This window comes from Mustela lutreola, chromosome 9, assembly GCF_030435805.1.
Source record: "Mustela lutreola isolate mMusLut2 chromosome 9, mMusLut2.pri, whole genome shotgun sequence".
NCBI lineage: Eukaryota > Metazoa > Chordata > Mammalia > Carnivora > Mustelidae > Mustela > Mustela lutreola.
This window is the reverse complement of record NC_081298.1, coordinates 117,223,545-117,295,633: the sequence shown is the minus strand read 5'-3', so window position 1 is coordinate 117,295,633 and position 72,089 is coordinate 117,223,545. Positions and strand designations below refer to the sequence as shown.

At 37.5% G+C, this 72,089-nt stretch overlaps 1 pseudogene; it reads right to left on the bottom strand.

The window, feature by feature from the left end:
• Nucleotides 1-61,722: 61,722 nt before the first annotated feature.
• On the bottom strand, nt 61,723-61,790 carry LOC131808638 (U4 spliceosomal RNA; annotated as a pseudogene).
• Nucleotides 61,791-72,089: the final 10,299 nt, after the last annotated feature.

Here is a 72,089-nt window from a genome sequence, read left to right as displayed (position 1 = left end):
AAAATATTTAGATAAATTAATAAATGAATAAATTAATTAAAAAATGAATCTGATAATCACCTAACAGAATCGTATTTTTTCCATTACTGGAAAATGTTAGTCCAACATGTAGTCTTGAAGGGTGAGAAAAGCCTGCATGATGAACAATTATAGCATTTAAACAACAAAAATCAATGTATCAAGAAACACAGAGCAAGGAACAGATAGTATAGAAATCCTGAAGTCTAGGTTTCCCTGTCCTTGATGAATTCCTCCAAAAACCATTAAAGATATTATACTGTGATTTCTCCAAATTTACTGACATACTTTATTGCATTAGACTAACATGATATGCATTCTTATTCTAGATTATTTATGGTGGATTCCAATGTTTTGCCTATTACAGCATAAGTGAAATGTGCTACTCAATTATTTGGTGGCTGTTAGTGATAAATCTAGAAGCAAGTCCTGTGAACACAGAGGGCAAAGTGAAAGAACCCAAAATTCACAGCCTTTAAAGGATGAAATATGACACCTGCTCAAATGCTTATTTTAAGGAAGAATAAAAGTGAGGAGAAAACATGAATATAAATATTTTATGTTATTTGAGAGTTTACCTGAAATTTATTAAATCCATTCACAAAAGGGGTTAAGGAAATATACTGAAACCTCTGAAGAAGTCTAGAAAACTTCTAAGTACAGAAGCATCTTATGGCCAGGGCCAGAATCTTTGGGGATCCAAAACAGAAACTCCTTTTATGTGCAGAAAAGGATGTAAGAGAACCCAGAGAGTGGAGGAAGAGCAATGGTGATGGTCACCATGATGGCACAAGTAATGTAATCCAGCTCAGAACAGAAGCAATCCTTGGAAAACTGAAGATTTCACATCTGTAAGAGAATTTCATTTGGAATCTCCATACAACCCTCAAGGTGATGGGACAGGGGTTCAAATCATCTGTGGATCTGGGAGGAGTGGCATATACAAAGCAGACTGAGGAAGCAAAGACTTAGGGAAACTTCTGGAGCCTCTATTTATGGCTCTGAGATTGGCACAAACACACACACAATAAGCATTAGAATTCAAATTCTGGTGTTCTCTCTTCTGAGAAATTAAAAAATCTGAAACTATTCACATATGTAATTCCAGGAGCCTGTGCATGCCCTTGTGTTGTGCAGAATGCAAGACTAAATCTTCTAGATGGACTCTCCGTGGACTTTGACATCATAAGACTAATAAGAGAGTTTAATGCTGTTACAAATTCTGTTACCTACACAGTTTCATTGTTGTAGCAATCTTCATATGTAGAAACCTTTGACAGCTTTTTTTTGTTTACTTTTTTTTTATTTTTGGTTCTTTTGTATTAGGGTTTATCTTTATAAGCCCTGATTCTATGCTTAGGTTTCCATACACTACTTCATTGTGTAAAAATAGTGCATTATCACCCCTGGCCAGACTTATCAAAAAGAAAAGAGAAAAGACCCAAATAAATAAAGTCACAAATGAAAAAGGAGAGATCACAACCAACACCAAAGAAATACAATTAAAAGAACATATTATGAGCAACTATACATCAGCAAATTTGACAATCTGGAGAAACGGATGCATTCCTAGAGAAAAATAAACTACCAAAACTGAACCACAAAGAAATAGAAAACCTGAACAGACCCATAACCAGAAAGGAGATTGAAGTAGTCATCAAAAATCTCCCAACAAACAAGAGTCCAGGGCCAGACGGCTTCCCAGGGGAATTCTACCAAACATTTAAAGAAGAATTAATACCTATTCTCCTGAAACTGTTCCAAAAAAAACAGAAGTGGAAGGAAAACTTCCAAACTCATTTTATGAGGCCAGCATTACCTTGATCCCAAAAACAGACAGAGACCCCATCAAAAGGAGAGCTACAGACCAATACCTTTGATGAACACAGATGCAAAAATTCTCACCAAAATACTAGCCAATAGGATCCAACAGTACATTCAAAGGATTATTCACCATGACCAAATAGGATTTATGCCTGGGCTGCAAGGTTGGTTCAACATCCACAAATCAATCAATGTTATACAATACATTAATAAAAGAAAGAACAAAAACCATAGGATACTCTCAATAGATGCTGAAAAAGCATTTGACAAAGTACAACATCCTTTCTTGATCAAAACTCTTCAGGGTGTAGGGATAGAGGGTACATACCTCAATCATCAAAACCATCTATGAAAAACCCACAGCGAGTATCATTCTCAATGGGGAAAAACTGAGAGCTTTTCCCCTAAGGTCAGGAACCCCGCAGGGATGTCCAACTATCACCACTGCTATTTAACACCATACTAGAAGTCCTAGCCTCGGCAATCAGACAACAAAAATAAATGAAATGCATCTGAACCATCAAAGAAGAAGTCAAATTCTCACTCTTTGCAGATGATATGATACTATATGTGGAAAACCCAAAAGACTCCACTCCTAAACTGCTAGAACTCATACAGGAATTCAGTAAAGTGTCAGGATATAAAACCAATGCACAGAAATCAGTTGCATTTCTATATATCAACAACAAGACAGAATAAAGAGAAATTAAGGAGCTGATCCCATTTACAATTGTACCCAAAACCATAAGATATTTAGGAATATCTTCCTAGGAAGATACCATGGAATATCTTCCATGCTCATGGATTGGAAGAACAAATACTGTGAAAATGTCTATGCTACCTAAAGCAATCTACACATTTAATGTAATCCCTATTAAAATACCATCAATTTTTTTTTCAAAGAAATGGAACAAATAATCTTAAAATTTATATGGAACTAGAAAATACCTCGAATAGCCAGAGGAATGCTGAAAAAGAAAACCAAAGCTGGTGGAATCACAATTCCAGACTTCAAGCTCTATGACAATACTGTCATCATCAAGACAGTATGGTTCTGGCACAAAAACAGATGCATAGATCAATGGAACAGAATGGGGAACCCAGAAATAGACCCTCAACTCTATGGTCTAACTAATCTTTGACAAAGCAGGAATGAATGTCCAATAGAAACAAGTCTCTTCAACAAAAGATGTTGGGAAAATTGGACAGCCACATGCAGAAAAATGAAACTGGACCATTTCCTTATACCACACACAAAAATAGACTCCAAATGGATGAAGGACCTCAATGTGAGACAGGAATCCATCAAAATCCTTGAGGAGAACACAGGCAGCCACCTCTTCGACCTCAGCTGCAACTAGTTCTTCCTACAAGCATCGCCCAAGGCAAGGGAAGCAAGGGCAAAAATGAACTACTGGGACTTCATCAAGATCAAAACTTTTGCACAGCAAAGGCAACAGTCAACAAAACCAAGAGACAACTGACAGAATGGGAAAAGATATTGGCAAACAACATATCAGATAAAGGGCTAATATCCAAAATCTATAAAGAACTTATCAAACTCAATACCCAAAGAACAAATAATCCAATCAAGAAATGGGCAGAGGACATGAACAGACATTTCTGCAAAGAAGACATCCAGATGGCCAGCAGACACATGAAAAAGTGCTCCAAATCACTCGGCATCAGGGAAATACAAATCAAAACCACAATGAGATACCATCTCACACCAGTCAGAATGGCTAAAATTAACAAGTCAGGAGATGACAGATGTTGGCGAGGATGCGGAGAAAGGGGAACCCTCCTACACCGTTGGTGGGAATGCAAGCTGGAGCAACCACTCTGGAAAAAAGCATGGATGTTCCTCAAAAAGCTGAAAATAGAGCTACCCTATGACCCAGTAATTGCACTACTGGGTATTTACCCTAAAGATACAAATGTAGTGATCCAAAGGGGCATGTGCACCCGAATGTTTACAGCAGCAATGTCCACAATAGAGAGGCAATGTGGAGTGTTTGATGGGTAAGGAAGGAATAAGTGAAACAAGATGGGATCAGGAGGGAGAAAAACCATAAGAGACTCTTAATCTCACAAAACAAACTGAGGGTTGCCGGGGGTAAGGGAGTATGGAGAGGGTGGTCGGGTTATGGACATTGGGGAGGATATGTGCTATGGTGAGTGTGTGAAGTGTGTAAGCCTGACGGTTCACAGACCTGTACCCCTGGGGCTAATAATACATTATATGTTAATAAAATATAAAAAAATGTAATAAAAAAAGAATGGTACATTATCACTTTATTTTAAGCCTAATTCTGATTATTTTCTAGTATATTGTGACACATGTCTTAACAACTCAGCTTTTGAAATATTACCTCAGTCCCTTTTTTTTGTTAATATAATAAAATATATTCTGAAAACTGCATGGCTGCTACACTTGGATCTGAAAACTCTGTAAACACATGCATATACACACACGTAAACACATCCATAATGTTCACCAAATAATTGGATTTAATGAATCTTAAGAACAGGTAGTATAATATGTTTTTGGAGCAACTCGTATAAATGGATTGATTATTCAAAATATTATTTACTTTTACTATAAATAGGTAGATACAAAGAAAACAGAAAGCAATAGAGAAAACAACATATTTTTATACAAACAAGGAAAATGTTAAGATGAGATCAGACACAGTCTTTATGTAAGCTTGGCAGTTTTAGCTTAGCTAAATATAATATATGAAAGTCATACTTCTGTTTGAGAAAAAACTTGCATAGACAGACTAGTGAGCAAAAACCTTAAGAAGCAGAGCTTTGGAGCCAGACAACACAAAACCAGATTCCAAATCAGGATTTGCCATATACGGACCTAGTGGCTTCATGGTTTTACCTATAAATCTGGGACTACAAATCCTATCCAGAGTGTTACTGCAAAGAATGGCATAAAGACTTTTCTGTTATAGTTGGTTCTCAAATACTGGCCAGCACCCACCTAAAGCCACACTCTATTCATTCACACATATACACAAACTACAGCCATTTCATATTACATTTATGCTAGATCATTCATATTAGATCACTATTTACTTGCTTTTGAAAAGTAAGAAAGTAAGAAAGGGAAGTTTTTTTTTTTTTAATTTTTAGTTTTTTGGTTTTTTTTTTTTTAAGATTTTATTTATTTATTTGACAGACAGAGATACAAGTAGGTAGAGAGGCAGGCAGAGAGAGAGAGAGGAGGAAGCAGGCTCCCTGCTGAGCAGAGAGCCCGATGTGGGACTCGATCCCAGGACCCTGAGATCATGACCTGAGCTGAAGGCAGAGGCTTAACCCACTGAGCCACCCAGGCGCCCGGGAAGTTTTTAAATTAATATACTACCAAGATGATAATCCTTTGACATTATACAAGATATAAACATGTTACAGCCTTTAATATTTTGGAAAATACAAAGTTTTAGGAAAATATATAGCCTTTCATTTTCTTTACTACAAATTTCAGAAAACAGCTGAGAAGATAATAGTAAATTCCTCCTTGGTGCTTTCAAGACCAACTACTGTTGGCCATTGCCTAGCTTCAGTATTGGTAGTAATCTGTCAGCTCCTTCCAAGCTGGAACACAACAAAGATGGAACCAAGAGTTACTTGTTAGTCACATTCCAAATTTCAGACCTCATGAATAAGAGAAAGTTAGAAAAAACACAGCACACAACTTCTTCACACCTGTAATAACTAACAGATGAGTTCAGACTTTGAAGAAATCTATGGCAATAAAGCTTGATCATTCCTTTTCTGTATTTTTCTTTAAGATGTTCCTAGGTATGGAGGCACTAGAATTTCAGGGGTTCGTCTTGAAAACCCACACATTGAATTGAAATAATGGCTTCTTTCTGTAACCCCAGATAAAAGTGGCTATACCTACAAGAATATATAGAGTGTTTAATTAAGTTATAGAATTAAATATTAATTATTGCTATTATTACTTTGAATCAACATAACATTCTTTTAATTAAAAGTTAACCTTTTAATGCTTAATTTTCATATTTTAATGGAGGAGCTGGGATAGTATCACATTGCCTTTGACTTACACATTACTAGTTTGCTTTAAATTTCCTAGGGACAGACAGCAGGAAGAATCCTCGATTGTTACAAGTCAGTATAAACACCAAGTAGCTTGTCTAAATTCTTCTCATTTCTCTGTGGCCAATTTTTAATCAGCAATTTTAACTTTTCAGGGGTTTGTTTGTTTTTAAGATTTTATTTATTTATTTATCTGACAGACAGAGATCACAAGTAGGCAGAGAGGCAGGCAGAGAGGGGCGGGGGATAGGAAGCTGACTCCCTGCTGAGCAGAGAGCCCAATATGGGGCTCGATCCCAGGACCCTGGGACCATGAACTGAGCGGAAGACAGAGGCTTTAACCCACTGAGCCACCCAGGCGCCCAACTTTTTTGTTTTTAAAGTTCTTATGGAACAATGGCTGGACCCCACTCACTGAAACTGGACAGAGGCACAGCATAAAGGGATTCTCAGTCTTCTGTCTTCTGTCAGTTGAACTAGATCTATAGATGAAACCTCTGTCATAGACCCCCTTTTTCTCCAGGTACTAAAATTACTCCTTTTACTGGAGGTTGTTAAATACCTGGGGAGAAGTGTTGGAACTTTAATGGGTATTATTTAGTATTCAATGGTACTAATTACCTCAGTCAACTTAATAAAGGAACACCTTAAGACCAAGATGGTACAGCTCATGTAAGTGTGTTAGCTCAGCTGTCAATTAGCTATCCCATTTATGCAGGCAGTCAGTCTTGGGTTGTGTAGAAGGGGGGTATGTATGCTGCAAGACTGCATGCAGCCCAAAGCTATTTTTAGGAAAACAATTCAGTTTCTCTAGTAATGATTTTGTCATAGATATAGTCTGAGAGTCTTTCTTCCAGAAACTCTCAGACCAGAAAACACTGTAGAGCTCGTTCCTTCAGTAGATGAGCACTTAAGGCCCAGAGAGGTGATGTGGTTTATCCAGCTCGGAAAGCACTTATGTATGAAAGTTGTGTGTAAAACAAAGATCAAGAAGATTTAAAAATGAGGTAAAAGTGGAACTGATGAGTTAGACACAAAAAGCAAAAAAGACCTCAGTATGTGTTCATACTAGAATAGTTAAGTTTTATTCCATCTGAATAGAAATATGTACCCCAGGAAAAGTACGGATTTCAGTATGACAGGGACTTAACTTCTTGTAGCTACAAATACCTCCTGTCAGCAACCCTTTCTTTTTTTTAAAGATTTTATTTATTTATTTGACAGAGAGAGATCACAAGTAGGCAGAGAGGCAAGCAGAGAGAGAGAGAGGAGGAAGCAGGCTCCCTGCCGAGCAGAGAGCCCGATGCGGGACTCGATCCCAGGACCCTGAGATCATGACCCAAGCTGAAGGCAGAGGCTTAACCCACTGATCCACCTAGGCACCCATGTCAGCAACCCTTTCTTAAATTGAGAATTGAGGGTAAGGGGATTCAAAGACCAGAGGAACTATCTTCCAAGGACCATGACATATGTTCAAAAAAATGACTGACCCTTCCAAATTCTTTAGATATTATACCCAATGTCCTTGTAAAAAATAACTTCTCTGACCTTCACATGTAAGAAGTTTGGCATCTGTAACAGCATTATTGCCACAGAGCTGCACTTTCTTTCATTTCTACATTTAACAATCTGTTTCACTCCCTCACTTAGCCCATGTACAGAAAAGAACATATGGGTTTTATGATTGATACAATGAAAATTTACTAAATGTAAGGAGGATTCACATGTTTCTTGCTATACTCTACTTGATTAATGTCACTAGAAAGCCAATTTTAAAACTTTTAATAAGCCTTTATGGAAGGTTAATGTTTTATGAAACAATCCTGAGGTAAGAATATGTCTCTCTATAAGAAAGGAATTATAAAACTCAAAGAAAATAAGATATTCAGTCAAAATCTCAATGGCTATGAAGTGGGCATTAACTACAATTTTAGTAAGGGAAGAAAAAAATAGAGAACTATTCAGCCTTTCCCATACATTAACCATTTTATAAAACATTAAATTCCATTTCCTTTAAAAAATACATCTCTAAGTAAGTGACTAAAAACCAATCTCTGCATTTTCCATAACTGCACAACAAAAAGTAGACCTGGGTGAGCCCTTTACAGTTTTTACCCAAAGTCTCAACAACTAAGGCACAATCTTAATAGTAGTGATGGCTGAGAAATTAATCTTGCTTCCCAAACCCCAGGATTCCTAATGTTTCTGAGGTGAGACTTTGGGTAGTCACCAGGTCACACTCACCAAGTCACCAAACCATAGGCAATAGTTCAGTCACCTATAACCAAGCCATAGGTTGGTTCACATTCATGAGTCACCAAGTCATAGTCATCAATTCATAGTCCCCTAAAATCAGGCCATGGTCACCAGTAACTATGTCACAATCACCAGTTACTAAGCCATAGCCACCAGTTCACAGTCACAAATCACCGAACTATGTCACTTAAAACCAAGCCACAGTCACCAGTGATATCATGATCACTAGTCACCAAGTCTTAGTCCCCTACAGCTAAATTATAGTCACCAATGACCAACCCCAATCACTAGTTACCAGATCAGTTTCCTGTCATTGACTCATAGTCTCTAGTCTCCAGTCTCACAGCCACCAGTAACAAAGCCATCCACTTGCTACTAAGCCAGTCAATAGCCAACAAGTCAGCCACCAGTCCAACCAAGTTTTCTCAGTTTGATTGACTTGGCAAGATGCTGGCAAACTTTTTCTATAAAGAGCTAGAAAATAAAACTTACAGTTATTATACTATCCACAGCCTACCTGCTAGACCACACTATTAAGGTCCCAAAATGATTTCACAAATAATTCCCTTAAGATCAAAGCAATGACTTATGTAGTATGAAAGGAATCTACCATTCTGCTTTACTGCAGTGGTCTCGTCATTAAGGTACCAGGTTCCAAGGATAATGATCCTTGCAAAGGGCACAGCAAGTTCTTGAGGCTAAAATAACATCTTAGCTTTGGAGTGCCTGGGACCAAAACTGAGATGTCCAATGGATGAAAAGCAGTATTATCCTCAAAGCTGAAGAACACTCAACTCCATATCCTCCCTGTTCCCCCTGGAGCATACATCGTAGCATGGTAAGCAGATCTGTCCTTCCTGTAAGCTTTATTTGACCTCACAAAAAAATTGTTTAAAATTGTTGGAAAGTTTTTTTGAGTATACTTAACAATGTTACATTAGTTTCAGGTGTATAACAGTGATTCACATCTCTATACATTATGATATGCTTATCACAAGTGTAGCTACCTTCTGTCACTATACAATACTATTACAATAACATGAACTATTTTCCCCAGGCTGTACCTTTAGTCCCATGACTTACTCATTCCATAACTGGAAGCCTCTATCTCCCACGCCCCTTCATTCATTTTGACCATTCTCCCACTACCCTCCCTTCACAATCATCATTTGTTCTCTGTATTTATCAGATTTATTCTACTTTATTGCTGTTTTTTCCCTTTGTTTTGTTTTTATAGATTCCACATACGAGTGAAATCACATGGTACTTGTCTTTCTCAGTCTGACTTATTTCAGTTAGAATAATACCCTCTAGGTCCATCCATGTCATTGCAAATGGCAAGATTTCATCCTTTTTCATGACTACATAATTGTGTGTGTGTGTGTGTGTGTGTGTGTGTACCATATCTTCCTTATCCACTCAACTATTGATGAACACTCAAGTTGCTTCCATGCCATGGCTATTAAAAATAATGCTGCAATAAACATAGGGGTGCATGTATCCCTTCAAATTAGAGTTTTCATTTTCCTTTTTTTCTTTTTTAGAGAGAGAGTGGGAGAGAGGCAGTAGGAGAACAAGAAAGAGAATCTTAAGCAGGTTCCATGCAGGATCCCATGACCCCGAGATCACAACCTGAGCCGAAATAGAGTCAGACACTTAATCATCTGAGCTACCCAGGTGCCCCAGTATTTTCATATTCTTTGGGTAAATACCCAGAGGTACAATTATTAGGTCATAGGGTAGTTCTATTTTTAAATTTTTGAAGACTGCTTTCCATAGTAACTGCACTTATTTGCATTCATACTTTAGTGCACAAGGGTTCCTTTGTCTCCACATCCTTGCCAAACTTTAGGGTTTTCTATCTACAGTATTATGACATTCGCAAATATTGACAGTTTAACTTCTTCCCTACCAATGTGGATGTCTTTTCTTTCTTTCTTTCTTTCTTTTTCTTTTTCTTTATTTTTTTGGTCTGACTGCTGTGGCTAGGACTTCCAGTTCTGTGTTGAATAAAAGTTGTAAGAGCAGACATCCTTGTCTTGTTCCTGATCTTAGAGAAAACACTCTCAGTTTTCAGCATTGAGTATGATGTTAACTGGGTCATCTATGTCCTTTATTATGCCGTGGTATGCTCCCTCGAAACTCACTTTCTTGAGTGTTTTTATCATGAATGGATGTTGAATTCTGTCAAAAGCCTTTTCTCTATCTACTGAGATAATCATATGATTTTTATCCTTGTTCTGTTGATTTGGTGTACTGTGTAGATTGATCTGTGAATATTGAACCATTCTTGCATCCCCAGAAAAAAAAATCTCACTTGATTGTGGTAAAAATGATCCTTTTAATATGCTGTTGATATTGAATGTGGTCTGCTAATATTATGTTGAGGATTTTTGCATCTGTATTCATCAGGAATTTCAGTCTGTAGGCTGTGTGTGTGTGTGTGTGTGTGTGTGTGTGTGTGTGTGTGTGGTGTGTCTATGTGGTGTGTGTGGTGTCTTTTTCTGGTTTTGGTATAATAGTAATACTGGCCTCAAAGAATGTTTTTGGAAGCACTCCTTCCTCTTCTGTATTTGGAATAGTTTGAGGAGAATAGGTATTAGCTGATCTTTAAATGTTTAGTAGAATTCACTTGTGAAAGCATCAGGTTGGACTTTCATTTGTTTGTTTATTTGTTTGGTTTTTTTTTGATCACCAATTCAATTTTGTTACCAGTAATTGTCTGCTTAGATTTTCTATATCTTCTTGATTCACTTTTAGAAGAGTGTACATTTCTAGGAATTTATCCATTTCTTCTAAGTTGTCCAATCTGCTGGCATACAATATTTCATAGTATTCTTATATAATCTTTTGTAGTGTCAGTTGTTACTTCTCTTTCATTTCTGATTTTATTTATTTGGGTCCTCTGTCTTTTTCCTTAATAGTCTGACTCAAGGTCCATCAATTTTTTTGTATCTCTCCAAAAAAAAACAGCCCTTGGTTCCACTGAGCTTTTCTATTGTTTTTTTAGCCTCTTGGTCATTATTTCTGCTCTGATCTTTAATATTTCCTTCCTTCAACCCTCTGTTATTTTTCTAGTTCCTTTAAGTATAAGGTTAGATTTTTTTATTTGAGCTTTGTCTTGTTTCTTCAGATAGGCTTGTACCACCATATATTTCCCTCTTATAACAGTTTTCACTGTGTCCCAAAGCTTTTGGACCATTGTGCTTTCATTTTCATTTGTCTCCATGTGTTTTTTTATTTCTTCTCTGATTTCTTCATCGACCCATTGGTTGTTCAGCAGCATGTGGTTCAGCCTCCATATGTTTGTACATTTTCCAGGGGTTTTTTTTCTTGTGATCAATTTCTTGTTTCATACGACTGTGGTTAGGAAAAAATGCACAATATGATATCAATCTCTTTAAGCTTATTGAAATTTGTTTTATGGCCTAACATGATCAGTTCAGGAGATTGTTCCATGTGCACTTGAGAAGAATGTGTATTCTGTGGTTTTGGATGGAATGCTCTGTATATAACTCCGTTATGTCCATTTGGTCTAATGTGTCATTAGATTGTTTCCTTATTGATATTCTGGCTGGATGATCTACCCATTGATGTAAGGGTATTATAGTTCCCTATTATTACTGTATTACCACCAGTTTCTCCCTTTATACCCATTAATAGTTGCCTTATTTATTTAGGTGCTCCAATGTCGGGCACATAGATTCTATAATTATTATATCCTCTTGTTGGATTGATCCATGACAATTTTTTAATATGATGTAGTTCAGAATATTTAAAAATTGGAGAATTTCTCATAAAAGTTCAGATGCATAGTTTTTCTTGAGACATAAGCCTAAATAGCAAGGAATAAAGCAATAACAAAACATACAAAAAAAAATGTCAGTGTCTAAGTGGTGGGCATCCATTTCAGTGGCACATGTCATATCATATTTGTGGATGATCACCATGGACCTTTCTGGCTCACTTACTATATTTCTTATCTGACCTTGGAAAGCATTTTACCTGTAGGACTCAGCCAAAGAGAATATAAACCCTAGAAAAGAGTGAAATTGGGCTTAGAACATGTCACTTCTCCTTGGTTATAGGGGTAGGTCACTGATTTAAGAGTGTCCCTTCCCCATCAGGAGAAATGGATCTAATTTTGCCAATTCTCTTTCAGGATGGAATATACTAGGAAGTTCTGAACTCCCAAGAAACACAGCTTCAGTCTTCAGAGTTTCTTGTTGACTCTCAAGGTAGGCATATTCTTTGCAGGAGCTCTCCCTACCTGCCTATCTTTTGACAACCTTTAATGTGAATCTCATAGCTAACCCCCCATAGATAAGGCCACTGTGTCAGGCTTGTCCTCATGCTTGGGATGATTACAACTTGCCTCAGAAGAAGACAAGCCAAGATGTCCTAGTGCCCCAGTGCCCTTGAGTCAAAGGTGTGAAGTATTAGGAGCTTATTAAATTTGAACTGAGGCAGAGAGAAAACCCAAACCCCTTAAGATTAACAACATGGAAAAAGATACAGAGAGAATTAAGTGTAAAATTCAGAATAGAAGAGACAACGTTGGATAACTGGGTGTCTAAGTCATCAGTTTGGACTGTTATCATAACAAATTGGTACAGACTGAGCGGCTTAAACATTTATTTCTCACATCTCTGGAGAGTGGGAAGACCAACATACAGCAGATCTAGTGCCTGGTGAAAGCCTGCTTCTTGATTTATTGACAGCTGTCTCCTGGTTCTATTTTCACATGGCAGAGGGCAGTAAGAGAGCTCTTTTATAAGGCCACTAATCCCATTCATGAGGGCTCTATCATCATGATCCAAATACCTCCCAAAGGCCTCACTACCTAATATCATCACATCCAGGGTTAGGATTTCAACTTATGACTGGGGTGGGGTTGTGGGGGAAGGAGACACAAATATTCAGTCCATTATAATGGATGATGGAGCTTGTCATTGTACCTGGTAATGACAAATGCCCTGATCACAGACAGACATAGGACAGAGGGCTATAGTAAATGAAATCATTGCATCCAGCTGACCCAGAATAGAGACCTTATTGTCCTAGGATAGGGCCTAAGCACTGAGGAAACACAGCAGGTAATAACTAAGGTGACACCAAGTCAAGCTTCATGGACAGCATGTTCTTCTGAGCCACAGGCTAAACATTTCTATCTGGCTCCCTACAAAACTTTAACCATTCATAGCGAATAGAAAAAAAAAAAAAGATATTTTGATTTATTTCAATTCATCCATGGTATGGAGACCCAAAACATTATTTAAGGCAATGTAAAAAAGAATCCTCTGCTTTTGAATAATTCAGTCCTATTTTTATACTCTTCTGTTCACTGATAGCCTCATTTCTGATTTTAAATTTGTTATTTTATAAGTAAATTTTATTGAATTGTGTGATGGCTTTAATACATTTTAGTAATTTTTTTTAAGATTTTTTATTTATTTATTTGACAGACAGAAATCACAAGTAGGCAGAGAGGCAGGCAGAGAGAGAGGGGGAAGCAGGCTCCCTGCTGAGCAGAGAACCCGATGCGGGATTAGATCCCAGGACCCCGGGATCATGACCTGAGCCGAAGGCAGAGGCTTTAACCCACTGAGCCGCCCAGGCACCCACATTTTAGTAATTTTCTAAAAAAGCTAATCTACAAGAGAAAAATTACAAAACTCATTTGGTCACATTCCCAGAAATGAACCAGTCTTACCAAATAGAACCCAAGAATACCACAAAAAAACCCACATCCCCAGCTTTCCCCAATTCATGTGACATTTCTATCCATATTTGTTAATTGTAGGTATAAGGTACACACTGCCATGTAATTTTGAGTATAATTAATTCTACCTTTTTATGAGTGAAATATGCAAAACATTTTATGTTAAAACAGAGATTTGCCATACTTAGGATGAGTAAAATGTTAATTTATGTTAATCCATATGCCTGAATCCCTATTCCTCTCTCTCATCTTAGAAATAAAGATAATACAAAATTGCTTTTAAGTAGTTATGGATTCTTTGCCTAATCTTCTCCTCCACCACTTCCCAGTCAGATTACTCTCTCCTTCCCTTTTCACACACACACTCTTCTCTCGTAATTCTAATTTTATTTAGCAATAAATTTAGCACATGCTAGGTATCAGCATGAAAATAAAAACTAGGTATACAAAGAAAAATAAAACACCATATATTCCTTAAGAAATTCATAATTTGGGGGCACCTGGGTGGCTCAGTCATTGGGTATCTGCCTTTGGCTCAGGTCATGATCCCATCATCATCCTGGGATGGAGACCTGCACTGGGCTACCTGCTTGGCAGGGAGCCTGCTTCTTCCTCTCACACTCCCCCTGCTTGTGTTTCCTCTCTTGCTATCTCTCTCTGTCAAATAAATAAATAAAATCTTTTTAAAAGAAAGAAATTCATAATGTGGTATAAGAGATGTTTAAAGTAAAACATTTTGTGCATGCATTTATTTTTCTTCTCAACAACTAACAAATGAATGCTTTAAACATTTCTCATTGTGTTAGAGTCGGGGCAAAAGCACCATGGGGTAACACCATAGCACTTATAATCCAGAGTGGGGGTTGATAGACAACAAATATATAGGAATAATGAGTAGTTAAAATTTAGTAAAATTTTCTGAAAGTAAATAGGATGCTCTAAAGACAATATAGTGAAAGACTCACTTCAGAGATGGATATCAAAATAGGTCGAGAAGGGACAGAAAAAAAATCAAAAGAAAATCAGGAGAGCCAAGGGAAGAGGGTGAAGAAATGTCAATTCTGGCAAACAGCGTTTTTCTTAACTAAGGGGTGTTTTCTTCACCTGTCTCTCTGGACTGGAGGTTGGGGAGTGTCATCGAAGATGTCTAAGAGGAGATTATTTTTGAGTGGAATCTTAATGCTTGTAGGAGTTTGCCAAGCCCAGAGAAAGGGAAAATACATAAAAGCATGGAAGTGTGGATTGAGCATGACACATTTAGGTAATGAAAGGTCTTTCCATAGAGCTGAGGCATAAGTTCTGCAGTAAAGAGAGGCAGTATCTGAAATAACGACAATGAATAAGAGGCCCAGAAGGCCATGGAGAGGAATTTGAACTTTATCTGGTAGACAACCAAGTAATTTTATTTTACATGGAAAAATATATGACCTGAATTGTACTTTTAAAATATCACTCTGGAGACACCTGGATGGCTCAGTTGGTTAAGTGTCTGCCTTCAGCTTAAGTCGTGAACCCAGGGTTCTGGGATTGAGACCTACATTGGGCTCCTGGCTCAGCAGGGAACCTGCTTCACCCTCTGCCAGCAGCTCTCCCTGCTCTTATTCTCTCTCTTTCCTTTTCTCTCTGACAAATAAATACATAAATAATCTTAAAAAATAAAAAATAAAAGGTCACTCTGATTATGAAGGAGTAATAAAAGGGTGAGAATTTGGGCAGAGGAAAATAGGAGGACACTGTAATCATAACCTAGTAATGATAAATAGAATGCCAAAAGTCTGAGTATGATCCACTAGAGTAATTCATCTATAAATTTATGAAGTTCAAAGTTATGGTGGTGGCAGTTAAGCCAGAAGGAAACAAAAGCACAATAGACTCAATAATGGAATGTCCAAGGAGCTGATGATAGATAATTCAGTAAAATTTAAAAGATATAGAGCAAAGATGGCTTTAGGATTTATGATAGGACTCCACTTAACTAGACCAGAAACTCCTTTTGTGTAAAATGAATAAATCAAATGGAGATATCAAAGAAATGCTTACAAATTCAAAACTGAGGCTCAAGAAAGAAAATAAGCTTGGAGATTCCTATTTTTAGAACCACCCATTTAGCAAGTTCAGTTAGAACACTTAAAGTACACGAAAGAAAGCAATATATTAGCCTCCCTAGGGAATAACTATAAAATCAGAAATACAGAAAATCAAATACTTGTTTATGGCTACAGCCTACATTTGGAAGCAAGAAAGACAAGACTACTAAGGAATTTATCGAAACAACATACAAGGAAGAAGGAGATCCAGAACACTAATGTGCCATGAAAAACATCTGGGTCATTTCAGAGTTGATCTGTTGATTTCAGGTTTTCAGGAAACTCCAGATTCTGTTATATTCTCCTGGATAGTGTTGCTTTTTTATTTGCTTTTTGCTTTTGTAGGTATTATACTTGGCTAAACTCAAACTGCAAACACTGTCTCTGAGTAGCATCTCCAATCTTAGTTCAGACCTTTTACCCTTAGCTAACCTATCTGAAATATGCCTGTTGCATGAATATTTCAGATGTCATCCAGAGATATTTCAGAAGTCATCTAGACAAGTTCACACATAGACCATGAAGCTCTTCCTTTCTGGTTCTCCACTTTCTAGGATTCTTTTGTCATTTTTCAATAGCAGTGACTCCCTTGAATTCTGTCTTCTAATTCTTCAATTCAATCCCCTCAAACGTCTCCAAAATTAGATGACTTCTAAATTCCTCCTCACTTTTATAGTGATATTCTGAAGACACATTACTAAAAAAGACCTAATTTAAACATACTCTTAAGAAAATTTCTTATTAATACAAAACATAATGGGGCTATTACCTCCCTTATCCACAAGACTATTTTTAATTCAAGCTATTCAAGACTGTATTCACATTTAAGTGCTCACTAGTTCCTTTTAAGCTTCAGAGCAATTAAAATTATAGTATTTTTCTTGGTTTTTGTTCTTCATAAAGCAGTTCCTAAATTAAAACTTGTCAGTTGAAAAAGCATCAACGTAAGTTTCCTCTACTTTGTATATATGCAATTTACTTAGGACATGACTTAAAACAATCTTCACATAATTTCAACGCTTTTGTTATAGATTTATTTATTCACTTATATTTCTTCTTTCAGCAAATATTTATTGAAATCCTCTCAGGCACTTAAGATCACAGTGGTGAATATCACTGACAAAATTACTCTTCTTATAGAAGTTACATCCTAATTAGGGGTGCTAAATAGGTACATAGGTACCTAGACATAGGAAAACAAGTGAAATTTGAGATAATGCATCTACAAAAAATAGTAATTCAAAAGGATACATGCACCCTGATGTGCAGCATTATCTGCAACAGACAAATTATGGAAACAGCTCAAGAGTCCACTGAAGAATGGATAAAGAAGATGGTGTGGGGCAGGGGGAAAGCAGGTGCATGCATGTGTACTTTATACTAGAATATTATTCAGCCATAAAAAAGAATGAGATCTTGACATTTGCAACAACATGGATGGAGACAGATAGTATTATGCTAAGTAAGTCAGTCAGTGAAAGACATATCCCATATGACTTCACTCATATGTAGATTTATGAAACAAAAGAAATGAGCAAAGGGAAAAAAAGAGGAAAGTAAACCAAGAAACAGACTCATAACTATAGAGGACAAACTGATAGTTACCAGAGACAGGTGGGTGGGGATGATGGGTTAAACAGATGATGGGGATTAAGAAACACACTTCTTGTGATGAGCACCGGATCCTGTATGGAAGTGCCGAATCACAATACTGCACACTGGAACTGATATTATATTGTGTGTTAACTAATAAAATTTAAATAAAGACTTCAAAAAAAAGAAAATTTAACTATATAAGGTGATAAATGGTAATTAAACTTACTGTAATATTTTGTTATAATCATTATGTTGTATACCAAAAAAATAAATAACTTGTTTAAATTTAAATTTAAAAAATAAACAATTATAGGGTAATAAAATACAGAGTGATTAAGGATATGTCATTTCTATTGGGAGTCTGCAATGTTCTATTGACAAAGATCCTACTAAAACCAGTTGAAATCTAAGTGTTGTGTTTATCATCATTTTTTTCTTTCTCTGAGCCATCTGCAAATAACCCTCAATCTTTTTGTAATTACTTCTTAGAAATGTTGAAAAGTTCAAAGACATAAAAAAGCCACGTGTCAATTTAGTAAATTCCTTCCCTCTATAATAATGCCCTATGAACCCCACTCTTTGAGTATTTTAAATCATGAAATAATCAACACATTTAATTTTTGTATAATGGACAATGTTTCCTCATCTGGCCAGAATTACAAGAGATAATTTTTCAATATTGTTCACTTGTTGGAATATTTCTCCCATTTTCTAACCAAAGAAATTTCCACTGGTTTGGGTTTTATCTCATTTAATTTCCCTTATTTATTTTTTCTGTCTCCTCTTAACCCAAGTAACAACACACACACACATACACACACACACAAAACTAGATTAAAAATTCCTAGGAGTGGGGGCATGGCAAGTATTCATTTTCTTCCCATCCTCCAAGCTACCAAGTGCTAAAAACATCTCACACATAACAGGAAGGCAATAAATGTCAGTTGAATTATTAAATAAAATAATTAAATACCCAAAGAAGTACCAAAATAAAATGGCCATAGAAGAAGAAATTAATTTTTAAAAATCAGGTAAATAAAAGGATTTTTGCAAACTGTTACATCTTATACAGTTGGAGTATTTTCTATGTGAGTAATGGATACAAGATTATCATTCCTTACAAATAGAATGTATAACATCAAATTCTTGGTGGGGGGACATCCAGTATAGATCTCAGTGATACAACTTATCACTGTTGTGATGAATATCATAGTTCTTTGAATAGTATCTACTAAGTATATATCTTCACCTACTTGCCTATTAAATGTTACCTTTAGGAAAGGAAATGATTCTCTATAGACCAGAAAGATCCCCTCACTAAACCCTTATACACTCATTCAATAAATGATACAATAAATACAATAAAGATACAATAAATAGGATGTAAGACAACCATTCCCTACAGAAAGACCATGGCACACTTCATTATAAATTTTAGTACATTGTAAAAGTAAAAATGTTTAGATTTACACATTAGATTGGTTACCTTTTTATCCTTTCTCTGTCAGACTAAATAATCTCTATTCTTATGTCTTTACTACCATAATATTGTGATCTTTTTAGTATGCCTCATGCCTAAATTTCTTTAATCTTTAGAATTATGGTGTCAAACTGGGCACAGAGTTTCAGTAACAGGTGTTTGCTAAGTGCTGGCTTTCCTGAGAGGATCATCATACTGTGCTTACATGCTGTTCTCAAGTCCACGAATCCCAAGTTTATACTCACTCATAAACGAAAGTAATGCAAGAATTTCTACTTCTTCTAGGAGGAAGGAAAATCAATGAAAATATTTCACAATCCCTTTGCTTCCCCAACAGACTGAAGTGAAATGTTTGCCTCAACAGTATTCATAAGAAGCACTGTCATTTTAGAAAATGCCTATGCAAACATAAACACTCCTACGCCAAGCCCATATGCCTACAGCTTTGGACATTTGCACATTAATTCTAGGGTACTGTATTAAGGACTAATGTTATATTTTGGTCATCATAGCCCAATCCTTATGATGGCTATAGGAGAGAAAGAAAACAACCCCCAATGAGTCATTCCGATACATTCTGAGAAACATATGCTTTACTCACGAAAATAAAAATATTATTTTGGTAAATATAAAATATTGAGAGAAGCACTGAGAATAAAACCAGTCATGTCTTTACCAAGAAATAAGGTTGAGGGACAAGAATATAAAGATAAGACATGAACAAGTAAAATATATCTTTTTGCCTAGTATCTCTATGGTGGGCTTAGCAAAAAGGTAAAGATCTAATTGAGAAAATAAATTATCGTTTTAATAAGGCACGGTTATTGACTTATGATTGGTTAAATTTGACCCTCCATGACCCAGTGTAGGCAATCATTTAATACAATCCCTTGCCCTGTTTCATAAGAATCTGACCTTTGGTTAGCTCTCTGGCTTTGTTTCCCTAGGGACCAGATAAATATCATCTCTGTTACAAGCCAATATTGATTAGAACAGAAACGATCCCTGCTGGTAGACTTTATCCAGACTGAGAGGAACCACAAAGAAATGATCATTCCTGATGGGGACAACCCATGAAGATACATGATTTGGGCTCCCCTGAGTACAGTGACTCTTATGTCCATACATGGCTCCCTAACCACCACTGGAAAGAAGGCCTATAGGGATAATACAATATATTTTGGCTATTGTGGAGAATGAAAACCTCTAAGTAAGTAAGGAAGGCTCCAGAACTTAGTTAATGTGACTGTCATCTCCTTGTATGTGAGCTATCACCTGGGAGAAAATAACTCCTGGTTGGCTCCATCAATATCTCCTTTAGAAAAGAAATGTCTAACTCTGCTCTGTTAGCAAGATGTGCTTTTTTTCCGTATATCATTTTTATTAGATTGGTGCCAAATATGGTCTATGGGGTGGTCCTAGGAGTCTGAATGTTTATTTGAGCAATCCCTAAAACACATATATGCAAGTATATAGTCACTGCACACTGAAATACGTCATAGATATAATATGCTCAGGCATCCAACTTCAAATAAATATGCCATTTTAAAAGAGCTAATATATCTCTCTTCTTACATATATTTATATAACCTGTCACCAATAGCATACCAATACTGAGTATATCATCTTCAGAAAATTAAAATACAACAATAAAATCCGTCGGTTTGCTTTTTATGATCACCATGTGTCCGAAAACCTAAACAATTTCAATGATAAAATATTGCCCACCTACACAAATTACTCCCACGTCAATACCTTTGGTGCTCATACCAATGCCATGAAAGTGTCATTCCACTTTCAAGGGGATTTATGTAAATCTAATGGGAGTCAGAATCCAAAGGCCTTATGGACTGCCAAGTGATTAGCATTCGAAAGGATAATCACTAGGAGAGTCATTTCCTTCTTTTAATGGTACCCTGTTCTCCTTTCTTCCCTTTTCATGAGGCAGTTTCCAAGGAACCTAAAACAAATACCAAAGTTCTGTGACATGCCCATGACCATCACTGCCAATACTGGTAGATGAAGTAAGCCAGAGAAGAGACCAGACAGTATGGCTTGGGCAGGTGCCCATGAAAGAGTTTAGGGAAAAAGGAGATGAAACTACTCTGAGTCTTCAATATGTGTTGGGCTATACTTGACATTTAATTTTTAAAAATCACAAGAAAACTACAAATGCTAAGTAATTGAAAATTCACTTTAGGTATGCATGGATAGCCAAGGTATAAAGGTAAAGTTCTGAGAACTTTAACTGAGACCTATATATTATCTGCCTGCCATTAAATGCCTAATCCATGAATTCCCTTCAATTCTAATGTAAACATAGCAGGAAAATCAAAGCAACATGTATGTTAGAGAAATGGGGTCCACTCAAAAACTCTCTAAAGCAGAAGGAAAAACATAGATGCTTACAATTTTAAACAAAACTTCTTTATGCTTACCCAGATCAGTTCAACCACTGTGCCCATAAGGTATGGATCCTACTTCCACCATCTTTAACTCTAGGTTGATATCTATGAAATTCAGTGGGGTTTGGTGGAAATGATCTCGGGCTCCCTCCCAGTCTCAAAGTCTATGGTGTTTTAACTCATTTGAATTGTTGCATAAACAGAGCCTCAAAAAATAAAGAATGCTTTAGTAAGATCATCCTTATTCTTAGAAAAACAAAGCAGAAATCATGCCATAGTTTGGTCCTCGTTTTTCCTTCTATCTTTAAAATGCCTTTTGTGTTGTAACTGTGTCGTTTCCAAGATCACACTACCTGATCATTGATTTTTTTTTAAGTCACTGAAAATCTCTTATCCCAAAACTTAATTATGCTTCTATAAGCAATAGAAGAGGGTTAGAAATTCCCTTTCCCTCCATTTAACTTAATCAAAAGTTACTTCTTCAATAAAGATCCCCAGTGCTATGGTAAGCAGCTTTATGAATCAGAGAAGAGTTGGGAAGAATCCAAGCACTTCTTGGATACAATCAGCAAGGGGCATTGTCAATAAGTGTCAGGCTAATAGAACTGCTTTAACTCTTAGATAAATTAAGGTAAAACCACATAATTTCAGATACTACAAATGATTCCCTCCTGGAATGAAATTTTTTGTAGACAAGATCAGAGATCAATGACAACCAGCTACTTTAAAATACAATTGCATTCCTTTCTCATTAACTGTTCCTACAAATGCCTTCTCAGCAATGAGATAAATTACCTTCGAGGAGACATTAATTCCACATGGAAGTGTTTATTTAAGCATAATTTCTTTTATCTATAATTTTTTAAAACCTAGAAGAATGTTATATTCTTGAGAGGAAATATTACCTAATCTACTATGCTTAGAAGCAACCAGCTTAATTGGGGGAAAGAAAATTTTGAAACAAGATTATATATTAGTATATAGTCACCAAGAAGAAAATGCCATTTTAACATTCAAGAAAAATGTATAATTATCACACATTAGCATCAGGACTGAATTGTATATTACAGTTATCTGCATATGATAGGACATGTGTATTAATATGAGTATGATAGGAAGGGGAAAGAGGAATGGGAAATTTGCCTGAAAAATATTATAAGTCAGTGAAGAAAATATAATTTGTATTATAAAAAAAGAAACTTCAAGATAAAATAAATATGCAAAGTAGAGAAACACAGCTCAAGGAATGCACTCTGAGACCTGCCTTTACCTGAACATTTGGTATCCAGTGTACTCTAATAGGCTCCGTAATTGGGAGTGATGAAGAATGCTTTGCATGATGAACAAGGTAGTCATTTTGAATTTATTACTCATTTCTGCTGCCCTAATATGAATGTATCTAGTCAAGCAGAAAGGATATAGGCTTTGGGGCAAGGTAGACACAAGTTTAAGTCAAGTCTCCAGCATTTACTACCGCGTGAGAACACAGGCAATCCCGTAACTTCTCTGAGCTTTCGACTTCTTCTCAGTTTTAGACCTAATCTCATCCAGAAGTCTCAAGACAGGATTAAAAATGACAGTATATTCAAATATCTATGAAGAGGCCAGTATTAAAGGCTCAGACAGCCACAACTGGAAATCTACTAGAATACAAATCTATTTTCTCAGAGGCCAAAAGTCCAAAATTAAGGTATTGACAGGGCTGCACCTGTCATCCCTGCACCCATCAGAAGCTCCTGGCCTTCCAGGTGCTTTCTGGTGCTTTAGGTGTTCCTTGGCTTCTGGTTGTATCACTCCAATTTCTGCCTCCTTAAAAACATGGACTTCTATTCTGTATCTTTTCTTCTTGTCTCTTCTGAGGACACTCAGATTGGAGTTAGGGCCCGCCTGAATAATCCAGGATGATTTCATCTTGATTACATCTACTCAAAACAAGGTCACATTCACAAGTTCGGAAACATGGCTGTATCTTTTGGTAGGTACCCTTTAACCTACTATGAAACCTAAAACATAAAAATGCTCCATAAATGTCAGATTATTTTCCCCAAATATACATATAATGCATATACATATAAAATGCTCAAGCCAGAAAGGGAGGGATGGACAGTATACTAGTATTACAATTAGTCCTCGTGTGATGAAGATTATCATTTTTCTAAGGTTACAATATTTGTATAACTTGTAAAATTTTCTTACATCCACCCATCCAGGTCAATATTCTCCAGAACAGTACTAGAGAGGAGCCATGCCCTCCCATTTACTATTAGATCTCAAAGAGCTAACTCAATGCCTGACATTTAGTGGGAGCCCAATAAATACTAATTAAATACATAAATAAATGAAAAGAAATCAATGCCTGAGTCTCACAACTATCTGGGGTAGAGCCAGATTTACAAACTGGTTATTCTGAGCACTGCTACTATCATTGAAAGACTATTTTGTTGAGGTTAGTTCATTTTTATTACAAGCAAATTGAACCACACATTAGCACTCAATGAAAGTACCCAGAGGAATTCACTCTATGGTTTTACTTGGAATTAATATGTGGCTGATCAATGATTCAGGGAGCCTGATTACTGACAAAGCCTTATGGTTTTTATTAGTTAAATGAATAAATCAAAAGAATTCTTGCAAAATAATGTTGGTGTTCAAAATGCATCACAGGCCATTAGAGGCAGGATTATTGCAAAAAGGAGACTATGTGGCAGGATTTGGAAAGCATCCTACCAAAATCTACCTTCTGCCTTCTAGAAGTTTCATGGGAATTTAATCCTTTAGATTAAGAAGACATTACATCTTTTAAAAATTCTCTATTAAAGTGCAAATACTCCTTGGAAATACTTTAGGTTATTTATTAGGGTATACAAACATATGAACACACACTATGTGTGGCATTGTGCCAGATGTTATGAAGTCTACGGTGCTAACAGGACATGGACTTCCACTCAGGAAGTCTGTGGTCCAGTGGGAGAGACAAGATCTGTAAAACTAAATATAATTCAAGGCATAAAACATCACAATCTCAACTAAAATATCAATTGTTATAGGAATATAGGGTAGGAAACTATTAATTTTGATGGAAAAGAAAAACAAGTGGTAGAATTTGAACTGGATTTCAAAAAATGGGTTGGGAAATGGGCTGGGTATGAACAAGGAACAATGGGAAATGGAAGTTATTAATTCGGATGGGGAAAAAAAAACAAGTGGTAGAATTTGAACTGGATTGCAAAAAAATAGGTTGGGTATTAACTTGGAAAAATGGAGGAAAGGCCATTAAGAGGCTGAGCAAGGTAGGAGAAAGAGAATGTTGCAACTGCTAAGAAAAAAAGGGGACAGGGAGAAATTGAACAGAGAGGCAAGAAGGACAGTGCCCACAGTTTTCTAGGTACTCTCTCTCTCTCTCTCTAAGTATTTACCACGCTTTCAGCATTGCCTGTAACTTCAGAGAAATTCCAGAGGGTCAAATAAGCAGAGTGGATTTGGATAGGAGGTTCATGAGGGATAGTCAGAATGTCTGGAAGAGTGTGTTTGGGGAAGATCAAGTCAAAGACTGTTTTGGGAAGATCAAGTCAATGATCATATTGTGGCTGTGAAGGGAATCTTCTCAACTCATTTTGATTGGTTCCTAGATTTCTAAATTGATCTTAGAAACCACCCAGGGTATAGGGCCTGGCGAGTACACTCTTACTGAGTGGCCTCTCTTTGGCCAGACAGTTCAGAACGTCATCTAGCCTTTCTCTCTATTCTCATGGATGTCCAGTCTCTTGAAAGATGCTCCTCCCAGCCATTCTCCAGATCCAACAATGCCCTCCACCCCATCATTTTTTTCTTTTTTTTCCCATTTTTTGCTCTTCTTCATGCTGTTGCTCAAGACCTTCCTTCTTTATTTTCCTTGACACTTCTGTGCTGAGCTGATTTATCTGCAGTCAGTCCTAGAGGTAGGAAGACAGTGCTATTAAAAGTCCTTAAAAGAAAGACCAAGTTAGTCACTCCCAAATATTTACATAGGAAAAATGGTGTATTTAACTGACTTGGTGAGGGAAAAAAATGATGTTTGCTTAACTGAGGAAATTGCTTCTTTAGTGCAATGAATTTCCATGGCCTAATAAAGGATTAACAGCACACCTACCGTGAAAGTACCTTTTAAAAGCTTCAGCCTATGTCTGTAAACTCTAAATTGCTGTTTTCCAGTGTCTACATCCTGCTGAGTCGCTTCTGTTCTTTTCATGAAGCTTCCCTGATCTATGATGACTGCTGCATGCTTCTAATTTTCCTGAGCATACAGTCATTTCTAAAGATGACTTCATACATCTTATACGGGGCTTTTAAAACCATTTGTGAAGGAAAAGTATGTATTTAAAAGTAAAATACATTTCTGAGGGTCTGTGATAATGGGAGTGATCTCTTAATTAGACATATCCTTTGCTCTTAGGGATAAGATTTTTTTTAAGACTGTCTTTTCTCATTGTTGCTATTCAAGATCAAAGATGGAAATTAGGGATTTCCTGAAGATTCATGTTACCCCTGCTTAAATAGGAGATTATTTCGAGGTAGGCACATTTTGAATCACGGTCATTTGGGACATTTTTTTTGAAGAATATGAAGACATTAGTGTAATGATGAGTTTACTTTTTTAGTAATTAGATTTACTAATTCATAAAAATTTGAAATAGTGATATATGAAAGAACATCACTTTCCCCACCCTAATAAAACCTTATTTTTTCTTTTACTTTGGAAGTAAAAGCCTCTTTATCTTCACTTTTAGAGTCTCTCCTTCCTAACAATTTTCTCTCATTAATAACATCAGAATAACTTTTACCTCTACTTTTGTTCAACAATGAAAGAATTAAGAATATTTCTTTTTTGAAGTATAGTTGACATGCATGTTACATTAGCCTCTGGTGTACAACACAGTAATTAAAATCTGTATGTTATGCTATGCTTACCACAGGGTACCACAGACCGTTGACTATATTCCCTATGCTGTGCCTTTTATCTCTGTGACTTATTCATTCAATAACCTTGAAAGCTTGAACTTTCCCTCCCCCTTCACCTATTTTGCCCATCCCCCTCCCCTGTCCCTCCAGCAACCATCATTTTGTTCTCTGCATTTATGGAAAAATAGATTTTATACTTTATTTTCTTTCGTTTCAAAGATACAGTAGTTGCTAGAATGGTCCCTGCCATGATAGTTTATATTATAATTTATATTGTAATGTTCTTTGTTTAAGGAGGAAAGAAAGGTGAAGCTTTTCCTGGAAAGGAGAACTGAAACAAAAATGTCCACTTACATGCAGTTTGTGAAAGATTATATGAAAAAAGATAATTTTTCTTTTCTTTATATCTCAGTTAAAATTTGATTCTTAAAAATTAAATCCCAAAATGATTAGCAAATGGAAACTTTCTTTCCAGTTGTAAGGCTTGAGTTAAGCTTATTCAAATTAAGGCCTTTCTAAGGAAATTTAAAAAGAAGTAGCCACCTCATTGATCTTTTATGATCTGTATCACTGCACAAATCCAGTCACCCCCTCCACCGATGGGTGAGAGAACTTTGCCTGATCTATAGTCCTGGCTAGAATCGGCCAAAGGTAATTAACAAATCTATATGGCACAGCCATCTTTGCCCTTGTGTGAGATAACAATTGAAGCTTCTGCATTTTTATTTCTCCTAAATTAAAAAAGTAAAGATGAAAACACTGCAAGATAATAAAAAAGGCAATGAAGCAGTCAGGTAAAGGCCTGGGCCAAATTTGGGGTAAACATTTATTCATTGCTACTCTCACAGAAAATGTGCCTGGTGCCTGAACTCCCTGAGCCATGTGGGTCTGGCCATCTGAACAAGCCTCTTCAGTCATAAGGTCAGTACTTAACCTGATTACACCTTTAGGCTAATTTCTTTTTAATAACGGTTATTGAACAGGCTTTTGGAAAAATGAGGCCATTTGCTGGCCACTGAGTAGAGAAGATGTGCATTGGCAGAGTTAGAAGGAGACAACACACGAGTGTTCCAAGACTGGTTTTGCCACATACTAAGTCTCTGACCTTGGGAAAGACAATTTAAAAAGTCACATGCTGGAGTTAATTCTTGGTACTTTATGCATTGCTAAAGATCCCAACTACTGAATGCACCCAAGTTATATATCTATTAAGTGTACCCTAATTAATAATGTTCAAAGTCCTTGTTACCACCAAACGGGGAAGAACAGGTGAGGAGACAACTGGTAAAATATACAGGACCTTACATGGTTTGGTATGGTCCTCATACTGACCATTAACAATAAAACATCACACAAAGAACAAACATTTTCATTCACCTTAGTAATGTCAACAGTATGGTCCTTAAAAGTAAATACACATTTTTGAACCATACTACTAGAGATTTCTTAAAGCAAGTAATTCTTTTACAACATCATGAACACCTTCCTACTACTCGAGCTATTATTTTAAAATGGACACATATGGAGTAGAAGTACACATTCCAGGCCCAGGCTGTGTGACTTTGTAGTACCTCCAAATAGAGTAGGAAGAAGAGATTTCCCACATCAATGACTTTGGGCTTGGCCATGTGTTCTGCTTTGGAAATAATACACTGTACCACTTAATACTCTCTCTACCTGTACGTGACATTACTTGTTTCTTCATGCCCTTACCAAAACTTGACCTATCACATTCATTAATTTTAAAAAATCTGGTAAGTAGAAAATCATGTTGCCTTAACTTCCTTTGATTTTCATATACATAATGAATATTTGTATTTATGCTTCCATATATACCCTTTCATATCTTTTTCCCTACATTTAACTGGATGCAACCTTTTTGTTTATGTCTACACTGTATTTTAAAATTAAATTTTAGGGGTGCCTGGGTGGCTCAGTCAGTTAAGCATTTGCCTTCAGCTCAGATCATGATCCCAGGGTCCTGGGATAGAGCCATGTATCTATCAGGTTCCCTGCTCAGCAGGGAGTGTGCTTCTCCTTCTCCCCACCACTCATTCTCTCTCTCTCCCCCTCTCTCTCACTCTCTCTCCCACAAGTAAATAAATAAATAAATATCTGAAATTAAATTTTACTACAACTCAACTGCTGTTCAATTTATCCCATTAACTATATTCTCAATATAATTGAGATACTATATTAACTACATATATCTCTATATAATACTATATTAATGATATATCCCATTACTATATTCTCAAGAATGGAAAGATATATGCACAAGTTGTTCATAATTCAAAAAAAGTCTTTGGGGGAGGAGTAAGGGGAGGAAATCCTGAATTTTCTTATTATTTTTTTCTTATTACAATTATAAATATATTCTTTTTTTTAAAAGATTTTATTTATTTATTTGACAGAGATCACAAGTAGGCAGCGAGGCAGGAAGAGAGAGAGAGGAGGAAGCAGGCTCCCCGCTGAGCAGAGAGCCCTATGCGAGGCTTGATTCCAGAACCCTGAGATCATGACCTTAGCTGAAGGCAGAGGCCTTAACCCACTGAGCCACCCAGGTGTCCCACAATGATAAATATATTCTTTCACAAGTTTTTTAACTTTAAAATTTAGATTGGCAAAAGAATAAAACTAAAACACAACCAGAAAAAGAACACTACTAACAATTCCATTGTTGAATAGCCTTTCTATTGTACCTGTACATGTATCAGTACGTATTTTTATACTGTACCATTTTGAAACCTATATCTTTCATTTATGAATACATGATAATTTTTCTGACAGTAATAAATACTCCTCTACAACATCATTTTTAATGTCTATAAACTTTTCCCTTATACTGTAATGCATTTGACTAATTCTTTTTTTGAGACATTTATATTTTTTCTACTTTTTCATACAATAAAGAATGCTTTAATATGTATTTACATTGCCATAGCTTTATGTATTTTTTTAATTCTTATTTTTACTAGCCCTTACTTTCAAATGTATTATTGTCAATAAAGGAATCATCAAAACTTCAACCACAACAGTATCAGTTGTTTCCTTGGTATTTTGGGAACAAAACAGAGGTTAACAGGATGATTTTGGATCTTCTACTTACTGTAGGAAAATTTTAAGGGCAAAAAAAGAAATTAATGCAAACTTCTAAGGACTGCCATGCAAATTGTCCTAAAAAGAGCCTTCCCAAATCAGGCAGTCAATGTTATTAGTAAATGAATTTCAGATACATGTCTGAGCTAATATACTGGTTGTGGCCAAATCTATAACCTACTAAAATTCTGCCTTTGTAACTTCATGTATTTTACATATAATAGCTTAAACCATAGGAAATTGCTACTTTTGACAATTATAGATCTATGAAATGAAAATATATTACTGGCTCCCATATATAATATAATAATATATTTCTTTATTCTGAGAATAAAAATCAATTACTAAATATGTATAGTGATGGCTAGTTATCCCCGCTTTTATGGTATATTTTAGATTTGATTTATAGGTTTATATGTTAAAAACATGGACAAAAATAGGATCTTGAACTCCAATATTGTTTATGGGAAAATATGCTCCATGACATTGCTGATTTCTAGAAACACATTCCAGCAAAATAGTCATTTCTAGAAGTTAAAGAAAAGGAAACAATCAAAACTGGGCCATTTTTCTCATTTGGTAAAAGTATATAACATTTGGGGTGCCTAGGTGGCTCTGGTTAAGCATCTACCTTCAGCTCAGGTCATGACCCCACGGTCCTGGGAAGGAACCCTGCAATGAGCTCCCCACTTAGCAGAAAGCCTGCTTCTCCCTCTCCCTCTGCCCCTCCCATTGCTTGTGCTCTCTCATTCTCTTTAAAATAAATAAAATCTTTTAAAAAGAAAAGTGTACAAGATTTAAGAATCATAGGGCGAAGAATAATTGGAATCTTTTGTCCAATGTAGCTAAGTAGAAATTTTATAAATATTTACTGATATGACAACTATATTTCATCTATGAGCATTTTTCATTATATAGGAAAAACTAATTAATAGAACTAACATATTTATCTTAACTTAGTATTCAGTGCTTCTCTCTCCAGAATTCTGAAAGGGGAAAATCATCTTTCCCTTTGGTCTCATATTGACAGAAAAGCTTATTTGTGTACCATCTTCAGAGCACCCTTTCATAAATATAAGTAATTTTATATATACATATATTTTTTTTCTTTATTTGCGCCCTACAGTTACCATAATAGAGACAGCTCCTTAGGTTTTAATTAAAAGAGAGAAAAAAAGTAAGTATGTTGGAAAGAGGATCACAAAGTAATAACCCTTGGATTCTCAAAGCAGCACCATTCTAGAGTGCTAAGAGTTCCTGATTTCACCACCAGAGCTCATTGGGGCAAACATAACCACCTCCTCCAGAGATGATGTGGAAACACAGCCCCTAGCATATGTCCATGCTATTTCTGAGACCAAAGCCTCAGAATCATTTCTTGTTGAAATCAGAGTATGCCACCCTTAACAGAGTGATCCTTCATCCCACCCAGGTTATCTTCTGTTACACTTCTTGGTGTCCTGGCTCCCATTACAAGGTCCCTCCCAATTTTCCCAGCCAAAGTAGATCCTCAAGTTGGCAGAGATGTCACATTTTGTCAGTGAGGAGCTATCTACTTCAAACTTAGTGTAGACTCCAATTATTATACCACAATTCCATAATAAATGGGATTTAGAACCTAATATCAGAGTACGGTCTGAAAATCTTATACATCATCAATGTACTCTAAATGTTGGTCCTCTCTCCATGTGGAAAGGGGCTCACACTATGGGAGGCATATGTGACCCAAATCCAAAATGGAAAACAAAAGATAAAAGTCTTCCATCTCACACGGGGGTACAGGCTCTTTAAAAGTCAATGATAGTGAACCCAGGAAGGTCCATAAAAATTAAATTGCAAGTTTGACTTTCTAGTTTCTACCATGTATATGTACTTGAATTTGATCATTAAATTTCTCTATTAAGCAAATCCCATGTCCTCATGCAGACACATCCCTGGGTCACAACTCAGCTGCCAGGTTTGCAAGGTTGGATTGGGGTCCAATGTTTGCTACTTCACAGATTCTGAGCCATACAGTGTCTTCAGCCTCTAGTCCTGCATACAACACTCAACCCTGAATGAGAAACCTGCTCCTCTCATGACATAATAATCCTCAGGAGCATTTCTTTTCAAGATGGACTGGTACAAGTCGCTCCAGTCCACAAGACTAGTTTTAACAAATTTGAATTTCTAAGAAGTCCTAGACCCTTTCTTCGTTTAAATTCTCACGTAAAAATAGAAGTTGTATAATTCCTATATTCAAAACCATAAAGAATCATCCAAGCTCTACATAAAGAAGAATATGACTCTATGTAAATATGAAGTTTTCATTTGGGTCATTTTACTCTCCCTGTAAAGAGCATCTGCTACATAAAAATGTCATTCCATTCATTTTCTGCCTCAAGGTGCAGTCATGAAAAGGTGTGAAGATCTGAACAGGAGAATATCCGGGGTCTAGAGGAGGGAATTGTTATTAGCATTAATCTCCACTACTTCTTCTTTGACAGTTTACTTTCCTTCTTTTTTTTTTTCTTTTTAAAGATTTTATTTATTTATTTGACAGAGAGAGATCACAAGTAGGCAAAGCAGCAGACTCCCTGCCAAGCAGAGAGCCCGATTCAGGACTCGATCCTAGGACCCTGAGATCATGACCTGAGCTGAAGGCAGAGGCTTAACCCACTGAGCCACCCAGGCACCCTAACAGTTTCCTTTCCTAATACAAATCTGTGCAAGAAATGGTAAGAATCACTCCTAAACATCCTCTTGCCCCACCCTACAGCTAAACTGGGGGGGGGGGGGAGGCGGATTCCCCCAGAGTTGTTTTCTTTAATTTAACAAAACCTACATTAAACTGTTTCTACTGTTTGGGGGGCTCATCTTAAATGCTGATACTCTCAAACTAATGTTAAAGAAAAGAGAAAATGTTTGAGTTAGTAGAAGCACTTAGAGTTCTTCTAACAATGGACATTATTTTGTTCTTTGTTTTAGTAATTGGAACAATAATCCAACCATCACTGGATTGCCCATGATAATGACAATCTGAAAACCAATTCCCACATGTACTACACATTACTTTCCCAGTCTTATGGAATTCTTTAAAGAAAATAAAAAGGGTACATGGAACTTTGTGCTACAATTGTATGTTCAGCTATTTAGGACTTTGGTTATTCATAAAGTATCAGAAATAGAAACTTTTTTTTTTGAAATGCATCTTTTTACACTATTTACTCATCAGTAGGTTATTCCTTAAAAGAGTCCATGGTCATAACCCACATAACCTCCAGAAAAGCAAGGAGTTGGAAGGTCATATCACTGCAAAACTAGAACAGTTCTATATATCAGTTTCATATTTAAAAATCTCAAATAATATTCAAAAGAATTAGTAAATCATAAAGAAGTAGAATTTTGGAGCTAACAAGGAGCCTTACATTTTTCTCCTATGAGAAAAATGTAAAAGCACTTAGTAAACTGTAAAGTACTATACATATCTATAAAATGTGTATTGTCCTCATCTAGTAAAGCCCCTCATTTTACAAGTAACAGAATAAAGAGATTGAGAGATTTAAAAGATTCTTCAAAAGCCTTTGCAATGCTTTTCAAAAATCATTACAACTATCAACACCCACCCTCAGGCATATTCCCATTTACTTTAATCCACAATTACTGGTCAAGCATCAGCAGTTTTTCTAGCTATTCTCTTTAATTCAACAGCTGCATATATCACTAAACTAACCCAGAGAATATAAGAATGTGCATGTAATAGGCATTTTCCAAATTCTCCACAAATGCATACTTTCTCAAAAAGGAAATGAAAGACAATACTTACTCTATTTTTCTTAATGCAGCTGACCAAATTCTTTCAGGTCGTAATATATTGTTCTCCTTTATAACTGACAGTATTTAGCTATTTAAACATATAGATCCAACCTTAACCTCTCACCCGGCAAGCTATTAAGAAAAGCTGGTCAGAGACACCCCCCACCACAACCGCCCCACCAAAAAAAAAAGGCAGCAAATTTTACCTTAAGAGCTTAACAAAAGATGAGTTTAAGTAGTAAATGAAATTGTTGTCCTACTCCCTGGAGCAATAGCTTTCAAATGTATTTTATTCATACATTTCTTTCTTTAAAAAGATGCTTTCCATAAGCCAAGGAACATAAATGAACAAGGGGCCTCTCGAAATATGAGTCAGAAGTCCAGACAAAGCCCTTACAAACTGGGGTCCCTGACAAGGGCCCCACTGACCACAGTGTGCAAATCACCCTAGAGGTTAAAACCCAAACTCCCTAAACTGGCATTTTGGGTCCAGTCTAATCTAACTTCAACCCTTATCTTCAACCATAGGATTTAGTAAACAAAGAGTGCTCCATGATTAGGATATGAAAGCAAGGCTTTTAGTCTCTCCGCAGGCAAATTAGCATATTAGAAAAGTACAAATGCCACTGGGTGGTAACAAGGAATAGTAGAAAGAAAAGAAGAGAACAGAAGACTCTGCTTCTAGTTTATTCTATGTAACTTAAAGGGATTCTCTAAATTTCTGGACCTCAGGTGACCCATTTATCAAACATAAGGTTAGTATCATACCTTTATCGGGATGCTGGACAAAATCATCTCCCAGTGTTTCTTAATACCCTAAGATACATGATTCCATTCAACAGATATGTTTTGAATGATTGTTTCATGCTCAGGCTATAAGACATAATGATAAGTAAGACAGACACAATCCTTACATTCCAAGAGAGCAAAGTCTAATGAAAGAGACACGGTAACAACTGATACTTGATTTGGGTTAGGATTGCACATGTCAGTGACAATCTGAAGTTAGACTTCAGATTTTCCCTATATTTTGGCCATTTTCCCTATATTTTGGACTTATTTCAGAAAACCTAAATTTCCATATAGAATGTTGGTCTTGGTGCCATTCTGGTCTCTGACCCAGAGAACAATGTCTGACCCAGAAGAATCAAGATCTATGGTCTTAGATATTTAAGTGTCACAAAGCCATCCTCCCTGTGGAAATGGATCGAGTTAGCCCACTGGAGTTGAATGTCCTATGAGGGAATAAGGATGCTAAGCAGTCAAACCAATACATAATCCATAGATAGCTAATAAAGAAAACCTGTCTGAAGAAATATCTAAACAGAAAGCTAATACATGAGAAGGAGGCAGCCTAAGTGGGGTTGGGGAAGGAATAGTTGGGCAAGGAGAAGAGTCCCCAGACCAGGCATGAGAAACACCTTCAGCAAAGACCCAGAAGTGAGAGAAGAGGAAGCAGGTGGCAGAGGATGAGGTTATGGAAGAAAGCAGAGGCCAGACTATATAACTTCTGTGTAGCTTCTTAGAGATACTGGAAGACGTGATGGTGAGAATGGAGATGTTTTAAGCAGGGACAATATTCAATTCAATTTACATTTTTAAAATATAGTTCGGTATTTAGTGTAGAGAGTAGAAGTGAATAAACTTCAAAAAATAGTAATAACTAACATTTACATAGTGTTTACTACGTAAAGTCACACATATTAACTCATTCATTTTCATAAACTCAATGAAATAGTTTCTATTTTTATACCTTTTTATAGGTGAGAAAACTTAGTGACCTGCCCAAGCCCCATACCAGTAAGTGGCCAAGTCTGAATTTGAACAATTTGGGAGTGAGGGAGTAGAAAAGTAGCAAATAATCAGTATTGCTCATGCTGACTTTGAGCGATTTACGGAACATCCCAGAAGGCACTTGAACATGTTGGTTTGAAGCTCTGGAGGGAGATTTGTAAGAATTGGAAGTAATTAAAACCATGGTAATGGAAATGGATAGCATGGTACCAAGAAAAAGAACCAAGAACAGACCATTTTAGTTAAATAAAAAATTAATAAGTACTTTGTAGAGGTTAATGAAAGTAATATAGTAACAACATTAAGCAAATAAACCTTGAGCCAATGCATAAGCAGAAAATAAAAGCAAGGACTGTGAAATAAGAGTTCAACCCAGAATGGCTTGGGCATAAGACCTGGGGCAGTATGCCTCTATGTTCACGGAATCAGATCTAATGTCCATCTTCTATGCAATAATTGGAGAGACATAGAGGACTAAAAGTCATCACCACGCTAATAGGAGAAATTGCAAGTTTTTATTAAGTCCCAATACATCAGCAGTACTGTACATAAAAGATAGCTTAAGCTCATTAATGTACTATTTTTATTTGTATTTACTCACAAATAATGCATTTGGTCACTCTCAACTAATTGTTTTGCTACCGCCCTAAAGTTCTAATTAAAGAACTCCTGGTATTTTGATAGGGAGACCATAGCAGATAAGATTCTTAACCCCAGAGTAGAGAAATACAAATTAGCAGCACCCTTTACTTAACATTACTTATTATTTCTATAATGCCCATTTTTATTTGTGTATTCTATACACTAATTAGCACTGTCCTGTACACTGAATAAGTTTCCCATAATTGCTTAGTTACAGCAGAAGAACAGCTAGTAACTGCTCCTGTGGATTTAGCCAGTCAGAATGCTAAGCACTTTACAGTCTGGATTTGCAAAGACTAGAACACTGTCAGCACAAAAATGATAAAAAGGTAGTAAGCAAAGGAAGTCAAACTAATCAGCATATATCTGCCTTCCTTTTTTATATTTTTGTACCTGTAAAGTTGACTAGCATTCTCTCCCCCGCCACACATACACAGAAAATGTCACTGTAAACCAAGTTAGATAAGGAATCGAAAAGGTATTATATGAAGAGAACATAAAAGGAAAGAAAACCTCGCTTTCCTATCTCTTCCACAACTCCTGCTGCACTTTGTCTCCTTGGGGCCTTAGCTATCAAATGAATCGATCCCTGACATTTTTTAACACAGGCATTCCATGTCTGACACATGTCTATAGAAGGTGATGGTTTCTACCACCCACATATCAGCAGAGCAGAGGAAGGCAAATAATTTTTGCAGGGTTTGTCCTCTGTGTCCTTTCACTTACAGTATCTCAGGTGATCTTCCAATTAGTCCATTAATCGACACATCTTTGCAGAGGGTGGTATGTCAGACACTCGCTCTATACTAGCGACACTGAGGTGAATAGGAAAACACACCCCTTTTGATAATGATCTGAATTTGTCCCAGCTTTTAAGTGTGGGGTTAAGAATGAGTCAAATGTTTGGCTCTTAAATTTCTCACTTTGTATATAACTACCTTCCCTCCTGAGCATTTCTACACACCCAGGATTACACAGCCACAAAATATCTGTGTCTCTAAATAGGGGTTAAGAATCAAAGACAGAAATAGTTCATATAGCATAGTTCTTGTTTATGCTTTAAGGATCTTCTTGTGAGAAAGAAGAATAATTAAAATGGGCCTTTGTTGGTTGCCAAGAGCAATGAATGGGTAAGGAGTTTTCCAAGATAGCTGCAGAGAAACTATGAGTTAAAACAGAAGGCATCATGCTTCTTCTAAGCTCAGTAGTGGGCCTGACATTGCCAAACCATGAAGTGAGATCCATGACTTATTTCTCTAAGTCTGCTGCACACTCCAGAACCCCAAAAGAGTATCTAATGTTAACTTGGAAAATGACAAAATTCTCCTTCCATCTCTGTGTTTCTCCTTTATTCACCAAGTAGCCATGTAAGGAATAAGTCAGGAAGGAGTTGCCACAAAGTGTTGTGCTAGGTCGGTTCACTCCTTGATCAAAATTACTATAATATGACACAATCATAGTCCTTGTGACTTAGACCAGAAGATTGCAAAATATAATTTTCTGAATCACTGCTTCAAAAAATCAAGTGCTTCTTTTAGAGAACAAATCACAAGTGATCTTTCAATTTGACTAGAAGGTCTATGGGACTTATCCCAGTGAAGCATTACGAACCTCTGTAGAGGATGAGCCTCCCCCACTGCCCTTGGTTGTAAAGTCAGGAGCCTCATTCTGATGGCTCTTTCTTCCCTCAACTCATTTCAGCCTCATAACTAGGCTTGTGTGAGAATTCCTTTTTTGTGCTAAATACTAACTCATTCAGCTTAATGCAGTTGTGCTAAATATGAACAAATTTTACTTAATGTAGCAGATGAAAACATGCTCCTTTATTACTTCCATGGTCTTTCATTTATTACATAACATTAAAAGTGTGCTAAATATTTACTAATTTGCCAGCCACAATTTTAATCATCACTATAAAGTCCTTAAAGTAAAGCCCTACTTGCTGACAAAGATAATTCTTATTTTGAAGATATGTATTCCCTCAGTGGCAAGATGGCACAGTGGGACTTATTCTATCACTTATCAGATTAGGCCTTCTCCTTTGGAGAGGACAAACTGCCAAGAGTATTCTATTCTAACATTGCTCAGCTTAAGTAAATGTCCTTTCAACTGTGAGCTTTGGAGAGAAGTGATAGAGTAGAGCAAGGTAGTATAGAAATAGCTCCCTTGGCCCAAAAATGCTCTATCATGGAAATCAGCAGTTGCACTTAAGCATGGTCCCATTTCAAAATGCAGAGCAGGTAAACTGCTTGGACAGCAAGCAATATGGGACTGCTTTGTACCAGAGAAAGGAGATGGGCCTTCTCCAAGGTGCTGAATTCAAGCCTTCGAAGAAAAATAACCCACAGCTCCTTCCCTGGGAAGCTGTATTCTTTGATGTTGACTGGCATGCCAGAGGGAAGTTTTTTTGCTTCTGGATTGGAGTCTGGGCTGAACACAAAGCAAGCTAGAAAAATTCCTGAAGAACTCGGCCACCAGAAGAACTTCTTCCAGCAATAAGCCCCAGCTTCCTTTGTCTCTTCCTGGATTAAGGAAAAGTAGTAAGTGACAATATACTCACAGACCACCAAGCAAAAGTTTGATTATTCTCAGTTGCTTCAGATTCCACCTACAAAGGATCTACTTTCCTATCAAGAACAATCTGAACTAGGGCCAAAATTTATAGCCCTATTCAGTTATAAACTAAAATTCCTTCAGTAAACTGTCTACCTCACAGATAATGGAGTTAAAAATTACATCAGAATCTCTTGAAAGTTACTCTAATAGAAGACCCATTAAATGGAATAAAGATTCACGCCTGGATTGTCCTTTAATAAAGTTTCATTATTTCTTCATATTTATGGGGACCACAGTTACAGAGAGGTCTGACAGCTCTGGAGCTTTAAAAAAACTACTGCTCAATTCCTGAGGAAAATGAGGACCTCAGAGTCCTTACTCCAGTCTCAGAGTGAATTATGAATAGGCTGACCTACACTAGTACGGCCTTCAACCAAAAAAAAAGAAAGAAAAAAATTAAAAAGGCTGGAGAACTCGGGAATAAATCAGCTGTCCCCTGAGGACACAAGACAGAGATGAAAACTTGCTGACTGCTTTGAGTTCTCCCAGAGTGACAACTAGGACAAGGAAGCTAAAAAGAACAAAGACTGTACGAGGTAATAAAAATGTCTGCTCTGAATTTTAGGTTGTCACCCCACAAAGCAAATCTCAGATTTGAGAGTAATCTGGTTTGATTTTTGTTATCCCAAAGGTTCTAAATTGCCAGGCAAGGCCTATAGAGCAATTGTTTTTAACCAGTGGTGTGAAGCAAAGTCACCTTTAGATCTTTTTTTTTAAGCTATTTTCTGCCCTTCTATTGCTAAAAGGTCAGTGGGTCTAAAGTAGAACCAAGGTAATTTTTTAGAGCTCCTCAGATGATCTGGAGGCACTGCACTGATAAAGAACCATCATTACAGAGACTAATCAATTTCCGAAGGATAGTGCTTCTCAAACTTTAATGTGCTTGTGAATCATTCCATTACCACCCCCCAGCCCGATCATATTAAAATGTAGATTCTGACACAATGGGTCTAAGATAGGACTGGGTGTCTAAATTTCTCACAAGCTCCTTCGTCATGTCCATGCTGCTGGTATGAGGACCCCACTCCATGCGGCAAATCAGTAAGCTGTATACATCAGCTTCCTTCAGAAGGCTGCCCTGAAATGAATGGGCATAGGATGGGGGCTAGAGCCTACCGCTGATACATGGTGGTTTGTGGATCAGCCACCACAAAATCACCTGAGGTACTTATTAAAATTCGAATTCCAGGGCCTCACCCCAAGATCCCCAGTCAGAGCCAGTTCAAAAAACTTCCTGAGTAATGGTTTTGTACACACTAAATTTTAAGAACCACTAAAAGTCAGAGAATTATCAGTAATGGATAATTAAAAGATTTATGAGTCCTAGAATTATTCAATGATGAATTATACATTTAAACTCATTACTAATTTAACACATTTCAGTCTTTTCTATTTTCTAGCTTTAATACTTAGCTTTGACACTTAACTTTAAAATATATACAAAGAACAAACAAAAACCTCAAATATCATTAATATTGTTATCTCTATATTGACTATTCTCTCAGCCATGAGACTACCCCCAGAGCTGTTATACTTTTGGGGCCACTTATCAGCTACCCTAGTCTATTTTTCCAAACGCTTTTCCTTTACCATCAACTGTTCACCCTCACCTTCTTTCTCTCACCTGCCTATTCCATGGATTCTCTATCTCTGCCAGAGAAAAGTCACTTTTAATTTTACCCAGCAAATATTGCTCCGTGGCTAATACTTTGAACTCCAAATCCCTGAATGTCATTTCTTTTTTTTTTTTTTTTTTTTTTTTTTTTAAGATTTTATTTATTTATTTGACAGAGAGAAATTACAAGTACACTGAGAGGCAGGCAGAGAGAGAGAGAAGGAAGCAGGCTCCCTGCTGAGCAGAGAGCCCAATGCGGGACTCGATCCCAGGACCCTGAGATCATGACCTGAGCCGAAGGCAGCGGCTTAACCCACTGAGCCACCCAGGTGCCCCTGAATGTCATTTCTGACAGAAGAATATGAATTCAAAAAATGGAACAACCAAAATGCTTTTCTTCTTCAAAATACTAATCAGAAGTAAATGCCATTTTCCTGTATATGAGTAAACAGAAAAAAATCTACATCTACAAGAAGTTGAGTAGAGACAGTATTTTAAATTAAGGCTATATATGGAAGCTACACTTAGAGTGAACATAGCATAATGTATAAATCTGTTGAATCACCTTGCTGTACACCTGAAACTAATGTAACATTGTGTATCAACCATATTCAGATAAAAACAAAATTAAATCTGTACCCCAGGCATTATAAAGTGGGGACATGGAAATTACATATTTAATTGGATATCCAGGTCTTAAAATATTTTCTTCCCCCAAATACAAGTTGGAATTTTTAGAGTCAAATTTACATGAAAATTCATTCTTTTAAATGTATTAAATTAAATATGTAATTGTATATAATACACTATGCAAAATGTTCTGTACATCTTTACATTACTTTTCATATAACTAACTATTCCAGATTTGACAAATATCTCCTAGCAGATCTTTTCTCAAAATCTAATTTGGAAACTGTTTGATGGGAGTATACCATGCTCACTCATTTGTTCTCACTTCCTTTTCACTTCCTGGTTGATAATAACAGCAGATTCCTACGATGAATAATTAAGGGTTAAAAAGGAATGGATCCACTCTACCAGAAAGAGTGGCATGATTACTACTTGAGTTTCCCAAGATTGCTATAAAAAATTATCATAATCTTGGCAGCTTAAAACAACATATTTATGGGGCGCCTGGGTGGCTCAGTGGGGTAAAGCCTCTGCCTTTGGCTCAGGTCATGATCCCAGGGTCCTGGGATCGAGCCCCACATCGGGCTGTCTGCTCCGCGGAAAGCCTGCTTCCTCCTCTCTCTCTTTCTGCCTGCCTCTCTGCCTACTTGTGATCTCTGTCTGTCAAATAAATAAGTAAATAAAATATTTTAAAAAAAACATATTTATTATCTTACATTTCTCAGGGTGAGGAGTCCAAGATGAGTCTCACAAGCTAAAATCAAATTTTAATTAAATTAAAAACTAAATAAATAAAATACATTTTCACTCTTTTAGTCATTAAACTGGAATCCTCTAGATGCAAAGGAAGGTTTGGAAGATGTAGTCCCAACTCAAGCATTCATAGCTTCATGGGAAATATTTTATGAGGGACTGATACCACTACAATATAATTCTTAGTGCTGCTCATCCTTGACTATTTTGACTGAAGCCCAGAAATCTTCCCCCTTAACATCCCTTAGCACAGCTGGGTTAAAGTTGATTTTACTAAATGTTTAAGGGCTTAAATTTTTTTTTAAATAAAGAACATCTAAATGTCTGTATAATCTGGTTCAGATCATCTGATTTGATCTCTAAAGTTTATATCAAAAGTTTGATTTTTTTTCCTCCTCCTAGAGGAGGAGGTGAATATGTAGTAGGCAGAATCATCATGGCAGCCATCACTCAAGGGCTCACATCTGAATACTGACCCTTCTCAAAGTATACACCCAGACAATGAGTCACTGTTGCCAAACTCTCTATAAAAGATCCTCTTTGAAGTTCCCTACTTAAAGCTATGCCTTCACAAAAGACAGATATCTGGAACTATTATTCTCAGTATCCCTACCCTCTAGCTCCATTGTCCCTCCATCAATACCATGTACACACTCATACATGAGCCTCTCACCTCCATCAGTGAATTAATCTTTCAAAGTGACATCAAGGTCTAGGGCTTAGTCTTAGAGAGGTTTGGCTAGGAGAAGATAACCAGGATTTCAATACAAAATAAATGATAAGAGTTCAGAGATACTTCTGTAGAGAACGAGCTTATATTCAATTTTGTTCTTCAGAGTCCTTCTTCCCTTTCCTTATGTTTCCTTATGTTTTGCACCACTTGGTGCAAAAGTTCCCCAAAATAAAAAAGGCTGTAACAAAACTCCTGTCTCTCTCTTTCTTTCTAACCATTTATATAATCAATGGAAACAGATGGGAATTTGTGAGGGCACAAATTGGGGCAGCAGATCTCTACCTTGGTTGTATGTTGGAATCACTTAGGGAGCTTAAAAAAATATCCTACTCTCCGAGGTCTTGATACAATCAGTCAGATTGCTTCCCAAATATTTCTAATCTTTGGCCAAGGCTGAGAGCTACTAACCTTAACATATTACTATTTGGACTGGATAATAATTTGTTGTGAAGGGTTATTTTTATGGATTTTAGGATATTTAGCAGCATCCCTTTCCTCTACTCAAAACAGATGCCAGTAGCATCACTGTACTCCAAGCTTTGACCATCAAAAATGTCTCCAGATATTGTCAAATATGTGCCCTTGTGGGGGGGTGTGTGCAAAATTTCCCTCAGTTGAGAACCACTACCCTTGAATGAAGATGGCTGCTGTTCAATGTGGTTCAAACTCTTCACTCCTGATTCTTCTAAGTTAAGTGTCAGTAGTAAGCATCTGCTAGGGAGTAAGAGTGCTGTCCAGATTTAAATCTATGTTCTATAATGTTGTGTGACCTGAGGCAAGCTGCTTAATATCTCTGTGCCAGTTGTGCAATCAAGCTAGTCAATACACATATCTTAAAAGTTACTGTGGGATGAGCTAATGCCAGGAAAGCCCTTAAAGTATAGCTATCATACAGTAAATGCTCAATGAATGTTAGCTTCTATTGTTGCTATTGTCTCTCACAACATTCCAAATCTGTGAAGAAAATGAATAATGCAAGACACTCACTCTAGTTTCTGTCAATGATCTGGATAGTGTAAGGCAAGTCAGAGCCCAGGGAGGTGACCTAATATCAAGTTTGCTTTGTCTGATAGCCCAGATAATGGAAGTTTTTGACCAACTAAGTACATGGCTGATCAACAAAATACATGAGATACTATTTGACTATCACTTCCTTAAATCCAGATGAAAGACAATGATTCTCCTAACCCCACTTATTACATATGCATACATACACACATATACATACACAAAGTCTCCAATATATAGTCCTTTCTTTGGCTTATTAACATTTTCAATTCATTCATCTACTCAACCAAAATTTATTGACCATCTACTAACTGCCAAGGCAATGGTACATATGCAACTCCAATACAATCTAATCTCATGCTCAGAAAAAAGGAGATTCACCTGGACGCAGTAGTTAAATATCTATTGACTCACACATAATAATGACTACTATTGATCATATGCATATAAACCTCCATTTTCCCACAGACTTTTGAGTTTTAAAAGCTAAAATATACTATGTTGACATTCTAAATAAACAGTAACTTTAATACATAGTTGCCTGACCATAAAAAAAAAAAAAAATCCCATCCTTGATAATAGCAGCCCTGATTGACATTTAAATTAAAGACTGTAAAGGGAAAACTCCTCCTGGGTTTCTTCTTAATTCAAAACACACACACTTCACTTCTGGTCATCTTCACTTCTGGTCATCAAATGTATGTGGAGTTTTCCCACACAAAGCAATTCTCTGATTCTCCAGATACCAGCTGAGTGTTTCACAATTTAAGTCAACTCTGACACTATCTACCTAAAGATAGTGTCAGATCCCACAGGTTAAGGGCTCAATCCCACAAGACTGCCCCCTCAACACCAAACACCAATCACAGCTCTAGACTACCACTTGTGCTTCTGGCTGATAGGTTATAAATTGACGATTCCTATCAGGCTTTCCTGGATTTGATCATTTGTCAAGATGGCTCACAGAACTCAGGAAAATAATTTACTAACTAGGTTGCTGGTTTATTATAAAAAAATGCAACTTAGGAATATCCAGATGGAAGATATTCATAGGGAAAGGTACGGGGAAAGTTGTGCAGAGCTTCCATGTTCTTTCTGGGTACGTAACCCTCATTACCAACACGTGTGTACCAACCCAGAAGCTTTTTAAACCCCATCCTTTTGGGTTACTATGGAGGCATAATTGCTTACATAGGCATGATTGGCTAAATCAGGGGCCACTGATTCAACTTCAACAACTGTGACAATAAGTATCCATGGGAAACAATAATGAGGGGAGAAAAATAAAATGAACAACAACTTCATGTAAGTAGTAAAGATGAATACCATGGTTTAAAAAATTCTAAGATCCTTATATTATGCTGGAAGAAAGTTAAAAAGTTGCTTAACTTTAGACTTTTATAAATATGCACAGAGACACCTAGGTGACTTGGTCGGTCAAGCATCCTACTCTTGATTTTGGCTCAGGTCATGATCTCAGGGTCCTGGGATTGAATCCTATGTTGGGCTCCATGCTCAGCAGGGAGTCTGTTTCTCCCTCTGCCCCTCCCCCTGCTTTTGCCCATATGTCATTCCCCGCCCCCATCTAAAAAAGAAATAAAATCTTTTTTAACAAATATACGCCTGGGTGGCTCAGTCCATTAAGCATCTGCCTTCAGCTCAGGTCATGATCCCAGGGTCCTGATGGGTCCACACGATGGACCCCACATCAGGCTACCTTCTCAGTGGGGAGTCTGCTTCTCCTCTCTCCCTGACCCTCCCCCCAACTGTCTATGCTCTGTTTCTCTCAAAAATAAACAAAATCTTTTTAAAAACTTAATTAATTAATTAATTTTTAAAATATCCACTCTAAAACAACAAAGATAACCACTTAAAGAATGATATGGAACATATACTTCCAAACAAACAGAGGGAAGAAACTAGTGGGAAAACAACTTAAGAAGCCCCAATCAATGAAGTAATGATGAGAAAGGAAAGGTGAAAAAAGAATGAGAATGTATCATACATAAGAGCTCAATTAAATCAAAGGGAACTCATGATCAAAATCTTTCTTTAAACTAAAATCAAAGAAGATTTTTAAAAAGGATATTTCTTCAAGGAAAGGATAAAAAGGAAAAAAAAAATTATACAGAAAACATTCCCCGTGATGAACAGCTTTCTGATCCCCACCTCCAGAAACTATGAAGAGGAGAAAGTAGGCAGAGAAAGGGCGGGGGAGGGAAAAAATCATGAAGCTGCAAGTTTAAATACACACTAGGTGATTTGAAGGTGATGATCTGAAGTGCTGATTATAGGGTACCTGGGTGGCTCTGACCGTTTAAGTGTCTGCCTTCGGCTCAGGTCATGATCCCAGAGTCCTGAGATCGAGTTCTGCATCAAGCTCCCTGCTCAGCAAGGAGCCTGCTTCTACCTCTCCCCCTGCTTGTGCTTGCTCGCTCTCACTCTCTCTCTTTCTCTCTGAATAAATAAAAATCTTTAAAAAATAAAATAAAGCCCTGATTAGGACCATCAGCATGTTAAAAATATAGCTTATTAAAAATATAGACTTGGAGCTTATTAAAAATATAGACTTTCAGGCTCCATCCCAGACCTTCTGAGTCAGAAACTACATGGTATCAGAATTCTCAGATGATTCACACCCACACTGAAAACTGAGAAGTTTTCATTAAGCCCTTCTCAGGGAGTTCCTGTGATAATTTAGATAGGAACTAGAAAGAATTTCTCAGGTGTGAGGACTTTGAAAAGTTAATTTCTTGGTAGAATAAATATTCTTAAGCAGAAACTTTTATACATTTTAAAACAGAAGTTAAATCATTTTGTTCAACTATAAATATCATGGGGACAGTGCTCTGACTGTAATTAAATTGTGACTTGGGGGTTCGTAACAGTAATAGGTTTGGCTGTAAGTAATGGAGACTTGGAAAATAGAAGATCAAAAAAGACGAATTTTATTTCTCTCTTAAATAACAGTTGTCCACTTACAGGCAGAGCAGAGTCAGTAAGGCAGCCTCACACTGCTAGCAAGGACAGCAGCTCTTATCTTTCTGCCTCATCTGGATGATTCCAAAACCTCCAGCGATCAGCTCCCACTTCCAGCCAATAGGTGGAAGAAAGGGACACAGAGGCATTCCTCTGTTTTGAAGTGTATTTCTGGAAAATCCAGGCAACACTTCTGCTTACATCTTGGCGGCCAGATCTTAAATATATGCCCACAATCTATTAAAAAGGAATGAAGGGAAATGTATGCTGCCCGCTGGACATACTGCCACTCCCATCCTATCTGAGTTCTGCTCATGAGGGAGGAAGGAGAGAAGGGATATTATGGTGTGGGCAGCTGGCTGTCTCTGTAGCAGACCAGCTGAGGAGTCCAAGCATGCTTAGAGGCAGCCCCCAATTTAAAATACCAGACTTATAAAATAACCTGTATTCACAAGGGACCTGCTCCACTATTTGAGAAGACATTGTGACATTTAATGCTTTGAAGGAATCTGTGACGTGCAACATGAAAAGAAGCAAAAAAAATGTGTAATAGCTATACCCTAGTAACGGACATTGAGTGACTAGGCTCCAGAGGCACCTTCCCCCTAGCGGTGCTTTCTGAAATACAAAGAACAGCACTGGCATACTTTGCAGTGGTCTTAACCCAGGGACCCACTTCTTTTGTTAAAAAAAGATTTTATGGGACGCCTGGGTGGCTCAGTTGGTTAAGCAGCTGCCTTCGGCTCAGGTCATGATCCCAGGGTCCTGGGATCGAGTCCCACATCAGGCTCCTTGCTCGGCAGAGAGCCTGCTTCTCCCTCTGCCTCTGCCTGCCTCTCTGTCTGCCTGTGCTCGCTCGCTCTCTCTCCCTCTGTCTCTGACAAATAAATAAAATCTTTAAAAAAAAAAAAAAGATTTTATTTTTTTGTCAGAGGAAGAGGAAGGGAGAGAGAGCACACAAGCCTGGAGAGTGGTAAGGCAGATAGAGAAGCAGGCTCCCTGCTGAGCTAGAAGCTGGATGGACCCTGGGATCATGACCTGAGCCTTAAGCAGACTATCAAGTTCCTGTGCAAGTCAGGTATCCCCAGGGAATCACTTCTTACTTCATCTGTGCAAACTCTTTCCCAGATATGGCCTGATGTTTTGCTTTGCCCCACCCCCGTTTTTTAGCAACAGGGTTTAAAATGCCCCAATTAGAGATTCAAGCAACTTCCTGTAAAAATATCAAATAGCCATGGAGTGGTTATGGGTCATCAGTCATTCCCAAGTGTGAATAGGTTTAATTATATTAATCTCTAATGGCTGGCAAAGATCAGCAGCTTTGTGGAAAGGAGACTACAGTTTGTGGCCAGGGGAGGTCACTGAATCACTTTAGAGAACCAAACCTTTGTTCTGCCCCTCAGCAGACATGGTACAAAGACTTAGCCTGAAGTCACTGGAGACCAGAAGGAGGGGTGCATGAGGGCAATGGAGCGCTGGGCAGGAAGACTGATGGAAAACTAAAACTTAACTATTTCTAAAATTTGCCTAGAATTATCAAAGTACCAGGAACTGGTAAGACAAAAAATTTCCCTTCTCTCCCTAACACCAGGGCAGACAACATAATGTGCTCAGATTAGTATTATAAGCACATAGTGTGGGTCCATAGTGGGTTTAATTTATTTTGAAGAGTAGCATAGAGATGATCCAGCGTGTATTGTGTTCAACAGGAAATGCACAGAGCTGAAACAACTGATGGGGAAATAACATTTTGCTTCCTATTATGTCCTTAAATTAGGGATCACCAAATCCAGGACATTTCTAAACCAATATATCGTTGTTGGTGAGGAACTCTTATATATTTTACATACACAATAATATGTAGAAGAACAAATATAAGACAGGAATAGAGAAAAGCAGTGCTGGTTAAATCCAAACTCAGCAAACTTGACCTCTAGCTCTCTCTCCCAGCCCCTAAAGACAGAGCAGACCCCTAGAACCACCATTCTAAACCAAGATGGAACAGTATCTCAAAATAACTCAAGAGCTTAGATTTCCTTAACAGGAAATAGAAATACTGTCATCACTTCTGCAATGTCTGTACAGCCTGTTGTATGTGGATAAGAGGCATGATTACTGGGTGACTGGTTTTCATTTAAGAATAGAACACGGGGTGGGGGGGCACCTAGGTGGCTCAGTTGGTTAAGTGTCTGCCTTTGGCTTAGGTCATGATCTCAGAGTCCTGGGATCAAGCCCCATGTCAGGCTCCCTGCTCAGTGGGGAGTCTGTTTCTCCCTCTACCTCTGCTCTACTTCCTTGCTCGTTCTCTATCTCTCAAATAAATAAAATCTTTAAAAACAACAGCAACAGCAACAACAACAACACAAATACTAGGAGGGGTTCCTGGGTGGCTCAGTCAGTTAAGCAGCAAAATCTTGATTTCAGTTCAGGTCATGATCACAGGGTTCTGGGATGGAACGCCTCTTCAGGCTCCCCACTCAGCAGGGAGTTTGCAAGGAATCTGCTTGTCTTCCTCTCCCTCTGCCCCTCATCACGTCCATGAGCCCTCTTGCTCTCTCTCTAAAATAAATACATCTTTTTAAAAAAGAATAAAATACTGGGATATAGATTGTATCAACTTCCACATTTTCAAAGAATTTTCATATACATGAATCTTATATAATATATGAACTCTATGAAGTAGAATAGTACAGGTACTGTTATGATCATTTTATTGGTAAGAAAATGGAAGTTCAAATAATTTACATGACCTTAAAGAGTGACATTGTCTGAAGTGAAGAAGATAGAGTAAGGATTCAAAGCTTCTGACTTCTCAACCTGGGCTGCTCTGTATAATCACCAGAGAGACTTGCAAAAAAAATAAAGAAGAAAGAAGGAAGAAGGAAGAAGGAAGGAAGGAAGGAAGAAAAGAAGAAAGAAGATGATGGAGAAGGAGAAGCAGAAGAAGCAGAGGCAGAAGCAGTAAAAGAAGAAGTAGTAGTAGTAGTAGTAGTAGTAGTAGTAGTATAAAGGATCTGGGGACCATAGAGGGGGAATATTTGATTCTTCATCATCCCAGAATCCTTTCCCCTCTAACCAAATCTGATAAAATAAATTTCAACACCCATAGCTACAACAAAACTATGGATATACATGACCCTAAAAGTATAAGCAAGAGGGGAGAACCAGCATCAGCAAATAGATACACATTATCCACATCTGCCTGGAGAAAGAGCAAGACAGCAAAGCAGCTTCTGATGGCTCTGAGAGCCAGAGACTCCACAAGTGCAAAAATACTCACAGAAGAGCATGATGCCAATCTGGAACAGCTGCAGAAACTCAGAGAGCTTTTCCTGGCAGCATGTTAATGTAGGGAGTGGGGACCACTGTAACTAGATGTGCCATGGGCAGTGTGAGCCCTGTGAATTTTCCAAATGAAGAAAGGGAAGCTCCCATGCAAAATACGCATGCACCCTGAGGAAAATACCAATAGAGCAGCACAGGTAGGACAGACCAAAGGAGAAAGAAAACTGAGATGAAAGCCATTGAAGAGTATACAGGAGTCGAATTTCAGAGACCACTATACTTTCCTGAAATTATTCCATGAAAATAGCAACAAAGATAGTTCTAAAGTCCCAAATCTAGAAAAGCTAACCTAGATCACCCTTCCTGCCTAAAATATGGGGAAACTTACTTTAACATGAGCAAAAGAGAAGGCATTTGGTTAAATTCCATTCCAATATTATAATATATACCTAGTAGGATCCAATAAAGGTTCTTCAGAAATATATATTCACAAAACTCTATTGTGATATTTCAGAAAAAAGAAAAGTGAAAATATTTATAATAAGAAATGATAGAAGCTGGGGTGTCTTGGTGGCTGCGTCAGTTGAGCATCCAACTCTTGATTTCAGCTCAGGTCTTGATCTCAGGATCAGGGGATCAAGCCCTGCATAGGCTCCATGCTCAGCCAGGAATCTGCTTGGGATTCTCTCTCTTTCTCTTTCTCTCTCACTCGCTCTGCTCCTTTCCCCACTCGCTAGTTCTCCTTCTCTCTCAAATAAATCTTTTTTAAAAATGTTAGAAGCTATGAAACAGAGGCGCCTGGGTGGCTCAGTCATTAAGCATCTGTCTTTGGCTCAGGTCATGATTCCAGGGTCCTGGGATTGAGCTCCACATCAGGCTCCCTGCTAAGTGGAGAACCTGCTTCTCCCTCTCCCTCTGCCTGCTGCTCTGCCTACTTGTGCTCTCTATCTCTCTGTCAAATAAATACATAAAAATCTTAAAGAAAAATAAACAGAATTAGAAACACACAGAAATGAAGTGATTGGGAAAAGGAAGCTTCTATGAAAGGATAGGGGACAAAACTCAGGAAAAAACATCCATAAAAGAAAAAACTGCTCTAGAAATAAAGACTCAACTCAAAATCACTGAAAAGCAAATGAACACCATGGATAATCCCTTAAGAGAAACAGAAGTGGAAAAGAGTCAAGTCTTAAATTTAAAAAAAAAAAAAAAAAAAAAAAAGATTAAAAGTAGATTAAAAGATACAAAATTTAAAAATTAAAAATACAAAGATTAAAATTTTTAAGGGCTAGCATAGTCATAATATAGTCTAGTAAAAGAATTGAATTTCAAGGAAAACAACAGGGAAACAGAGAGAGAGGGATGTAGGTGTCAAGAATACCACCTCCCTTCTCTAAAGTCACTTATTAAGAAAACAAAAACAGGTTATTATCAGACATTTTGACTTTATGTCAGAAGAAAATGAAACAACACGTAGAATACTTATCGAAAAGAAAACGTTCTATATTATCCAGCCATACATAACTTCAAGTAAAAAGGGCACAACTGTTATTAACCTGCCAAAACAAACAAGCAAACAGCTACAACAACCTTCAAGAAAACACACAATTCTGTTTCTCTACCAAAGAAAGCTTCAAATAACCAAAATGACTACAGAAACACTGATGTAAGACATGGTGGTAAATATTATATATTCATTTGTAGAACTTAAGATAAGATGATGATCATAATGGACAAAGCATAATGTGTGATGGTTACAGTCTCTGATTAAAAATGGAGGGCCTTCCGGTAAGGTCAGGAACACAGCAGGGATGTCCACTATCACCACTGCTACGCAACATAGTACTAGAAGTCCTAGCCTCAGCAATCAGACAACAAAAAGAAATTAAAGGCATCGAATTGGCAAAGAAGAAGTTAAACCCTCACTCTTTGCAGATGATATGATACCGTATGTGGAAAACCCAAAAGACTCCACTCTAAATCTTCTAGAACTTGTATAGGAATTCAGTAAAGTGTCAGGATATAAAATCAATGCACAGAAATCAGTTGCATTTCTATACACCAATAACAAGACAGAAGAAAGAGAAATTAAGGAGTTGATCCCATTTATAAATGCACCCAAAACCATAAGGTACCTAGGAATAAACCTAACCAAAGAGGCAAAGAATCTGTACTCAGAAAACTACAAAGTACTCATGAAAGAAATTGAGGAAGACACAAAGAAATGGAAAAATGTTCCATGTTCATGGATTGGAAGAACAATTATTGTGAAAATGTCTATGCTACCTAAAGCAATCTACACATAAAATGCAATCCCTATCAAAATCCCATCCAGTTTATTAAAAGAAATGGAACAAATAATCCTAAAATTTGTATGGAACCAGAAAAGACCTCTAATACCCAGAGGAATGTTGAAAAAGAAAACCAAAGTTGGTGAGATCACAATTCCAGACTTAAAGCTCTATTACAAAGCTGTCATCATCAAGACAGTATGGTGCTGGCACAAAAACGGACACATAAATCAACAGAACAGAATAGAGAGCCCAGAAATAGACCCTCAACTCTATGGTCAACTAATCTTTGACAAAGCAGAAAAGAATGTTCAATGGAATAAAGACAGTCTCTTCAACAAATGGTGCTGGTGTTAATTTAAAAAATTAAATTAAATTAAATTTTTTTTCAATGGGGGGCGAAACCTGGGACATATATGGAAAGGAGAATGAGCTCATTGATTGCCTTCTGGTACATCCTAGGAGTAAAAAAATATTTCAAATAGGTCCTGGAGGAGAGGGAAAAGAGATGGGAGAAATTACTAGTAAATTTAAGATTTCTGGTAGTTGGGAACAACTAGAAACAGCCAGAGAGAGAAATGTGAAGGAATGAACTATTGGTAGAAACTGCAATATGGAGGAAACTTAAAATAAAAAATACTGAGTGGGGACGCCTGGGTGGCTCAGTTGGTTGAGCAGCTGCCTTCGGCTCAGGTCATGATCCCAGCGTCCTGGGATTGAGTCCCACATCGGGCTCCTTGCTCAGCAGGGAGCCTGCTTCTCCCTCTGCCTCTGCATGCCATTCTGTCTGCCTGTGCTCGCTTTCTCCCCCCCCCCTCTCTCTCTGATAAATAAATAAAAATCTTAAAAAAAAAAAAAATACTGAGTGAAAGAAGCCAAAGGGGGGGTGTGTGACAGAGTATGACTCAACTAGTATAAAATTCTAGAAAATTCTACCCATGTATAATAACAGGAAGCCTGGAGAGAGAGAGGGGTTGGGGGCAGGAGGGTCAACAGGTAGGGATTACACAGATCACAAAGGAGGAGACGACTGTTAAGTTGACAGGTTTATTCTCCTTATTGTGCCAATGGGACTTACTGAATTATACACTTTAAATTGCTTCTTTATATGTCAATATATATTTCAATAAAACTAAGATAAAAGGGCCATACTCACAGGCAGTAAGGCATGAGCTGTTTAATACCAACAAAGTGACATTTATTTTGCTCCTGAATTGAATATCTAGGTGGCTTTTAGTGGAAACAATTTCTCTCTGCTCCAATCTTTATCACCTGGGGAAAAGGAATCATCTGATGGCCCCCACATTGATGGGTCCAGTGGTTGACACTGTCTGCTGAGACCACACTTGAGGCTGTTGGCCCAAACAGCTACAGGTAAGCCCTCTCTGGAACCTGGACTTGCTTAAAACAGTGGCTGGTCCCAAGAGTGAGAGTCCTAGAGGAAACCCAGCAGAAGCCTCATCACCTTTTAGGACCTACCTACGAGAAGTCATACGAAGTCATTTCTGACTCATTGTGTTCATTGAAGTGTACAGTTTCAATGGAAAGAAAATAGATTCCTTTTGATGAGACGCGGAAACACGTGTGGAATTGGAAATATTTTTATGGCCATTTGCATTTGGAAAATGCAATGTGCCATATGAGATATTAAATGAGCTCTGATGTTAATGAGGAACTGAGGTTTTCTGGCATAGAAGAAAGGCGATTCAGATGTAAAAGTGAAGAAAAACACTGCATTCCTGAATTTAAAAATATATACATATTTCTCAGCTCTATCTACTGGAAAGGCCTAGGAAATGAGCAATGTGGTTAACAATGAGTATGCCTAGCAATGAGATTTGCATCTCTAAATACATTTCTCCATAAAAACCTAGGACTCCTTGGAGAAATGGCTGTTTGCAGGAAGGTTCAAGAAGGGCTTTTATACCAGAAAGTGAACATGCTATCAGAGGCTGCTGTAGGACTGTGTCTAGGGGTCTCAGAACCCAAAACTGAGAGGCTTCTCTGGTCATTTGGAGGCAAGTTAAGAATCAATAAGGAAAATAACTCTACGATATTAAAATATATCAAGTATCTTTTAATTCATGCTTTCATAATAATACCATTTAAAAAACACTTCATTAGAGCAAGGGAAGCAGCTCATTATCTGAAATCTGATATATAAAGGGGAAGAATCAAACTTTTTTTTTTCTTTGCTGTAGAAACTACATCTCAGGGTAATCAGAGAGTTGCTAAGGAAAAAATTCTCATTACAGAAGTACTCCAGCTAGTAAGCAGAGAATCATTGAACTCAAAGATTACCATTTTGTAAACCTTAATAAAAAAATGAATCTATCAGAGGATGTTAACATCACAGAAAGAGAAAAAAGCAAAATTGTTTTGGCTAATGATGGGTGTGCCCAAAATATTGATGAAATCGTCTTTCCAAAGTGATCCTATCTAAATTCTATCAAGCTCATCGCTCTAACTACCAATTCATAGGAGATACAGGGAACATATTTAATGATGTCATAGAAATCACCCAGTCCCTTTTGTAAATTGGAAGAAAGAAGAAGAGAGTGAGGTAATCTACAGATTGAAAGAAATGTTATGAAACACACTAACAAATCTCATGAATTGCCCTTATTAAATCACGATTTGAGCCATCAAACTATAAAAAATAAGAAACATCTGAGGATGTGTGAACACCAACACATTTGATTATATAAAGGGATTAATTAAGTTAGTAAGCTTTTACTGGTCTGATGGTGTTGATCCTTTTAATGAGTTACCTTTTAGTCACACACATATATGCATACGAATATATATACAAATGAAATTCTATTATAGCTAGGACTCATGTCCAAAAAATCCAAGAGAAGGAGGCAGTGAAAGTGGGAATGAATGAGGTATAGCTGAACAAGATGAACAATGATTGGGGGAAGCTGAGTGATAGCTACATTGTCCTGTGGGTTCATTATACTATTTTCCCACTTTGTTTATATATTAAAGATGTTCCATAATAAAGTTTAAAAATAAGTAGTAAATAACTAGATCCTCACCCCACTGCCAGACATTCTGATTTCATTGATCTGTTAATACCCAGATTTGTTTTTTAATTCCTGGGGAATCTTAGTGAGCAGCCATGACTAAGAACCACCTCACTGAGTAACACACGCAAATACACTCAGACCTATTAACAAGGGGGAAAACACAGAGCCTGGCACGTAGGTGACTGATTGATCTCAGAAGCCACAAGTCTTAACAGAAACTAGCAGAGCCTTCACGTGTATGAGTACAGTGTATACACAAATAAAAATATGCTAAAACAGTATACATTCCCGCTTGATTGGAACAAGGGCCAGAATGGGGTGAATTGTTTCCCGTGGGGTTTTCCTTCCATGCTTGGCTGTTCACAGAGCTGAGGCATGGCGGATTAGTGCAGTGCTAAGGTGCAAAGTCATTCGGTGACAGGTTGGCTGAGGCATGGGCCTGAAGCAGGAAGGCAACAAGCTTGTATCAGAGCATTTTTGGTTACAAATAACTCAGCTAAAATACGCTTTATCAAGTTCCATGGTAAGTGCATTTGGTTAATACCACAGTGAGCTATTTTAAAGTCCATCTTGATTAAATGCTTGGCATGATGGTTAAAATTGAACAACACTCAAGATGTGGAACGACTCAATATATCACACTCTTGGAAAAAATAAACACACCCTGTTTTTCTTATTGTGCAATTTTAAGACATATTAATACTGCTCTCTCTACTAACTGAAAGGGAAAAAAAACCCTGAGTCTCAACAAACCACCTTTTATTAACACTATTATTCAAAATCACTAGAGCAGGTTATAGCAAGAGCAATTTTTCCAAAAAGGGTTTAAAATATAGCGCTGAGAAGGCAGTCCTCAAACAACAGAATACCATTATACACTGGAGCCCTCAGTAAGCTAGCTAGGTTTCTTTTTTTCCTTGAAGACATATTCCTGTGAACTGTTCTACTTAGAGGACATTTCAGAAAAATAAAATAGTTAAAGATTTTATCAACCATCACTGGTACATGTGGTAAAGCCTGGTTGAGTATTTACTTCTTTTAAGAGAAAATTCAAGGCAATACAGTTTTGATCAAAATTTCACCAGAAGGGGGGGGGGCGCGCCTGGGTGGCTCAGTGGGTTAAAGCCTCTGCCTTCGGCTCGGGTCATGATCCCAGGGTCCTGGGATCGAGCCCTGTATTGGGATCTCTGCTCAGAGGGGAGCCTGTTTCCCCCTCTCACTCTGCCTGCCTCTCTGCCTACTTGTGATCGCTCTCTGTCAAATAAATAAACAAAATCTTAAAAAACAAACAATTTTTTTTCACCAGAAGGCACATATTCAGCCAGAATCTAAGGGATGTGGTCAAAGCAATGACAAAAACGGGGACTCAATTTTTTCAGAAACGGAAAATGGTCATCTCATCCTAAGAACTGAGGGTACCTGGGTCTGACATCTGGTTCATGACTCTCAGCTTCAGTGCCCCTGACCAATAAAAACATTGATGCACCTTTGCCCAACATACAATATCCAAAGCTTTACTTAGAAACAAGAATAGACTTAATTTTCCTCCAGTGACCTCTCCAGAACACTTTCATGAAAGTTGTACTATTTTTAAAAAAAATATTATTTATTTATTTGAGGAGGAAGGTGGACAGAGGCAGAGGGAGAGAGAGCAGACTCCATGCTGAGCACATAGCCTGATGCGGGTCTCGATCTCACCACCCTGAGATCACAACCTGAGCTGAAACCAAGAGTCAGACGTTTAAACGACTGTGCCACCCACACACCCCGAAAACTGTACTCTTCAAATAAAAAGTATAAAATTGTGTTGTCAGGAGGTTTGTTGTTTGGACTTCTGTACAGGAGAGTGCAAAGAGCCTACCAGGACTTGGGTTTGATAGGCTGCGGGGGAGGGGTTGCGGACATTACTCTACTTCTTTGAACTCCAGTATCTGTATCTGTAGAGCTGGAGTGAGATTACCTGTCTCAGAGGGAGTAATTAAATGTTAAAAAAAAAAAAAAGTTAACTGGGCAGTGTCCTATACATAGTAGGAGCTCATTTAGTCACTCCCATTAGAACAACTACCTCAAGGAAATGAATACAATCCTCATTATCAAACATATTTCTCATCTGGATACCATCTATCCAAGGGCATTCCAGAAAGATTATTTTCTTGGGCTACTGTTAGGTGATCTACTGAGTCAGGAAGAGGGAAAACGTAGTGTCGTTGGTCAAGTAAGTTTGGGAACAGCTGGGTTAAACCCCTGTCTTCATGACTGCTTAGAGTTCTTCAACTGCTAATGGAAACTATGACTCTGGAGGTGGGGACAAAGCGTGCTACATTTTCCAACATTCTGGGCAGTAGAAACCTTTTTGTCAGGAACACGTATTAACACCTGAAGGAACTAAGAGTCTGTGGAGCACAGTGTAGCAAATATGGGTCTCGGGAACTGAACTGACAAGACCAGTGGGCAGTATCTGTTACCTCAGATGATAATACTGCTTTTCCTGTATCTTTTCTATGCCCGGGATTACTCATCTGTACAACAAGGATGAAATTCCCTCAGCCTCTGGGTGATTTTCATCTTTTTCTTTTTTTCGATGTGGATGACTAAAAGTTAGCTGTTCAATCTTGTGAACAATCCAGTGAATAATTATAGTACCAGCTCCTTGGCAAATGAGCATGATTTCTAAAGGTGCAGGGGTCATGTAATCCAGAAATATAATTATTTGGACAAAAAGGAGTTGGACGTTTTTACACTTTTAATAGACTGTTGAAAAGTAGGTTTGGGGTAACTCAGGGTCATGGAAATTCAAATTTTGTTTGCACCGGTCAGATATATAATAAATAGCCATTCTGAAAAGGAAACTTTGATTTTGTTTAGCGATTATCTGCTAATATCTGCATGCCTAGTGTATACTGTATGCAGCATACTGGCTAGTAAACCACTAGCCCTGATAGAAGGCATGCCTCCTTTTGAACAAATTATAATGAGACTACGTTGTGAACTTACATACACTACAAAAGCTCATGCTGGCTCTTCAGGTAATCACTGGCTTTGAACCTCTGCCATATCCGGGCTTTTAAATATCCTGCAACATTTTAGTTTCAACTCTGCTTAGCAATGCTACTGCAGAAGCCATTTTAACTAGTGCTCAAATGGGACAGAATGTATGTCGGTTGCCAAAGCAACTGCACAGTATGTGGTCTTGAAACATCAGTTCCAGAGCAGCTGTGGTCTACTTTGGAGGAAGGTGAAAAGGAGGTCACTTGGATAAGCAGTGGCTTCCAATCTACATATTCAAATGAGCGACATTCAAATTCACCATGCCCAGATGATCCCAAGTACACCAGGAGGCCAAAGGCATCCCAGCTTGGTAGGTGGCTGGTCCCTGTGGCAGGTAGAATTCTCAGGTAGTGCCCAAGATCCTCACCCGTGTTCACACCCTACATACTCTCCTACCCTTGAATATGAGCGAGTCTGTGAATAGGGCCAATTTCATGCTCATGATTAGGTTCCATTATATGACAAAGGTGAAGGGATTCTGCACATGTAATATAGGTCCTAAATAAACTGACACTGAGCTAATCAAAAGAGATTATTACCCTGCGTAGGGTTGACCTAACCAGGTGAGCCCATAAAACAAACTGGATCCTCCCTATAGGATAAGATTGGAAATGAGAGACACTTCCAATCCTGCTGGTTCTGGAGAAGTGAACTACTATGTTGTGGAGAGGGCCAAGTGGCAGGGATCGGTGAGTGACCTTGAGGATCTGAGAATCATCCCCATCTGATAGGTGGCAAGAAAGAGGGGACCTCGGTCCTAGAACTACAAGGATTTGAATACTACCACAGCCATTGGAAGAGGACCCTGACTGTCAGAAGACACACTAGATGGCAGCCTGGTGAGACCCTGACCTAACCAGAGATACAGCCAACCATGTCTGGGCTCCTGACCCACAGAAAGAGTGAAACCATATATGGGTGTTGTTTTTACCATGGTTTGTTATACAGCAATAGAAAACTCATACAGTCTCACCAACAACTGTCTTCTCAAGGACACTTCTTATATATTTTCAGCAAGAAATGAGAAAGAAATCATACAATGTTAAACCTCTATGAGACAATCAAAGTTTTCTCCTCAAACCTTTCACATCAGATATAAAATGATGATATGACCTGTTAGGTATCACAAGGCAAGCTAAAAGAACCAAGACTGGAATGGAGGTCACCTGGCTTTCAGTCCACTGTTCCATAAGCAAATCTTACCTGTCACCTAAGAAATATAAAGAAGCACACCGAGACTCCCATGTGTACCTTAAACCCCTCTATTAAGTGGGTTTAACTGTCCTTATTTTCAGGGATTTTCTCAAAACAGTGAGCTTGATTCCAGGGGGACACAAATCAATACAGGTGTGCCAGACATATCAAACCTGAGGTGAAATCTAGGAATAGAATAACATTAATCCTGACATTCCATACATAAGCATTTCTGGTGGTATGCTTCCTGCCCAGGGGTTTATAAACACACATAAGGCATCCCTTAGGGTCCAGGTAAGAGACAGAAACCATGTTGAGTTATCCAAATGGGAGATTTTAATATAAAGATATAAAAACTCGATAAACAGCTATTAACTAAGTAACTGAAATGGTAAGAAGAGATTTCTATAATATAATAGGGGAGTATCTGCAAGAGAGAGCTGTCATCCCAACAGCCCGGCAACAAAGGGAAGAGACTAGAAGCATTAAAACTTACAGGGAACCCTGTGAAGCAGAAGCTCCAACATCTGAGGAAGGCCCGCCAGCTGCTGGGTGTTTCTGAGCCTGGAGGAGGACCCTGTGAAACTGGGACCCAGATCACTAAGGAGAGGGCTCAGTGGAGGCAAAGAAGCCTATTCTTCAAGGCTGGGGAATTTTGAGCTGAACTCAGCGGTTGCTGTAAGGAGGTGCCACTGTTCCCAGGTGAAAGGTGAGGCTGAGGCAGGACCTCCCAGAACAGCCAGCAGACAGGGAGTTTGCAGGAAGAAAACACAAAGGAGCAAGTCTACTTTCTCCATCCGCTCTGCAGTCTCCCCGTAGCGTGTCCTACTGGCAGAGCCTCACATGGAATGAGCCAGACACTGACATGGTTTCAGAGTCCTTGTCCAGCACCACAAGATGAGTATAAAAGGGAACTTAAAAATGGGGGGGGGGGGAATCCCTTAATAACTGACATACATACATGGTTTATGTTCCTTTCCCTCTACCTCATTCCATTTCTCACATCACCAACTGAAAACCCACACTGAAGTTTTCCCCTGCACGATATAAAGCCTACATAGAGCCCATGAAGAGGCTACAAAACATGCCACCATCACCAATGTTACTGTCTCCATGTTCTGCTACCACTAAACTCACAGAGACTCAGAAAGCTGCCAGCCTCCTTCTCTGCACTGGTTGTGGTACCTGAGCCCTCCAGACAGGGAAACCACCCAGTGGGACCCCGTGCGTGTAGGGAGATGCCCTTCTGCATATGACACTGCTCACACAGGTTCTCACAGCCACAATGCCTCGTGCTCGGGCTGTCTCAGAGAGAGCATGGAGGAGCTGGCCTCTCCCTCTCTGCTCTAGAACTGGAATTCAGGGCTTGGTCAGAATATTATCGGACAAACAGACACTGCTGGGAGACTCCCCTTCTGATCTTACTGGTGCAGTCTGTCTCTCCTCATATGGTGAATCATATCTCATTCTTCAGTGCAAAAGGCATGGAGATAGACTTACGGGTAAATCGTGAACACCCCTGAATTTACCCCAAATCCATAACATTTAACACTTAACAACAGTACACTATACTACATGCAAAGAGCATGTTAAGGGGCAAAAGAACATCACAGTTTTGTTCAGGCTCTATAGCCTGATTGCTTGAGTTTGAATCTTGCCTCAAGTGAGTTGTGGACCTTGCATTCCTCAACTAGAAAGTGACGTGATGACCGTAGTGCCTGCCATGTAAGATTGTTGTGACAATTATGTGTGTGACTATAGGCGGAACTCTCGGAAGAGTGGCTGCCATAGCAATTGCCTTATAAATGGGAAATGTTCTTATTATTTATTCCTAAGTGTCATTGTGAAAATGCAACCAGAGATTATGTCATCATACCAGAGGAATTCTGACTACAGAACCATGATAATTCTATCATCCACCTGAAATCTAAATTTTATAGTTCCTCGGGTCTCTGTAGAAGGCTTGCTTTTCTTTTCCCTGATTATTTTCTTCCCTAAATGATTTCATCCTTTACTAGGACTATGTATCATTAATGTGTCATCAATTCCAAAATTTACCTCTCATACACAGATCACTGCTCTCATCTTTAAACATACACATACCCCATTGCCTACCCGAAACAGTCACTTCAACTGTAGGTATCTCTAACATAACACGCCCACAACCAAATTCCCAGCAGCCCTACCCTCTTGTAATTTCTTTTTCCCCAAGTCTTTTTCCTCTCCATAAATGGTACCAAAGTCCATCCAGATGCTCAACCCAGAAATGTGGGAGTCATTCAAGATTTATTTCTCTCCATAACATCTCCATTTATTTCTCTCCATAACATCTCAGACACAATTCATTAATACTTTAATCATTTTTCTCAAAAATCTAACTCAGTCCATAAATTTTTCTTCCCACCATACCATTATTATTTCTTATAGTATAGTATAAGAAATACTATACTACTGCTTCCATTCTTTCCATCACCAAAATCCTTCCCCATAAGTCAGCCAGAAGATAATTTTTAAGTGCAGATCAGGTCATGATGCTCTTCTTAAACTCTCTGATGACTTCTTACTACACTGAAAATAAAATTCACACTTCTTTCCATGTGGCTGCCAGTGAATCCTGATGATATGATTCCTTTCTCTGCAACCTTCCCAGTCTTCCTGTATACCTTTCAGGTCTTTGCACACACCAAGCCCTGTCCTGCCTTAGGATGTTCATGCATACAGCTCTCTTTGCTTGAAAACTCTTTGTTCTTTCTTCTAGCTTCTTTCTCTAGCACACTTATCCTGAGGTCTTAGCAAAAGTGTCAATTCCTTTCAATTAGCAATAATCGCGCCTCGGATAAACCTCATTGGCTACGATACTGCCACTGTGCAAAGCTGAAAAGTGTCAATTCCTTTGAAAGATTCCTTTCCTATCATTCTGTCTAAAGTGTGTTTGCTTACCTACCATCTCACTCTTGTTCTATGATTCTCTACCATGACTCCTCATTCTGTTTAAAGCATTTATAACAATATACAACCATTAAGATATGTTGATGTTCATTGTCTGTCTTCCCCTGCAAGACTGCTCTGAATCATTTTTTCCTACCACTTTGTACTCTGCTACTGACACAGTGCCAATACCACAATAGACATTGAAAAGACATTTGCTGAATGAATAAATAAGTGTATCATCACAGGTCTTCCCCATGAATGTGTTTTTATGAGGACAACAGAATTAACCACCCAGACTGAAAGTGAAAATTGCAGAATTCCATGTGATGAAATGATAAGGCAACGTATTTAGAATATGGGCAGCAAGAAGCTTAAAATTCATAATTTCCCACCTTTCAATTCCAGGTATAAGCAGATAATTGATGAGCTAAATCACAGAACTTCATTTCTGATGTAGTTCCCTATCGCTATCACCAACAGCTACCATGTCTTGAATCCTTTCCTCTTGGGGACAGCCATTTCTCTAGTTCTAACTATACCATGTAAATTTCCAACACTTAAAACAAAGGCACAAATTCTAGTTCTGAATCAATCAATAGTCACATCCTTTGGGGTTATTGTGAGAAACCATTACAGATCCTAAAATGAGTGTTCCCAATATCCTGTGCCAAACCCATTTCCCCCCTTAATCTATGCCTAGCATATGACCCAGGTTTCTATGTTTGACCTTCATCATTCTACCACTGAGACAGGCCTCCTAGCAAATATCTTGAAAAATATCTTTATGTAAAGAGTACTTGTAAAGTCTATGTGTACCATACTTATTTATACCCAAACCAAGGAACAAAGGCAGGGTTCACACATAGATTATTTCTGTGAGGAGACATCTGTGCCTCTGGCAAAACCTCCTCCCCAGAAGCACCCCTCCCCCTAGCCTCTCCTTCTCACCAAGACCATGCCTGCGCTGCTGCTACTGAAAACAGAATGCTCAGTGCAGCTCTCATTTCCTCCAAGTTACCACTCTATTTCCCTTTTTCCCATCCAAGCCAAACTTCAAGGAAAAAGTTGTATCCATTTTCACACATTCTACTCTGTTCTCAAAACACTTCTCTTCCAAACTAACACAAATCCAGTGACTGATTGTGATGAACTATGAAGACCTGGACCATCATCCCAACATTAGGCAACTCTGAAGGGTCATTCTTGCTTCAGGGCTCTTGGTATGTCAGTTGAAGCTTTCAGTGAGTCTGCATCACACAATCCAACTGCTCCCCTGATCTATTCTACTCTCTTCCCTTCTCTTCCACAGGTGTTGCCCCAGGGAATACTCTTTAATAAGGGTCCTGTACTCTGTGAACCCAACCTGTAACCAAGCTTCCATATTATTAGGTATCCTTTAATTCTTTTTCCTCTCACTCTTAACAATTGGATTTTTACACGTTATTATGTGATTATTTGATTAATTCCTGTCTCCTCCATCAAGTTCTGTGCTCCATGAAAACAAGTGCCCTGTTATTGTTCACTATTGTTTCTCCAGTACTTAGCACAGTGTTTATGACACATAGTATAGACCTGGTGAACAGTTACTAATTCCATTAATATGTGAAATAACTCACCACTCAGAATTCTTTCTTTGCATTTAGTTACTATTTCCCAATTAAAACATACTTGGCCCTTATACTGAGTCAATAAGACCTAGGCCAGGAACATAAGGAGTTTTCTGGGCAGAAAAGAATTGAAGAATGGAGTCAGGAATGATATTGAGTTGAAGAAAAGAGCTAAATGCTAATGGAAGACCAACCATCAAAATACTGCAGCTGGAAGTTTGAAATGGCATGGCTTTCAGCCAACCATGGATTTGAGGTCAGACTGTCACTTACCACCCATGTGATTGGTCATAAAAATTAAAAGAATTCCAGTTGAAAAACACCACACATTAGTAAACTCATGAAAAATATTGGTATCTTCTCCATTTACTTCTCTACTCTCATCCACATACTTTGTAACTTTCTCTCAGGAAAATTGCCTTATCTGAATATCCATAGGGAAAGAATGCCAGCATGGACATATAGTTTGGCCTCTTCTAATCTTTTGCTCTTTTTAAATCTTTCCAGTTTCAAATTTATTTCAGTGAGGCAGTCATTACAAAATCCTTGAGATGATTGCTATTGGATTTGGTTAAAAGTAATGTACTAAAACAAAGTATCATGGCAAAACTATGCAAATTGACCTAAACCTAAATCAAACTAATAGGCAGACATCTTACCCACTGCCAGCTAATTTACTTCATGCTACTGGATATTGATTCTACTTGGAGTGGTGGGAAATCTGTCATGCTTAAGATACCATCTGCTCCAACTGCCAATGGAAGTCACTTCTCCCTTCCAAGGTCTGTTGGCCAAGAACTCATCCCTTATTTCCTGCAGGCTTTTGAAAGCTTCATTAGGTTTCTAGTCAACGTTGGACTAGGAATCCAATCTATTTATTTTCATTACTCTAAAAATGGACCAATATTATACATTTAGTTCAGAGCTTCCCCTCAACCACAGACACAAAAATCGAGGAGGAAGGAAGATGTGTGGCAAAAGGATATGGATGTTTTGTGGGACAGTTATCAGAACTATAGGCAGCTCAACAAGAGTTGTTTGTAAGATTCCATGAAGCTATATAATAAGGATTATACAGCAGATATCAGTTCATTGGAGGAAACAGACAGTAAACTTTCAAAGAAAAGTATGTGTCTGGAAAATTTTGAGCAAGAAAAGGTCTTCCCCTAAAATTTTGGAAATTCTACTTCTTGGGACACAAGAGACATCTCAAATGCTGTGGCTGATACTATAGTATGCAGACACCCATTTGTACTCATCAAACATGTTCGGGTGATGTACTTTTCATACTAGATTTTATGGAACCCAGTGAGAGAGGGTCTAACCACCTCAGCTAGAAATGAAACAAGTTTAACTCTGAACAGTGAAATCTGATGAACATTTTAGTGTTTGGAGAGGTTTAAAATTATGCCAATCCATTTATTTCTTCTCAAAGGTATATTTCTTTGAAGTAAATTTGCTTGGTTTAAAAATGTGTCACTCTATTCAGAACTTACACAATATTCTGGTTTTGAACATTCCTAAATACAGTGTTCACTGATTTTTCAGAAGACAAAGAAAAACAAAACAAGTTTCTGATCCATGGATTGATACATTATCCCACTTTTTTCATAGTATCTGTCAATCTAAAGTTGGAAGTATAATTAGCTAATAACACCTAGTTTAACTGTGGTTGATGAATTTTTTACATAAATATATTTAGAATTGAAAACAATTTACCTGGTGTTAAGGCTTTGGGGGTTTTTGTTTCCTTTGTTTTTGTTTTGGGTTTTTTTTTTTTCCTACTTATTGTTCTTTTCTGTTTGTTTTTTAGACCTGGTAAAAATAGAAAAAGGCAGATTTGAGGCACGAATAATATATCCAAAGTTTAAACATACAAATAGCCTACCGATTTATTTAAACAGATAATAAGTTTGTAATCTTGTCAAAATCAAGTTGATGTGGAGCCAACTGCTAGATTTAAAAAGGATTACATTATTAAAATTACATCTTTTAAAGAGGGTGGAGTTATTAGAGGTCTAGTGATATGCTAAAGAAGAGGAGACAATAGCACATAATATGGCACCTCAGCCTACATTCTAGCCCCTTGGAATAAATGCATGCTTTTATGTTCTAGAATAACTTCTCTGGACACATGCCGGCTATTTCAAGTCCCTGAACTCTGGGCACTGTAATGTCCCTGAACCAGAGAGGGACTAAGATGAAGATTCCCATCAATTACACACCCTTTCCAGGGATATTTACTTGTATTGTAGTAATTTTTGTGTCTATTTATAATAAACATTAACTGCAGAGAACTGGGGAAAATTAAAACCATTCACAGAATCCTCACAGAAATAAGATCACAGAAATAAGAAATAAATCCTTTTCTATACATGCAGACATATATACATATTCATCTACAAAATTTAGAATATGTAGCAGAATAGTGTTATAATATGCATTTTTAATTGACATATCTTGAGGTTTTGTCAGACATTAAATATTTTCCTCAAGATTTTGTATATTTTCATAAACCCATCAACAAATATTTATTGTCAGATGGTGAAAAGTGCTAAGAAGAATATATACCAAATTAAGGAGGACAGGGAGAGTGCAGGATTTGGGGGGATGACACTATGTTATTTAGGGTACTCAAGGAGAACATCACTGGTCATGGGATATTTGAGGAGAAATAGGAAGCACAGCACTGCAGCCCGGAGCAGGAGAGGGTCTAGCATGTTCAAGGAACTGCTGGGAGGTCAACAGAGCTTTGGAGAGAAGTGAGCCAGGGAGACCATAAGGAAATGAGTGGGAGTAGGAGATGAAGGGTGTCAGATCTCGGAGGTAGAGATGGTAAGGAGGTAGGCAGACTGTACTGGGTCTTTGGAAGGTCTTTCGCTTTCATTCTGAGCGAAACAGGAAGACAGAAAGCTTTTAAGCAGAAGAGTAAATAGGAGCAGATTTCTCAAACAAATCACCTTTTCTTCTCTGCATTTAGTAGAAAGTGGAGCAGCAGCACAGAGAACAGGCAAACATAGAACATGAGGAATCTATAGCAAGAATCCAGGTGAGTGAGAGCAAATGGTGGCTTCTCCCAGGAGGTCAGCTGCGGGGATAGTGGGAAATAATTGGGCTCTCGATATACTTTGAAGGTAGAGTCACTTCAGTTGCCAACAGAGTGGATAGCAAGCATGAGAGAGAAAGGAGACAAGGACCACTCCAAAACATTATATCTGAAAACTGACCCTGAAAAAAGCCAAAGGTGAACTAACATTTCCTATAAAGGGCCATATTAGTAGGTATTTTAAGCTTGTAGGCATACATACGGTCACAACAACTCAACTTTGATGTTCCTGCAGGAAAACAAAATAAATAAACCAGCAAACCTGATTGTTTTCCAACAAAACTTTATTTACAAAAACAGACTGGCTGAGTTGAGCAACAGACCATAGTTTCCCAACTCTTTAATCTAAGTTGACAAATTTATGGATAGAGTTGTTTATAGTATCTTCTTATTGTTGGGAAAAGACAGAAACCACTCAGAGTTTTAGTCATCTGCGCTATGCTACTGTGCACTCCAGCCCTACTTCTTTAATGGTGGTTAGTTTTTCTCCCTTCCCAGTCAGCCTGCTTCTGTTTACCCTTCAGTCTTCCTATAGGTGTGTGTGTGTGTGTGTGTGTGTGTGTGTGTGTGTGTGTTCCATCCAGAGCTTTTAAATTGTCAATAGGAGAAAACAGACTATAATCAACTTCTTCAATCTTGGCTGAGACCAAAATCTTGATTGATTTTTGAATATTCCTACCTTGCATTCCTTGGATAAATCCTACTTGATTATAGTAGATTATCCTTTTTTTTTTAACATATTGCTGGACTTATTGTTAATATTTTATTAAGGACTATCACATTAATGTCCTTGAAGGATATGGCTGTGTAGGTTTCTTTTCCTGGAATGTCTTTATATCTTCTGGTTTTGCATTAAAGTAATATTGGCCCCATAAGATGAGTTACGAAGCTTGCTTTCCTCATTAATTTTCTGAAAGAATTTGTACAGAATGAATATAATTTCTGCCTTAAGTGTTTGATATCAATTACCTGTGAAGCCATTCGGCCTTGGAGATATTTTCTGAAATACAAAGTCCTTCAATTTATTCTTGAGTTAGTTTTGTTAACCTGTTATTTTCAAAGTATCTGCCTACTTTTATCTAAGTTTTATAATATACTGCATAAAATGTTTCATAATATTCTTTTAATGTGTGCAGGCTCTATAGCTGTGTCTTTTATTTCTAAAATTGTGTTGTATATCATCTCTTTTTTCTTGCTCAATCTATGTAGATGTTTATCAATTTTACTGATACTTTCAAGAAACCAGGTATAGGTTTAATTGATTTCTCTCATCACTTTTGATTGGTTTTCATACTTATCTTCATTATTTCCTTTGTTGCTTTGAATTTAATTTTCTCTTCTTTTTTCTAACCTCTTAAGTTGGAAACTTACATCTTTCATTTTGGGCCCTTCTTATTTCTTTAATATAAGTATTTGAAACTATAGATTTCCATCTAAGCACTAATTTCAGTGCATTCCAAAAATTTCATATGTTGTGTTTTCTTTGTTGTTACTTCAAAGACTCTAATTTCAATTCTTTGGCTATTTAAAAGTATGTGATATGATTCTTAAATATTTCTGTATTTTTCCAGATATTCTTATGTTAGTGATATTTATTTTAATTTTATTATGGCAACAGAATATGTTCTGTGTTATTTTAGTACCTTTAAGCTTACTGAAACTTGTTTTATGGCCAGAAAAATAGTTTATCTTAATGAATATTCCATGTATTTTTCTAAAAAGTAGGAAAAATAGTATTCTGTATTTTGGAGTGGAGTCTTTAATAAATGCCAATCAGACCAAGTCAGATGGTAGTGCTGTGCAAGTCTGTTATATCTTTACTGATTTTTCTGTTTTCTTACAACATTAATTACTGGGGGAAAAAAGTTTTGAAATCCTCAACATAATTCTGAAATTGCATGATTCTCCTTTAAGTCTTAACAGTTTTTCCTTCATAAACTTTTATGTTCAGTTATTGAGGACATAAACACCTGGTTGATATGTGTTATTAACTAATTCAATTTTCATTATTATCCAACACCACCCTTTATTCTTGATAAAATTATTCATACTTCTTCGATAATAATACAGCCACTCCAACTTTATTACGCTTCGTGTTTGTATGAAATTTTTTTCTATAGTTTTTCTTGTAATCTTTCTATGTCTTTATATTGAAAGTGGCTGTCTCAGCAGATAGCATGTAATTAAGTCTTGATTTTTTAAAAAAGCGTGGAGGACATGGGGAGTTAGAGAGAAGGGAGTTGGGGTAAATTGGAAAGGGAGGTGAACCATGAGAGACTATGGACTCTGAAAAACAATCTGAGGGGTTTGAAGTGGCGGGAGGGTGGGAGGTTGGGGGAACCAGGTGGTGGGTATTATAGAGAGCACGGATTGCATGGAGCACTGGGTGTGGTGAAAAAATAATGATACTGTTATGCTGAAAATAAATACATGAAAAAAAATCCATCTTTGCTTCTATTTAAATATTCAGTCCACATTCATTTAACCTAACTGTTGAATATAAAGTGAGACCAGTCAGTATTTGCTTTATTTTCTTTTTAAAGCTATATTCAACTGGTAAATGCAGACTCAGTGTGGTTAGAAATATGATTTCTATCCACAGCCTCAAAGTTGAAGCATTTCCAAGAAGTGTGATGAATTGAGAATAGGGCAAAATACTGAGGACACATACAAGAAATATGTAGGGAAGGAAGGAAAGTACAAGCAAGCCTAACAGTAATGAAAGAACTGTATGAACAATGCATTCCGGGACCCGATGCTGTGAAAATATTGTTGGAGTCCAACTCCTCGAAGGAATAAACTTCAAAGTTAAAAGTAATTGTACAAAGATTTAGAAAAAGTATAGTGGTAATGAAATTTCCTCTTTGGAAGTTCAAGTACATGCAAAGAATAATTTTCAGCTTGTTGTAAATATTAAAATTAAAAAACCGTTATATCACTCTAATAATGTGACATATAAAGTATTCTTACTATAGCAGTTTTATATGTACTTTCACTCATGTTTAAAGTATGTATATAAGTTCCTCTTCAACAGGTAGATATTTTACATCATTCTTTTTCATACTGAATTTGTATTTCCATTCCATGCCTCCCACAGAATTTTAACCCAGAGATACATGTTTTTATGTTTGAAAGTCTTTTATTTATTATCTCATTTCTGCAACAAAAAGGTGCATCTGAATTAATTTTTATAAGGTGGTAAAATTTGTTCTGGATTTAGTTATTGTGCAATTATTGGTAGTGGCCAATTGATTCAAACATTATAAATAAGCCATTAATTTTCACTATTAAACATCAAATGCAAAATTTAATTAAAAACACATTTCTTAATAAGATGGATAAGGCCTTTTTTAAAGTATTTTTCCCATAGGCTAGCATTTCTTATTACTGGGATGGGAGAAACTTTAGCATCAATCCATCCCTTCATTTTTTATTTGTTTGTCTTTTTACAGTTGAAGCACTAAGAGAATTCATTTGTATAAATAAGCAGAAAGGAATAGAAGGAAGACGGTCATATTAATTTTGCTCAATTATCTGAACTCCTCCTGAATTAGAGATCTGATGCAGAAAAAGCATTTGACAAAATCCAGCATCCGTTCCTGATTAAAACGCTTCAAAGTATAGGGATAGAGGAAACATTCCTGAACTTCATCAAATCTGTCTATGAAAGACCCACAGTAAATATCATCCTCAATGGGAAAAAGCTTGCGTCCTTCCCGTTGAGATCAGGAACATGACAAGGATGCCCACTCTCACCACTCTTTTTCAACATAGTATTAGAAGTCCTAGCAACAGCAATCAGACAACAAAGGAAAATAAAAGGTATCCAATTTGGTAATGAAGAAGTCAAACTCTCTCTCTTTGCAGATGACATGATTCTTTATATGGAAAACCCAAAAGACTCCACACCCAAACTACTAGAACTCATACAGCAATTCAGCAACGTGGCAGGATACAAAGTCAATGTACAGAAATCAGTGGCTTTCTTATACACTAACAATGAAAATACAGAAAGGAAATTAGAGAATCGATTCCATTTACTATAGTACCAAGAACCATAAGATACCTGGAATAAACCTAACCAAAGAGGTAAAGGATCTGTACTCAAGGAACTACAGAACACTCATGAAAGAAACTGAAGAAGACACAAAAAGATGGAAGACCATTCCATGCTCTTGGATCGGAAGAATAAACATTGTTAAAATTTCTATACTGCCTAGAGCAATCTATACTTTTAATGCTATTCCAATCAAAATTCCACCAGTATTCTTCAAAGAGCTGGAGCAAATAATCCTAAAATTTGTATGGAATTAGAAGAGACCCCGAATCGCTAAGGAAATGTTGAAAAACAAAAATAAAATGGGGGGCATCACATTACCTGATTTCAAGCTTTACTAGAGATCTGAAATAGAAATCTGTAATTTAAAATAAGTTACTTTAAATTATTTCTTAGTCTTTTTTTTTTTTTCTTTTAAGTCAGAGAACTGGTAGGAAAGAGCCAAAGTGTGGCCACCTGGTCATCAGAGTCAATCATTAATGTTTAGAATACTCTGTTTGGCCTTCTGGAAAGTTTTATATACCCAAGAGCAATGCATCAAAATAAGATTTTGGTTGGATGATTAATAGGCAACATAATGACCCTCTAAACTGTCCATGTCCTAATCTGTACAAACTGAATATGTTCATTGAAATGGCAGAAAAGGCTCTGCAGGTGGGATTAAATGAAAAATACTGACACAGAGAGACTGTCCTGGGTTATCTGGTGGGATCAATGTAATCTCAGGTGCCCTTTTAAGAGGGAGGCAAGATTTCAGGTCAAAGAAAGCAATGGAAGATGTTATGCTGCTGGCACTGAAGCTGGAAGAAAGGGCCAGAGGCCAAGGGAAAGCACCTCCAGGAGGAATGAAGCTCCTTCAACACCTTCATTTAAGCCTCGTACGACCCATTTTCAGAACTCTGACCTGCAGAACTGTAAGATGATAAATGCCTGGTGCTTTAATTCTCCACATGTGTGGTAGTTTGTTCTAGTAGCAATAAGAAATTAACACAGGAAAAAAAAAAAGAAATTAACACAGATGGTAAAACTGGAGAAGGACAATTATGTGAGTGGAGACAGAAAAGGATAATTGACATGATGCTCACCACAAGCTCATTCTCAAGCTAAGCTACTTCAGGGAAAGGACCTTATACAAATGCTAGATATCTGGGAAGTGGTTTCCTTCAATTACCCAAGAATTTCTTGGGAATGTCTTTTGTGTTCCAAAGTACAGGCACTCTAATTTGAAACCCACTGTTGGTAGAAGCTGACTGTGATAGTGTGTTGCTGGACTACTATGTCAGGAAAGATCACTAGGGGAGAAGTCAGGGCAGGAATGATCATCTACATGGATAATGAGTTAAAAATAAAAACAAAAATAATATAATATAATTATAATTAGGGAAATAATTGAGAACCAGGAGCTAATACCACAAGGAATGAGAGGTGGTGACAAGGTTGCTTATCAACGACTACAACAAGAATGAGAGTAGGT